This window comes from Alnus glutinosa, chromosome 4, assembly GCF_958979055.1.
Source record: "Alnus glutinosa chromosome 4, dhAlnGlut1.1, whole genome shotgun sequence".
In the NCBI taxonomy this organism is placed as follows: domain Eukaryota; kingdom Viridiplantae; phylum Streptophyta; class Magnoliopsida; order Fagales; family Betulaceae; genus Alnus; species Alnus glutinosa.
Genome location: NC_084889.1, coordinates 11,321,742 through 11,393,830, shown reverse-complemented (window position 1 = coordinate 11,393,830; position 72,089 = coordinate 11,321,742). Strand labels below are relative to the sequence as shown.

Sequence of the window (72,089 nt, the reverse complement as noted above, 5' to 3'; positions counted from 1 at the left end):
CCTAATGGGCAGGAGAAATCATGATACTCATAAGGTTCAACATTTTAATTAATCAATTTTGAGATTTTTATACTTAATTATCCTGTTGCATCTACTCTCAGGATATTGTTAAATGTATTTATTGAGCTTGATTTTTTTTTTTTTTTTTTTATTTGCATCTAGGTCTTCATCATTGACTTCGGTCTGGCGACCAAATATACAAATCCTTCATCAAATCAACATGCACATTCGTTACAGGTTTGTGGAGCATTCATTGATTTCATCACACCAAAAAGGATTGGCATTTACTTCATTTATCTGCTGGATATGGAATGTATGGCAAATATGCATTCTTCTGACATTCTTTATCTAACATGCTCAACATCTATACTATATGTAACGGCCCTTCTTCTTTTTTTTTTTTCTTTTTTTTTTTTTTTTATTTATTTATTTATTTATTTATTTATTTATTTTTTTTATAAATCATTTGCATAATCATTAATTTCTTAAAAGTACAAATAGATCCTCACACTGACACAACGGTGAGTCGCAAAGCCAACATATGATATATACCCCATAATATGTACATGGTAAATTAGAGAAACGTCTATCTAACTATGCAATGGAAACATAAATCTGAATAGCGGAAATCATAACATATACCTCTATCTCATATAATTTATTAAGAGTCATTTAACATCTATCTGTTTAAGTCTTATCAATATATTAATTACATCAAAGAATGACTTACAAAGAATAAGTGACACAAGCGTCATAAGCCATATAACAAACCTATAAAACAGCGGACATCCGTAGTCCAACAATTACGATCGTCGCGACGAGCTTTAATCATAATATCCCAAGTACACTGCTACAACACCATCAATTACGACTGGAGTACCTGCAGCCTAAAGAACATCATCTATACGGTTGTGGATGTGACAACCTCCACAACCGTATGGATGCTATTCTTTTGGCTGCAGGTATTTCAGTCGTAGTTGATGGTGTTGTAGCAGTGTATTTGGGATATTATGACTGAAACTCGCAGTGACGGTCGTAATTGTTGGACCACATGTGTCCACTGTTTTATCCCACTGCAACTTGGGCTCTCCCTCTAGCGATCTCCATCTTTGAATCTCTCTACTCGGGCGTGTGTGTGTGCGTTCGTGATGGGGAGGAAATATGAAAGGGAAAGGGGCTGGAACCGAGAGAAGGAAGGAGAAAAAAAGAGAGAAAAGAGAAGAAAGAAAGAAAAGAGAGAGGAAGAGGGGGAGTGGCCGTGTGAGAAGGGGAAAAGAGAGAGAAAAAGAAAAAGAAAGGAGAAGAGAGAGAGAGTGAGTGGGACACTTGTCTCATTGTGGGTGGTTGGTAGAAGATGATATTATCTTCTCCTAACCAATCCGGTGGTGACACGTGGCAAGATAGGATTAACTTTTTATTTAAATGCCTAGACTTCCATAAATTACACTAGAACCCTACAATATTAAAATCTTATCTTTTAATAACTAATATATAACCCCACATTAAAATTATTTAATCCAATTATATTTGATCAATACAATTAATTATTCTTCTAATTCTATTATTTTATCTTAAACTTATTTTATTTCAATAACATAAACATCATTTAGAATCTAAAATTAATCTGTCTTGTTTAATAAATCTAATTTATTAATTGTTAAATTCTCCATTTAATTTTTTTGGTCTTTACATACTAAGCAGAGCAAGTACCAGTTTTGTAGGAACGAGAACATTTGCTAGCAGAAATACTCATCTTGGAATTCGTATGTTTCATTTCTTTTCAATAGTTTATTTGCTAGCAGCTGCTTGATCCATACTTGGGATTTTTATGTTTATTAATTTGTTAGAACAAAGCCGGAGGCCGGGATGATTTAGAATCTCTTGGATATGTTCTCATATATGAACGTGATCTTGACTCTTGAGTTGTGTTGTGGGTGCAATCAACTAACAAATGGCATACAGATCCTTGTTCCACACAATCAAGCCACTAGAAAATCTATCTATTCTCTGGCTCACAACGTTCCTTTCAGGCATTTGATCGAACAATGCATGTGCTTCATCCAAGAGGTTCATTTTCTATGTCATTTGAGTCTTATACGATTTCTCTTCCTACACCAAAGAGCCGTTTTAGAGCTCCTTGCACATCATAGAAGCCTTTCTAGCGGTTCTTGGCAGTCAAATGCAGTGACCGTTAAAGTTATGTTAGCCCTACCCATCTGGATCATTATCAATTAAATCAGCCTTCGAAGCTGCTTCTGAAAAGTAGGCCATTGAAACTGAGATAATGCTTGTTCCAACACCCTGGTGAAAAGCAATAGGGATACATCTGACATATACATGTCGGCAAACCAAAGAGATCAAGAAAAGTTTCCAGAGAGGTCTAGAGAGCGTTCAGTTTCTGAGAAGGAAAAAAAAAAAAAAACATTTTAGCTTACTTTCCTAACAACAAATTTTTTTTTGCCCCGGCCCCTACTCATTATATCTTCTAGCTCCGTCCCTGCTCACCCGACATATCTGTCGGAACTTGTAAGTTCTGAGCGTTTTTCGTTAGTATTTTAATGAAATTACTAGATCGCTTAAAAAATAACAATAATAATAATAATAATACTAAAGCGGCTACACCTTATCTCCAGAAATATGTCTGAACACAGCACCTACAACTGATTCATGAATCACATGTGTACAACGTACTAATTAAAAGGGAGGAATTATGTAGTTCAATTTCCTAATGGGCAGGAGAAATCATGATAATCATAAGGTTCAACATTTTAATTAATCAATTTTGAGATTTTTATACTAAATTATCCTGTTGCATCTACTCTCAGGATATATATTGTTAAATGTATTTATTGAGCTTAATTTTTTTTATTTTTTATTTGCATCTAGGTCTTCATCATTGACTTCGGTCTGGCGACCAAATATACAAATCCTTCATCAAATCAACATGCACATTCGTTACAGGTTTGTGGAGCATTCATTGATTTCATCACACCAAAAAGGATTGGCATTTACTTCATTTATCTGCTGGATATGGAATGTATGGCAAATACGCATTCTTCTGACATTCTTTATCTAACATGCTCAACATCTATACTATGTGGACCTTTTTTTAAAAAAAAATTTTTAAATTTTTTTTTTATACAAATTATTTTCATAATCATTAATCTCTTTAAAATACAAACGGATCCTCACAGTGGCACAATGGTATGTCGCAAAACCAACATATGATACATACCTCATAATATGTACCTAGTAAATCAAAGTAACGTCTATTTAACTATGCAGCGGAAACATAAACTTAAATAACAAAAATCATAACATATACCTTTATCACATATAATTTCATCAAGAGTCATTTAAGATCTACCTGTTTAAATCTTATCAATATGTTAATTACATCAAAGAATAACTTACAAAGAATAAGTGACACAGGCGTCACAAGCCATATAACAAACCTATAAAACAGTGGACACCCGTGGTCTAGCAATTACGACCGTCGCATCGAGCTTCAATCATAACATTCCAAATACACTGTTACAAGACCATCAACTACGACTGGAGTACCTGCAACCAAAGGAACAGATCTATACGGTTGGGGAGATTCCTTTGACTACAGGTACTCCGGTCGTAGTTGATGGTCTTGTAGCAGTGTACTTGGGATATTATGACTGAAACACGGTCGTAATTGCTGGAACATGGGTTTCCACTATTTTATCCCACTGCAACTCGGGCTCTCCCTCTCGCGATCTCCATCATTGATTCTCACTAATCGGGCTTGTGTGTGTGTGCGCGATGGGGAGGACATATGAAAGTGAAAGGGGCTGGAACTGAGAGAAGGAAGGAGATAAAAGAGGTGAAAGGGGCTGGAACTGAGAGAAGGAAGGAGAGATCAGAGAAAAGAGAAGAAAGAAAGAAAAGAAAGAGGAAGAGGGAGAGTGGTCGCGTGATAGGAGGAAAAGGGAGAGAAAAAGAAAGAGAGAGGAGATGAGAGAGAGTGAGTGGGACACTTGTCCCATTTGGGTGGTTGGGAGAAGATGATGTTATCTTCTCTTAACCAATCCGGTGGTGACATGTGGCAAGGTGGATTAACTTTTTATTTAAATGCCTAGACTTCTATAAATTACACTTGAACCCTGCAATATTAAAATCATATCTTTTAAAAACTAATATATAACCCCACATTTAAACTATTTAATCTAATTATATTTTATCAATACAATTAATTATTATTCTAGTTCTATTATTTTCTCTTAGACTTATTTTATTTCAATAACATAAACATCACTTAGAAACTAATTTTAATCCGTCTTATTTAATAAATATAATTTATTAATTGCTAAATTCTCCATTTAATTTCTTGGTCTTTTACATAATACGCAAAGCAAGTTGGAGTTTTGTTGGAACGAGAACATTTGCTAGCAGAAATACTCATCTTGGAATTCGTATGTTTCATTTCTTTTCTTTTCTTTTCAATGGTGTATTTGCTAGCAGCTGCTTGATCCATACTTGGGATTTTTATGTTTCTTAATTTGTTAGAACAAAGCCGGAGGCCGGGATGATTTAGAATCTCTTGGATATGTTCTCATATATCTCCTAAGGGGAAGGTAAATACTCCATGCACTTTTAACTGTCTATGCTCTATATTGCATATATAGTTTGGACCACATATTATGCTCCATTTCTAGTTTCTGGCAGCTTTCCTTGGCAGTACTTTAAAGCAGTAAATCCAGAAAAGATCGAAGTCAGAAATGGTTAAAAGTTTGATGGATCCCACTTCTATTGAGGACTTATGTCACGGTTGCCCCATAGAATTTGAGTCTTGCTTTCATTACTGTCGCTCACTTCACTTTGACAGTGAGCCAGATTATGGCTATCTGAAAAGAATGTTCAGACATCTTTTTTCTCGTGAAGGTTTGTTTCCATATCATTTCCCTGCCTTTTCTATTGAGTTCATAAGATGGATAGATGTAATTTAACACAAACTATATATATATATATATATAAGCTCTTGGTAGGTCTTCAGTGTATCCTTTGAGCAGCAGAATAGCAAGGCCATCAATCAGTGTTGGAAGATTTCCAGAAGAGAAGAATGTTGCAAAGGTTTCAGAAGTAGCTCTTGGTGCTAAGGTAGCTTACAGTGACTTTGCCAATTATGACAGATGCATTTTGATATGCATCATGGACTCATAGCCATGGTTTTCATTTCCCAAAGTTGATGAATTCTTTGTTTTCACTGGCGTCCTACTTTGTCCAATTATTAGTTGATCTACGGCCAACTTTTGACAAATATTTTCCCTCAGAAATCTCATGCACATGGACAAATGTTACTGAATATCAAACCAAAAATGAATACCCAATATCTACCAAAAAATGTGTAATTTGTATGAATTTTATTTTGTAACTGAATTCCTTCCAATAACAGACAAACTGTTATACTATAGGCAAAATTTATTCAAGTGCAGAAGGTAAGGACAAAAAATTAAAACATAAAAGAAATTATCAAAAAGTGCGTTACAAAGTCGCTTTCCTTGAGAAGTTATTTGCCTCCACTAATTCTTGATCAATTGGCTATGTGCATTGGGTTATCGAAAATACTTCTCCAGGATACAATGAATCCTAGAAAACTTATGATGTTCGATTTCGTTTTGCACAAAATGAAATCAAACCAGGACACCTTCAGAGTTTCTATTCTAGCAAGGAGATTAAAGTGTTGTTTCTGTAGAAAAGCATAACCTAATAAACACGAATTTTAAACAATGCATAAGGATTTCGAAAGAGACACAAGAGGAGAAGATTTCAGTTTAAAAAATTGGTATGTAGGTGGTAATTGCTCCGAGCTCCTTCGTGCCAAGTGCGCCATCAAGGCGCCACTAGTGCCCTACAAGCTTCTGCCTCTTAACAGCGGGAATACTACTCCAGTGCCAGATAAATCAAGTCCCTCTTGTGCTCAAACCAGCAAATCTGTCCAGAAGAGAGAAACTCAGCAGAGAAACTCTTCCAGATTCTCGAAGCCAAGGGCACATCTTCCGGCAGAAAGGGTTGGAAACCATGAGCATATTTTTAAGTGCTTGAGGGCCATACCCTAAACAATGGTGAGAAATGTTAGCTTTGAGGGAAGCTGTTTGACATATCCCATTCTCCTCTCATGTAAATCGTAATTTGTCATAGTACTGTTACATCTTAAGCTAAAATTCAGCTTCTATTAGCATTCTTTTCTATTCACACTTCATAATTTACTGATGAGCTTATGAATTCTAAATTAAATTGATCACCAAGTACTTTAGAAATCCAGAACAATTGGTTTGACTCCAGACAGTTACATTTTCTAAGCCTTTTCCTCTCCTCTTATATTACCTTAATGTTTGTACAATGTCAGGATATAATCATGAATTCTTATGGTGGTCTGGTTCTTCCTTACTACAATGAAATTCTGAGTTGATATAATACCAAGAGCTGGAATGTTTCAGCTGTGCAAAAGGTTCCTCTCAATCTGGATATCTATGCAAAATCTTTGCTGTGCAAACAGTTAATGGCTCCCCAAAGAACGTATTGATTATAATTCTCATATTTAGCAGCAAACAATCATACTAAAATTCTCAACCATACCCCCTCCCAACAAGGTCATTTTGACCATTCTCTCAAAAATAGTTCGTACTTGCTGTCTTTTAGCATTTTAAAACAGCCGCATTCATCAGATATGAAAAACTCTATCTACCCGCATATGCCACAGAAATGCATGATATATTGGCATCAATGAATTCTTCTCCTATTTCTAGATTTTCCTTCTTTTTCTTTCATCTTCTTTGTTGGGTAGCAGCTGTATCTTGTTCGTTGAATGAGCATTGCCTAGACAAAGATAGCATACTCGCGGTCCTAGGGTGGTATGTCGAAATTCTATTTCCCTTACCATCATAAATAACAGCATCATCCTCTTCCGGTACTTTACATTTTTCCCCTAATATAATTGTCTTCATCCAAATGGAGTCTTCTGGGTTCAACTTCCCTTTCTTCCTCCGATGATTTTCCTCCCTTCTAGCCATTGACATGCTTCTTGGTAATTTCATGCTTAAACTCATTGTCATTCTTCGGTCAGACGCGGACTTTGTCAAGTGATTGGAAGAGTCAGCCTTTCCCATTTGTTTCATCGCAGGTGGAAGTGGCAGATCCTTGTCTTGTGTTTCTTTGTCATCTGTGGAATCCATAGCTTCTACTGGCTCTGCAGGTTTTGGAGGAGTTGGAGATGTCATTGTCGTTGTAGTTGTAGTTGCTGTTGAATCAAACACACCTGACTTCTCTGTTTCTTTATACGGAGAAGGTGATTGTGATGGTGATGGTGATGATCTTTTCCGAGACCGAACTCCACATAGAGCTGCGATCATAGCAATTGTTGCGGCAATCCCTACGGCAAGGAGTGAAAATGAGAGCACCGGAGGCATCAACGGTTTCTCATTCGTAGGGACTCTCCTTCCCATGACTGAAACATCCAAAATAAGGGGAGGAGCTTTGATCTCTGTTTCTCTCCCTCTGTTTCTCTCACTCTGTTTCTTCTCTGCTCTCTTCTATCTCTACACGATTTATTCTTTCTTGGTTTGATGTTGGAAAATGGTGCCAGCCACAAGTGTTGTTTCAATCTTGGTGAAGAAAAAGGAGTTCTAAGATGAAATGGGCGTTTTCGTTTTTTTTTTTTTGTTGGTTTCTTGGAGTATCCGAAACGAATTGCTTGAAGCTAGGAATTGAGAGGATGGAAGCAGAGTTACTATTTTGGGGCTTCTCAAGACCTCCTATTATGGATAAAGCCATGCACTTGACGGTTAAGTTGGTTACACCTTTTGTCTAAATATATCTCCCGAAATATTTAGACAAAAACAGCCGAGACACTGAGTTCTCAAAACGTGCAGAAACTTGAACGAAGAAACCCAAAACTCAAAACTCTTAACAAGACTGAAATTGGTTCTAATTTCAACGTTACTCAACATTGAAGCTGTGAGTATTCTTAGTAGCTTATTTTGGTGAGCCTATTTGATGAAAATACTAAAAAATCACTCCCCGCAATCTCACCACTTTAATCAAAAAGTTTCGGTCACCAATTTTGATTAGTACTATTCACTCACCAGCTCTCACCAATTTTGTTTCTCCTTTCTCTTTCACACGATCACGGCACACTTTTTTCCTTTATTCTTCTATTTTCTTCTCCCAATTGTCACTTTTTTCCTTTCTTCTCCCATTTTTGGTGTGACCTCTCTCTCTCTCTGCAAAATTTCTGAGACTTTCACACAGAGAGAGAGAGAGAGACTGCAAGAGCAGTGAAATGTTGAGCGTGTACTCAAGTGGCCGCCTCCATCCCCACATCTTCCTCGCGCTTGACTTTTGAAATTTTTAGCACCCCAACAAACTAGCTGTTCCTATCATCCTCTTCGCAACTAATTCTCATCATCCTGTTTATATTAACTGCTTACAAAAATTTTCTCCACACTGCAACGTTGCTCCTCAAAAATATGGGTTTCCAAGTGCTGGCCGGAGGTAGCAAGGCCCTTCAACCGTGCGCCGCCTGTAGGATGCTCCGCCGAAAATGCGATAGTAATTGCTTGCTTGCACCCTACTTCCTATGTGATGACGCGGAGAAGTTTGTTGGCGTGCATAGAGTATTTAGTGCCTGCAATGTCGCTAACAAGATTAAATAGAGAAAGAATAAAGAAATCTGAAAAATGTATTATTTAAATGGAATAGAGATAGTGAATAGTTAAAATGGTGAGGTGCTGAGGGAACTTTAAAAAAGTGGTTCACCAGAATGGAGAAAAGTAGTTTTTAACTATTTTGGTGAGTAAAATTTAGTGAGGCTACTAGGAATGCTCTAAGGTAAAAATAAGCTAAGTTTAGAAAGTTGAAATTGAGAGTAATTCATGTTAGTACAGTTTCTAGTATGGTGCGAACACAACACGTCCTTTCAGGTTCTTCAAGCTTTCCCAAGATCCTACAAAACAATTAAAACTAAAAGACCATTCTGGGGATTTCGCTCTGATGTTTAAGTTAACTTTTGAAAGAGAAAGTCTTCTGAAGTCTCCAAAAATTCAATCTTTTGGGAGAACATGTATCTATGCCTTCATCACAATAATTTCATCTTAGAGAATACCTGAGTGTCTGTTGTTGTATTTATTACACACATTATTTCTTTTTAGAGGTATTTAAAACATATTATTGTTTCTCAAAATGTTTATGAGTTTTTATGAAGAAGAAAAATCAGTTTTAATAATTTGGTCTTAAAGTATTTTGGCCATTTATTTATTTTTTCTTAAAGAATTTTGACCGTTAGTCATAAAATCTCAAAATATAACCGTTTGATGTTTACAAATCATTAGATCATCCTCGTGAGATTTTTTTACTGTTTGATATTAAGTCAAATTGATGAAGTTTTATCATCTTAGATTCTTGCGCTTTTTACTTCCTTAAAGGAAAAAAAATATTTGATTTACATTTTTTAATCGTTAGTTGTTATTCCAAAGTGAATTTGTTTCAAGTCAAAAAGCTATTTGTTATATTATTAGTTTTTCTACAAAATAAATAAATAAATAAAAAATTCTGAAGTCCTCCATCCACTTTGATTAAAGGGTTGTTCTATTAGTCTTCGTTCTTAGAAGTGTGTCCTTAACGAAAATAGACGCTATAGTCTAATCCTGGGAGGTTGCGTGTCAAGAGATCCGATTACATCGAGTTATATACTCCGGGAGTCACGAATCAACCTTTAAGGACAATGCTCTTGTGTGATTCTATAGCATTGTGAGATCTTTCTTTGCATATTGAATTGAACGGTTTTTATGACACCCAGTTGGTGTGTGAGTTCTTACCTATGTTAGAGGATCTTGGAGTAAAACTGTTGGCTCTGTTGTGAGTTTTTAAATTATGTTTCATATGCCTTGATTTGTTTTCAAGACATTATATGCAATTTCATTTTTTTTTTTTTTTTTTTAAAAAAAAAAAACAAGTGATGAAGGTGCTCCTTGATTGCAGTAAAGCTGGGGGAAATTTATAATTACATGAATATCGTATATGATAAGTAGTATATGTTGAGTGATCTATTTGAAAAAAAAAAATTAGCATCTAGCACTTATGTTAGCTATGGCATGCTAGATTAGCATGAATACCTTGAAAAGATTTTGCTAATTTTTCTTCTACATCATTTACCTTTCAATTCTCATACATGTTGATTAAAAATAAAATATATGTGCTTATTGATGTTCTTATTGGGACTCATTTAACATCTGATAAATTTATTATATCATAAGATTGATACTAATGTCGTATTTATGACAATGAGCCAATACTAGTTGATTATTATATGGTTGAGCCTAATACTTTGCATATTTACTAGTGCTTTAGTTGAAAAGATTTTATTTTACTATCTTCACATAAAACTGTCAATTAAGAAAAAGAAAGAAAAGAAAATGACAGATCATACTTAGAGAAAGATGGGCTCATAAAAGTCATTTCTTAAAGCAGTTGTGTGCTATTAATGAAAATTTATTTTCTTATTCTTACTTGGTTTATGCATTAATATTTAGTTATGATAGATTTATACATATAAATCTTGGCTATATCAAGCAAATGGAAAGAAATTATGAATGCTATAATTATTAGTTTTGGGCTATCTACCAATGTGTGGGGAAAGCTATTTTTCGACTTGTCGCATTCATAATAAAGTGATTCATAAGAAAAACAGTAAAACGTCTTACGAACTTTGGAAAGATATTAAGCCTAGCTTGGAATACTTCAAAGTGTGGGGGTGTTTGACAAAGATTATGTTGCCTAAACCTAAAAATAAGGAAGCTTGGTTCTAGAATTTGTGATTGTGATTTTATTGGTTATGCTTGCAATAGTTCATGCTATAGAATACTTATTATCAAAAGTGATGTTTTAGATTACAAAAAGTTTAAAAAATAGAAGCAATAACAAACAATATTCTAATAATAAATTCTAGTAACCAATTCTCTTATCCGAGACATTCAGATAACAGGAATTCTTTGTTTCCACAAGTCCGAGCTTTGGCTTCTTCTAAAATTGCCTGATACCCTTGTGGTTGTCTTTCTATCTCCCAAGATATGACTACCTGGGAGTCCTGCTTGTTGAAAACCTGCAAAATCTAAAGGTTAATTTGACCCCCCATTCTTCCTTGTTTTCTATGCAGGATTTGTCTTTCTATCTCCCAGGATAGGACTACTTGGGAGTCCTGCTTGCTGAAAACCTGTAAAATCTAAGGGTTAATCCGACCACCTATTCTTCCTTGTTTTCTCTGTAGGGTTGTCTCCCTGGCTTTGTAGGACTGATCTGAGAGACTTGCTTTCTTGTTTTCTTTACAGGGTTGTCTCCCTGGCTCCTGGTGAGGATTTGTAACGACTTACCCCTAATGAAACAATATTGTCCGCTTTTAGCTTTCCCAAACCAGACTTCTCAGGATGTCACACATCCTAGTACTACTCTCGTAGAAGCACGCTTAACTGCGGAGTTATGATAGGTTTATGGCCATCATGGCTTTAAAACATGTTGTGTCAAGAAGGGTACGTTTATACATATAAGCACATCCACATTCCCAAGCGATGTGAGACGTCACAATCACCCTCTTTTGGGACCCAGCATCCCCGCTGGCGACCCTCATGGATCACCCCATGCTTGGCATCCCAGCGAGTGCCCGCTGGTGACCCTTATGGGCTTGTGCACGTTCCCCCATCTCAAGCTGGGCAATGGCTCTGATACCATTTGTAACGACCCACCTCCAATGACATAATATTGTCTCCTTTTGGCTCTCCCAAACCAAACCTTCCAGGAGGTTACCCATCCTGGTATTACTCTAGCAGAAGCACGCTTAACTATGGAGTTCTGATAGGTTCATGGCCATCATGGCTTTAAAACGCGTTGTGTCAAGAATGGTACGTTTATACATATAAGCACATCCCCATTTCTAGGTGATGTGGGACGTCACATGACTAATCCAGGAGACTTGCCTTCTTGTTATCTCTGGAGGGTTGTCTCCCTGGCTCCTAGTGAGGACTAATCCGGGAGACTTGCCTTCTTGTTTTCTCTGTAGGGTTATCTTCCTGGCTCCTGGTGAAGGTTAATCCCGGAGATTCGCCTTCTTGTTTTCTCAGCAGGGTTATCTCCTTGGCTTCGGGTGAGGACTAATTTGGGAGACTTGCCTTCTTGTTTTCTCTGTAGGGTTATCTCACTGGTTTCCGGTGAGGACTAATCCGGGAGACTTGCCTTCTCGTTTTCTCTGCAGGGTTATCTCCCTGGCTCTCGGTGAGGACTAATCCAGGAGACTTGCCTTCTGCTGGGGGTTTAATCCGACCCTCGTTCTTGCTTTCTTCTGTAAAAGAAGTGACATCAACGGGTTCTCGGTCTCTAAACCGATAACATTCCGATGCTTAAGTTAGCTCTATTCTTTTATTTTGAAAAATACTTAGTCTTGGGGATAATAATCCTAAGGTTGTTGGCCCCAAGGCTAGTAGTCCCGGTGATTCCGGGGCTTGTTATTTTCTAGTTGATTACTTTGCTCTCCCAAGAACCGGATTACCTTACCGCTCTTTATGAGCTCCTCTATCAAAAACCTCAGGGTTATGCACCCCTCGGTATGATGACGTGTCTGTTCATGGAAATCGCAATATTCATCTTCATTCCTTTGAGGGTTACTTGGTATCTTCAGGGGCCATCGAAACTCCAAGTTTCTCCTGATTTCCATCAGAACTTCTGATATTTTGGCATTCAGAGGTATAAAGTTGTACTCTTTGAATTTCTTTACCGGCCTTTGATCTTCCCCGCCAGCCTTCCTGAATTCTTTTCTTTTTCTTTCCGGGGACCTATCTCAGGATGGCCTTAAACTAGCCATAGCTTTCAGCGTCTCTTCCTGACTAATGTATTCCTCTACTTTATCCATCAAACCTTGCAGGGTACTCAGTTGCTTACGGGCCAACTTCTGCATCAGAGGCTCCTCAAGTGAAATGCCCTGATAAAGGGCGGCGTAAACCATGTCTTCGGTTGGGTTTTCAACCGCCATCATCTCTCGATTGAACCAGGTCACAAACTCCTTAAGAGTTTCGCTACTGCACTGGTGCAATCTTAACAAATATCTTAACAGCTTCTTTTGTGCCTGGAAAGCCAGGAATTCCGTTAGGAATGTTTTGCTCAACTCCTTGAATGTGTCAATAGAGTTGAGGGGCAGTCTCCTGAACTAGTCACAGGCATTCCCTAAGAAAATCAGAGGGAAGGCTCGGCATGAAACTTCATCAAATGTCCCGTGAAGGTCTAGGTGAGCTAAAAAATTCTCCAAGTGCTCAAGGGGATCCCCATCTCCAGCGTAACCTATGATCTGATGGACCTTGAACTTCTTGGTTAGTTGAAAATCTGCTACCCGTCTGGTGAAGGGTGAGTTGGTACCTGACAAGAGCCTATCCATAACTATGGACTTATTGTTATCTTTCATTCTCATCTCCATATTCGTACACCTTCTCTCCAGCTCTGCAACAATTCTGTTGAGGTCTCCTTGTCATTTGGCCCTTCCATTCCTTCATTCTCGGCGATCATGCTCTCGGAAGTTATCTTTTTGGTGATCGTCCTCCTGACGATTCGAGGAATACGGATGTGAATACAATTTTTGTGCTCTTCTTCTTCATGCTCCTCCTGGTTCACCTCGAGAGTGGGTTTGTTCTGAAATCCTTAGCAGTAACTCTTTGTTCTGTCGTGTCAAAGCTTCCATCTGGGCTTCTAGCGCTGCTATGTGCCTGATCTCCATCGATTGGTGGAGGCAGTGGGTTATTCTGAGCTCCTGGATTCGGGTTAGGTTGCAAAATTTGCTCTGGATGGGATCTCCTCTGCCGGTTGGCTTAGCTTTCAGAGCGTGTGTTCATTACCATTGTAGATTTCTTTTTACGAGAAACAATATCGTTCCCAGAGACGGCGCCAAACGGTTAGTACAATTTCTAATATGGTACGAACACAACACGTCCTTCTAGGTTCTTGAAGCTTTCCCAAGATCCGGCAAAACAATTAAAACTAAGAAATTCTTTCGGGGATCTCGCTCCGATGCTTAAGTTAGCTTCTAAAAGAGAAAATCTGCTTTAAGTCTCCAAAAATTCAATCTTTTGGGAGAATATGTATCTATGCCTTCGTCACAATAATTTCAGCTTAGAGAATACCTGAGTGTCTGCATGAATTTATAATAAGGACCGAAATCGGTTTCCCTCGGACATGGAGGAAACAGATTCTTTGCTTGTGGGGTCTTCACTTGTTTCAGAATGTGGGTCTTCACGTATTCGGAACATAGGTCTTCACGATCCTGAATTGTGAGTCTTCGTGTCTCAGGAATGTGGGTTTTGATATTTTCGGAACATTTATGGATATCTTGGGATCTTAGTTTTTCCATGGCTTTTCGCAAGTTACTCCTGAGTTCTCGGAATATGCTTGTCTTGGGCTTTGGCTGCTTAACATCTATCTCATGAGATAGGACTATCCCGGGAGTTCTGCTGTCAATTCTTCTTGGGTTGGTACTGACTCGAAGGCCCATGATTCTAAGGATGGGCCAATCTGAGTGGGATTATTCCCAACAAATCATTTTAGGAGAAGAATTTCGGTGTTTCAGAGTTGTTCCTTGCAAGATTGTCTTTTCTTGTACGTTTCAATCGCTCTTAAGGTGTCTCGACCGCACCTCATGAGAGCAAAACTTGAAGTCTCCTCCAGCGGCCCTGCCTCATCGATACCAATGCTACTTTCTTTGTTACAATGCTCATGTTAATCCTTGTCTGTCACTGTGGATCTTGCCAGCCATTGCCTCCATTAGCTTTTCTAGCAAAGCCACAATTCGTTGTGGCCCTTTCTTGGCCAGTGGGCTAAGATCTTGTTGGACCGACCTTTGGGCTATTTTCAAATCCCATCACTATATGGGCCGAGCTGGATCCTAGCAAATTTATGCTTTTACAAGGACGGTACTCTTCTTTTTTTCAATTCAATTCAAGAAAAGAAAATGATAATTCATTGAAATTGTTATTTGTATACACATTTATATTTGGTGTGAGACTTATGCATATAGAATTCATCTCATACGCATGAATTTCACATTAAATATAATTGTGTATAAAATGTATAGAAAAAAGTGTATACAAATATTACGTGTGCTTTGTTTCTTAATTCATATACATATGGTCTGACGTCACCTAGTTTTTGCCACTTTTGTAGTTGATCGGGAAGGTATCCCGTGAGAGGAAGTACTGAGAATGGTGTACTCTATTTATTACCTCGTTATTATCAACTGGTACTTTTTGTACAGATTATTTTATAAGGAAAATATATCTTAATTCATTCGAGAAGTTCAAAAAATATCAAATTTAAGTACAAAAGTCTATACTAAATTTATTCAGTAAATTGTGATAGACAATGATGGAATTAGAGAACAAACCAAATCAATTCTTATCACAGCCACCCCTGACCCCTTCCTGAAAACCTTAAAATTTTGAAGTAACTTTAGTCTCCATATTTAATTTTATGTAAAGAGGCTTTAACATGTTTTGAGTATCTTCACGTCATTACATGAGATCAACGGATATAAATTGAGTGTAAAAAACATTTACCTGCAAAGTTGAAAAAGTAGGAGCAGATTGTAGGGTGAGTTAAGGACAATCAGTGCTATTAGGATTCGAGAAATGGAAATATATATATATATATATTAAATTACGATAGCAAACGTCATGATACATAACATGATCTAATTACAAGATTGTTGTTTTGCAGAAGTCAAGTCGAACGTGAAAGTAACCTTGTCTTCTCTTTGCCGAGTCCATTACTCGTAATAAAGTTATTCTCTCTTTTTGGACTTGACACAACTAAACACTTGCTCATAAAAAAAAATAATTAAAAATTAAAAAAAGAAAAGAAAAGAAAAAGAAAATTCTTTTTACTTACTCCATAAAATTGATTTAATATTTTTTATTTTTTATTTTTAGGATAGTAAGCCATAGAGCCGACAGGAAGACGTTGGATTAGAAAGGAAATGGAGCATGTGGGCTTCTCGTGCTCCCATTCACCAAATATATAAGACCCATCTAATTCTCGAATTCAATTGCTTTTCTCACCAATTTAGAATCAACCCAGATTGCATTTTGAAGTCCTTTATAGTTTTCTTTTTGTTTTTTGGCGACATTGATTTTTATAAGTGGAAGGTCTTTGCGATTAAAGTATTATATTTGTTGCTGCGTAACAAGTTTGCCTTTTTGTTTTGATTTGTTTCCTTCAATGGTTTGGGATTGAATTGAAAAACAAAAAGAGCAGCAATCGTGAATGGAAGAAGGCAACCCAAGAAGCAAGTTCAGGAGGGTCTGTGTCTTCTGTGGGAGCAACCCTGGCCACAGAAAAGTCTTCAGCGATGCTGCTCTTGAATTGGGCAATGAACTGGTTTGTTTATTTCTTTCTTTTGTTACTCTCCTTCTCTTCTTCAGGTTAGTGTAGTCTCAAGCTTTGGTATATTTTCTCAAAAACATCTTCGTTTTGATGATATTGTATTCATCTATAGGTCCTGTGAACTGGGTGTTTTATGTGCTAAACTGGGAATGTTTTTATGATATTGGAACTGTACTTTTGGTTTTAGGATTTCGCCTCAAAAATGAGCTCCGATGATCTTCGGTTCATATTGTGGAGTTGTGAAATGATAGTTTGATGTGTTTGGTTGGTTCTTTTTGGTAATGAGATCAGTATTGGGTTTTGGTTTCTGCTAAAAGAACATAATTTGACTTATACATTGATGAGTTGGGAATTGTGCTTTTCATGTACTGAACAGGGTATGTCCTATTTGGTCATATGGGGATGTTTTTCTGTTTTGCCTACTATCCTTGATTGGGTTACTCTTGAAGGATTGTTTGTGGTCGGTGTTGACAGGTGAAGAGGAAGATAGACTTGGTGTACGGTGGGGGAAGTGTCGGGTTGATGGGTTTGATATCCCAGAGAGTGTATGATGGAGGTTGCCATGTTCTCGGGTACAACTAAGAAACATGCCGCCTATATTACATTGTCTGTGTCTTTCATTGATAATCCTGTCATTTGATGCAAGATAGAGGTGTTAAGTGATCAAATTACATCACTTGCGAAATTCTTAAGTGTGTTTCATGTATGTGCAGGATCATTCCAAGAGCTCTCATGCCTCTTGAGGTATCTGTTCTCTTTATCTGTTTATGTATTTATTCAACTACAATGCATAATCCTCTTCTTTTCTTTTTCTTTTTCTTATTTCTTAAACTACTTTCCATTGATAGTTTGCAAATTCATCTTGTTCTTGTTTGAGATTATTTTGATGCTGGCATAGATTCTTTGATTCCCCCGTTTTTACTTTTTAATTTGTTCTTAATTACAATGCATCAGGATTTAAATTCTTAGCAGCTGTAATTTGGTGGAGAAAATTTGATTGGGTCCTATATGATATTAGTTATAGTCCCCTGCTATGGGAAGTACTTATAATGTTGGTAGTTGAAAAACATGTTCACTTGCTCATAATTAGTAAATTGTGGATAACACTGACAGATATCTGGTCAAACTGTTGGAGAAGTAAGAACTGTTTCAGACATGCATGAGCGTAAAGCTGCAATGGCTAGAGAAGCTGATGCCTTTATTGCTCTTCCTGGTAATCACCTGGAAAATTCTCACCAATATTCATTCAAAAGGAAACAAACAATCATCTTGAGTGTCTTATTCCTTGAAACTGTTGAGATCTTCCTCTATAGACTCGAAATTGTTTTTCTTGGAGTACTACATACACATCTTTTTTTTGTTTTTTGATGGTTTTAGGAGGATATGGAACCATGGAAGAGCTGTTGGAGATGATAACATGGGCCCAACTTGGAATTCATAAAAAACCGGTAACCTATTAATTTCATGTTTAAAGAATGTCCAAAAATTAGGATATTACCAAGGTTGTAACTGGATATTAATTTCTAAAGGTTGGTCTGCTAAATGTTGATGGGTACTATAATTGCTTGCTGGCATTATTTGACAATGGGGTCGAAGAAGGATTCATCAAGCCAGGCGCTCGGCATATAGTCCTTTCCGCTCCAACTGCCAAAGAACTATTGATTAAGATGGAGGTATCCTTATAAGTTTACTAATTTTTTCACTCATAATCAATTGGGCTTATTGGAAGGAAACATTTTATTTTTTTCTTCTTGAGAGAGAGAGAGAGATAAAAGCAAGGTTTTCTTCTAAATAGCAGTTGCAATTCTAATGTGTGTTCTTTGCTTGACCCCAGTGGAAAAGATGGATAAAGCTTTTCCAGATTTCCGAAAAATCTTCACTGAAATTATGGAACTTTTTAAATTACTATCTAAAAGTTGGTTGATCTGCCAATAACATGGATGAGCTTGTGGAGTTCTTGAAAACATTATTATAAAAGCTTACCTGCCTACCACATGCATTTGGCTCATGTTAATTAATGGGATTATTGGAATCACCAATAGAAATACCAATTCAAATCAACTTGGAGATATGAATCTTCTATGCCTGGTGACATGACCACCTTCTATTGGTTGTCATGCAAGTAAGAAGAACAGATAAGAGCACATTTCATTGATCTCACTTTCCTTTTTGGCACTATCTTTGTCTTTTCATATCAGTAGAAGTAGTCTTATTGACATGGCAAACATCCTCTCAGCAGGCTTACAGCAAATTTTATTTCAATCTTTTGACTGGGAGATGATAGAGTGTAATTTTTTTTTCCCATTTCATCTCTAATTCTTTTGATATCCTCTTGCAGCAATACACTCCTTTCCAAGAACACGTTGCTTCTCATGAAAGCTGGCAGATGGAGGAACTTGGCAATTATCCAGGAAAAGAAAATGCACAGTGATTGTTGGTGGTAGATCTTTCTCCTAAATTGATTCCTGATGTGATTCATCATCATTTGAGTGGAAGAATCTATATAGATGGGACCATATATTGAACATTACTATGTACTTTTTGTCGTTCTTTCTGTTTGAATTGTAGTAACTTTTTCCTCCTTGTTTTATGACAAACATTGGTTTGTGGTCAGTTGAAACACTATTCTATAGTCATATCTCGTTGTTACCACTTGTAAAAGGGCAAATTAACACATACTTTGAAATGGGAAGAGACGATATGCAGTAGTACAGAATCTTCTATTAAGTGCTGAGAGGTCCCACAGTGTAGTGGGTTTATTGGACTAGATAGGTGATTTGAAGACATCTTGGACTTTTGGGGAGCTATTGAATCCGAGCAACTAAAACATGATTTCATCATCTGATATCATAAAAAGGAACAACAATTCTTAATCACACGTATTTGGTTAATAAATAAATAAAAAATAGAGGATTTCTTTTGATGTGATAACTTCAAATAATGCCTGCTTACAGGGAGAGAAGTTGGAGTGGGAGCATTTTGGTGCATATATTTGCTCCCTTTAAAGTTGTAAAAGCAGCCTATATATTTACAACTTCATCCTACAGCATTCCTCAGTATATGGGTGCTGCAATTTTACCATTGAGACATGAAAAAGAGGGAGTTTTATTACTTCCTTTCTTAGAACTTCAAAATCGAATTTTGGAGGTTGAAAGAGTAGTACTGATTTAGCTATAGAATTTTATTTAGGTTTATTTATTTAGTTCCTTTCTTGTTCATATCATAGTCTAGCAACTTAAAGCAATTTTAGAAGAAAAGTATTTTTCTCCACTGCCCACTTCCTTTTCTCCCTCATTCTCCACAAAATTTAATAAGAAAATTCCTGCCCAACTATGACATTAATGTTGATACACTTTTCGGATTAAGATCATCTCAAATTATTTGCCTGAATTTGAGAGGATTCAAACAGATGATTGTGAAAAATCACTTTTGAGACCCACCTGACCGAATAAGTAGTTGGACAGCCCAATTTTTATTTGGTCATGTGGGTCCCATAAGTGGTCATTCACAATCACATGCCCAAATTCTCTCATATTTGGACAGATAATTTGAGAAGATTCTAATTCCATCAAGTTTCGGGTCGAACCATGTATATTCTGATATGAGAAATATATAGACAACTTCTATTCAAAAAATTCCGAACGTTTAGTCCCTACCAACTTTTGAAGGAAAAAAAGAAAGAAGAAAAAGTAAGAAATTACTGCCTCATTTGCTAAAGCCTTTTTCTTAGCCTTTTTCTTTGCCTTTTGTTTTCTACCAAAAAAGTAAAAACATTAACAAACAACTTTGAACATAAAAAATTTAAAACTACTTTTATATTTATATTACATGAACATTTTTTCAACTAAAAAATAAAAAATATCATTCAAAAAGCATTATCAAACTAATAAAATTCATTGAGTCTTACTCTTCCTCAAAATGCATCTTAAGGGAAGAAGTTTGTGTAATGCTTATAAAGTCCACAACTCAAGCATACATTGGCAATATGGGATTCTTAACACGCCCCCTCACATGTGACACTATTGTCCAAACACGTGTACAACAGGATGGAAGACCAACCATTGTCCAAGGCCCTGAAGCTGATCTGATACCATGATAAAGTCCATTGAACCTTATTATTTTTTTTTTTTCTCAAAATGCACCTTAAGAGAAGAGATTTGCTCAAGGCTTATAAAGTCGATGTCCAAACACGTGTACAACAGACGGGAGGGAAGGCCCAACATCGTCCAAAGACCCGGGACAAATGGTAATTTAACATGGTATTAGAACCAAAGGTTATAAGTTCAAACCTTGACTCCGTCATTTACCTTCCATTTCAATTAAATATTCCACATGTTGGGCCTCATCTATTAAAAAGAAGTCTGAGCTCACACGTGTGTTAAAGTTTTGATTAAATTTATCTCTTCTTATCAGCTTAAATTTTTTGGATAAGTGGTAGTTAACACAAATGAGCGGATATTGAGAAAGAAGATATAATTAACTTACCATTATGACTAAATGAGTGAGTTGGGAACAAGCAATAGTTTATTGTGTAATAAGTCATTAAATATATAGTGCTAGGCCCCGCGTGGATGAGAAATTGTACAATTCATAATTTGAAGACATGGGTATCATCAGACATCAGTTGTTCTCCAGGAGAAGGCTACCCCACCCCCACGACCCAGCTTCTCCATCTCTCTGTCTCAGCTTGGCTAGAAAAAGTATATTCTAGTGCTGGTCTAAGGAAGTTCTTCCTAAGACATATCAGTTGTTTCCCTAACAGTAGGAACTAGCTAGGAAGGAAGGAATACACATATCCCCAAGGAGTGAAAGAATTGGCGTGGAGATGGAGTCAGCTGTCGTCCCAGATCACAGGAACCTTACTGTATGTAGCTTGCTTTTTAGAGTGAGCTTGGCCTTATATGAGGATGCCAATTAAGCTGCAACTCACATGGATTTCTCAAGGGATTGCCAACGGAGGGGGGGGGGGGGGGGGGGGGGGGGGGGGGTGGGGGTCGTGATGTTGTGGGAATCTTCTCTGGTGACTGATGAGTCTAGTTTATGGGGCTGGCTGATGCTGTCAACTTTTCCCTTAACTAGGACTACAAATAGGCCACTCCTTTTTGAGTGATCCTATCGATACAACACATTTTATAGTACGATTTTGAAGTGGATGCATCATGAATTTGAGGATATATATCTCTAGGATTCTGAAATGGGTTTTGTTGTATATCCACGATGGATTTTTGACTGGTGGTGGGCTTCTGTTCTGTTCATGGTGGACCTCCTGATCTGGTAATGTCATGGACATGAGGTGAAGGTGGACATGGTTGTTGCCTCTTAATAGGGAAGAGGACCCTTTACTTTCCTTATCCTAAATGGGTTCCTGTAACATTGAAAAGCCATCAACTGTTTAGTAGACATAACATGCATGAAGTGATTGCGCAGAGGTAATGTGACTCATGTGGGGGGTCCTCCACAACTTTTTAACTTAAAAATAAGGTCTTGTTTCTCTGACCTTGTCCATTTCAGGTTCTTGTCCTTGTCACCATCATTCTGCCGTCTATAATGGCAATGTCTATATCTTTAACAGAAACAAGTAAAACGGAAGACAAGAGCCAGAAAGAGTGAAAAATAAAAAGGTGAAAAATTTAATATAAAGCTTGTAATATCTAGGAGTGATAATGGAGCCACACTTCTATAGCCCAACTTCTCCAACAATTATAATTTTATTTTATTTTTAAAAAAAAAAGTCTTTCTGCTGTAAAGCCATTAAAATAAAAATAAAAAATAAAAATGTGAGAACAGATTCTGGTTTGGTCAATCGCTGAACTAGAAGAGCCTGCCTCTTAACCTGTAAGAGAGAAAACTGCGTCGAGGGCACCCGACAATTCCACTCTGATGCTAAAATTAATATTATCTCAAGTGTACAAATTGTTCTTGCACACAAAGCAGTCCAAAAAGTATCTACGTAGTTGTAAGGTATTTATAGATGGAGTGTTGAGAGTAGTCCGGTTTTCATTGGACCACATGTTGGGTCCGGAGCACTTGTTAACTACCCGGATCATGGGATTGTGGTACATGCTCCACGATCATCGTGGAGTCAGTCTTCAACCGGCTCTAAATCGTGGGGCATCTTCCGTAATAATCGCTATTGTGTGGATCGTAGAATATCCTTCATAATCATCATAAGGTCGGTTTTTAACCGGCCTTGAAGTATACGCGGAGTCGGTATTTTACCGACTCTGGGTGAAGTTGTTTAAGTAAAATATTATCACGACCTATTGGCCTTTCTGCTGATGAGCCCTATAGATCTGGTTTTGGACCTTTTGGTAGTTTGTCATTGATCTTGGTGGGCTCATAACTTTGGCCCATTTGGCAGGATCGAAATTATTTCCCAACAAAAATATAAGAAAGATTAAAAAGGAGGTGGGAGGCGAGTGCAAGTGACTCATCTAATGAGATTGTGGACTCAAAAGTGTTTGCGTCATTTAGGAACCTTTGGAGTTGACTAGCTAGAAAAAATTGGGATGGGAGAAAATATATCGGAGATGATGGGGAAACTTTGCAGCAAATTCATAGAAATTTTACCATTTTGAGAGAAGAGAATGACCGGCATGGAGTTGCACTCGACAATGAAACTAGAAAACTTTAAAGGTTCGTTTGGCAAATAGGTTTTTATTTTTATTTCTAGGAACTGTTTTAGAAACAAAAATAAAAAAAAAACAATTTTCTGTTTTTTTTTTTATGATAAAAAAGTGTTTGGTAAACCGTTTCTTAAAAAAAAAAAGTTGGTCTAATTTTGTTTGGACAATTGTTTTGAAAACAATTTCTCTTTTCACACATTGATTTATTAGAAAATTTGCAACAAACTCATTTAACCAATACCACCAAAAAAAAAAAAACTGAATAAACACACATATACACACTATAGAATGGAAGCCAACAAAGAGCAGGAAATTACCATGGAAATGAAGCAAGTAAGGTCGTAAATGAACAAAACTACACGTAAACATACTCAGGCTCGACTCAATTAGTCTCAACTCAAGCTCGACTCAATTAATAAATAGGATGTTCGTAAACACGAAACTAGGCTCAATTATTAAGCGATACATACTCTTATGAACTTGGCTTGACTCGATTAACATTCGCGAACAAGCTCGTATAAGACTCGACTCGCTTGTTAAGCTCGAATCATGTGTATATATATATATAAGTATATTTTATAATGTTATAATACTATATGTTATAATTTAAGAGTATATTAAAAAAAAAGTATGTTATATGTTATATGTTATAATTTATAAGAACATTAAATAATTTATGATATATGTAATATGTTATATAATATTATCATTTATGTCATAACTATACCAATATTATACATATAATATTTCTCTCGACAGAAGAAGAAAAATAAAAAGACTAAATAAAAACACCAAAAACTGTTTTTCAGAAATATGTATAAGTTGTTTTCAAATTTTTGTTTTTGTTTTTTTGTTTTCACTTGTTTTGGTTTTTAAAATAGTTTGTCCAATGCACATTAACAATATAGAAATACGTTTGCTGTTTTGGAAATAGAAAAATTGTTTCCAAAATAGCTACCAAATAGGGTTGTCAATTTTGGGCAACCAAGTAGGCTGCCACAACTTGTAACGACCATGGTTTCTCTCTTCGGCCATGACAACAAAAGGAGAGGGAGGGAGAGAGAGAGGGGATTTTTTTTATTGAATATACTATTAAGATAATCGTTTTGAAAGAGGTCTTTGGAAGGGGAAAGGGGTGAGAAACGAGGCTATGAAAATGGAGAAATTGCTGGAAGCTGGAAGACAGTGCCGGGGGAAATGAAGGGGTAAAGTGTGACATCTCACATCGCCTGGGAATGAGGATATGCTTAATGCATATTCGTACTCTTTTTGACACAACGCGTTTTAAAGTCATGATGGTTATGAACCTATTAAAACTCCGTAGTTAAGCGTACTTCTGTAAAAGTAGTACTAGGATAGGTGACTTCCTGGGAAGTCTGGTTCGGGAGAGCCGAAAGCGGATAATATTGTATCATTTGGGTTGGATCGTTACAAATGATATCAAAGTTATTGTCCAGCTAGAGATGGAGGAGCGTGCACAAGCCCGTGAAAGGGTCGCCAGCGGGCACTTGTTAGAACGCTAATAATGGGGTGATCCCATAATGGTCACCAGCAGGAACGTTGGGTCCCAAGAGGAGGTGATTGTGAAGTTCCACATCGCCTGGGAATGAGGATATGCTCATATGTATATTCGCACCCTTCTTGACACAACGCATTTTAAAGTCGTGATGGCCATGGACCTATCAAAACTCCACAATTAAGCATGATTCTGTAAGAATAGTACTCGGATAGGTGGTCTTTTGAGAAGTCTAGTTAGAGGGAGCAAAAAAGGGACAATATTGTGTCGTTTGGGGTGGGTCGTTACAAATTGTATCAGAGCCATTGCCCGGCCAGAAATGAGGGAGCGTGTACAAGCCCATGAGTGGGTCGCCAACGGGCACTTGCTGTGACGCTAAGAATTGGGTGATCTCATGAGGGCGCCAACGGGAACGCTAGGTCTCAAGAGGGGGTGATTGTAATGTCTCACATCACCTGAAAATTGGGATATGCTTATATGTATATTCGCACCCTTCTTGATACAACGCATTTTAAAACCGTGATAGCTATAAACCTATTAGAATTTCACAGTTAAGCGTACTTCTGTAAGAATAGTACATAAATGAATGACCTACTGAGAAGTCTGGTATAGAGAAGCAAAAAACAGACAATATTGTGTCATTTAGGATGAGTTCTTAAATAAGGAATGAAGGGTCCGAATAAAGCATTTAAGATCTGAAGGTTGAGAAGAGGTGAATGTTTAAAGAGGAATTGCAAATTTGCATGGGGTGACACATGGCAAGAATGGTTTAATATAGTTAATTAAAAGACTCGACTAGAATACATAGATTCCAACTATATTTCCATAGCCTTTAACTTAGTGGTTGACATCCACATCATTAACCGCCTCCTTGTAGATTCTAGGATTCGATTAAGATCATTTCGGGAATAAGAAATGATACACTTAAATCTTTTATACATTTCTTATATATTTACATATAACCAAATTTTAAATCTACTATTAAATTAGTGAGGCCTAATATGAATCCCATAAATTTAAAGGTAAATTTAAAAATGAAATATACAAAAGATATAAAAAAAAAAATCATTTTTCTTAATGGATAGCTTCATAAGCTTCTCACAAAAACATAAATCTATCATGTGCTTTGATTATCGTCCCACTTCGACACAGTATGATGGTACTAGGTGTCTCATGAGTGGTAACCTGTGGAATAAATGACATGAATTTTCATCGTTTCTTGCTATAAAGACGTAAAATGGTTTGTGTCATTTACAAAACCGACGTTAATTGTTTCAAGTCATTTTTATAAAAAAAAAATTATATTAATCTTTTTACATCGTTCATGCCAAAACGACGTCAATTTAGATTAAAAATTAAACAACGTGATATTTTATCAGCAAAACAAACGACAAACAAACCCCCAAATTCCATAACAACCCCAACACCACAACCACCGTCCAAACACCGTAGCCATCAGCTACCTCACCGATAATGTTCTGTAATAACTTACAAATCCCATGACTTTGGGCAAAACCAAAAAACCCATGTATCTAAAACTCAAATAAACAAACCTCCAAGATTTGAGAGCGTCAACACACTACGCCAAAAAGACAGTCATTATGTCTCGGTTCTCAGTTCTCATTGGACGACCAGTTTGCGCTCTCTAGCTCCTGGAAAGGCGAGCTCCGCCTCTGGGATCGATCTCCAAGTCGGTGTCTTCACTCGCTGGTTTGTGGGTCACACCAAGGACGTGCTCTCTGTGGTTCATACTGACAGCCACGACCTCCGAGGCCAGGCCCAACTCCTTGATCCCCATAGCCTCCTCGAGCGCTATCTTCACGTTCTGGGTCTGCAACGGCTTGCTCGGCGGGTTGGCTGTGAGACGAAATTTGAAGATTAAAGAAAGAATGAGACTTTAAAGAAAGAAAGGAGGCATGCCTTGGGAAGACACCAGGCTAGTTTAGGTGCCATGGGAAGACAAATTTATTAATCTTCAGTGCCTTGGGAAGACATGCGTAGATGACAGCCAACTGGTTTAGGCTCCTTGGAAAGATAAATCTGAAACCATCGTGGGTTATTTTCATCGGACATTGAGGGCGCCTTGGAAATAATTTTATTTTTCTAAGCAAGGGGGCCTTGGAAATTAATATTGGGGGAGAAATGCAACATATATGCGTCGGCGCGTGTGTTACACGTGCCGTGAAAAGGGGGCATTGGCGGAAAGAGCGGAGGACAGAGACACTGATGGGGAGGTGGATGGGCGAAGAAGGGGACGGAAGAGGTCTCCCCTCTCCTGTCCAAACTCCCGAAGGAGAAAGAGACCTTTTCCCATGAGGTAGAGAATCTCCACAAAGGTAAAAGACAGACTCCATGAGAGGATCAGGGGGCTTTGATCTATAATAGGAGGAGGAGGAGGGAAGAGCTATAGGCCCTCAGGAGAGATAAATCGTAGAGGGCAAGGACTGTAGGCCTGAGAGTGTTTGGGCGAGAGGGGTAGAGCGTTTCTCGCTTCTAGAGTTCTTACTTTGAATGGAGGACTTCTTGGCTCGGCCAAACCAAGCGGAGTACGTATCCAGACAAGCTTTGATTGTGGAAGCTTCCTAACGATTTGTGCAGCCAACTATACTTGATCGGTATGCTTTTCCGCCTAAAGTAGATGAGAAAATACAAAAATAGCAGTAGAGATTACTTGATGAATTTCTTCATTCGTTCATGCAGATAAAGGGCTTGCTCATTTCAAAGTACTTACCAGTAAAACTTAGTTTTGTTGTTAGAGAGAGATTATGACAGATTCCAGCAATATTTGGCGTCCTGACTTAAGAAAAAATTACTTGATGCTTGGTGAGTAATATTCTGGTCTCTTTCATTGCGAATTTTATCTGAAACCTACTATTCTGTGAGAAAAGGGAGCATAACCTTCGGGTACCTGTCCTTGCGTACAAGCAACTTTTAACTAGTATGACCTATCAATATCTCTTCAGGACAGGTCATGCTTTCTTCCTCTAGCTATCTCTGGACATTTATCTGCTTAGAGAATAGCACAATATACTGCCCCGCTGTTCAGAAAACACGCAGAAAGTTATTCTGACAGTCATTTACATACAACCAAAGCCCTTTCAAGTTTTACCATACTATATACAATTACTAAGATCACCATCCTAAGTACTAAAAAAATAATTGACTAAATGGAATGTAGGCAAGAGTTTCAAACTTCAAAGATTTTTCAGAACAAATCAAGCAGAGCATGTTTTACAGAAGGAATGACCTAAAAAGCTACACGCCCTCTAAGACCAGTGAGCATGACCGTACTATACAACCCAATCTCAATCAAGACCTCATGGAGATACTTCTTGTCATCTACAACACCATCAACAAGAATCTTAACATAGACATATGCGACAATCTTCTCACTATTGTAAATTCAAGCCTTCGCTTTAGGAGGACATGATATCAAATGCTGCAATGTGGCTGCCTGGATAACAGCACTTGGGTTTGTATCCCTAACACGAACAGATCCAGATCGTCTGAGGCTGAAATTCCTGTCAACACCCCTTTGTATAAAATGCCGTAATGGCCGTGGAAGGTGTCTCAGCACCCGTGTTGAACTCACTAGTAGAATCACGCCTATAATAATAAGTAACCTGCAGGGGAAGAAAAAAACAGTGAATAACAAACATATATATATTTTTTTTGATAAGTATGAATAACAAACATATGGCAAACAAGTCCTAAAAAGGAGCACTCAGATCTGCATACTCTAGTGGACTAGGTTTTGCAAATCAAGAATAAGGACTGAACTACTAATGGATCCTTTGGAAAAAAATGAGCATGACAGTTAATTAAAATGACCAAATACTTCAGATTGCATACTTTTACTCAACTAGTTTAGACATATAACTAATTGTGAAGAAGGCCAGGTAAGATTTCTACATTGAGATCAATTGACATGCAAGATTTCCAAATGAAGCTTTAAGAACCCATGCTTCAGGCCCTAAAGCTTTCTTCAGTAAACACATTGAGTAAAAAAAGTAGCCCACTATTCTCAATTACCATCCAAGCAGAAGTGAAACCCGAGCAGTTGGTGCTGACGGTAAACGTTCACCTAATGCAAGCATGCCGGCAAGTACACCAGTCACAATTGATGCCACAGCAGCACATGTGGATACTACAATTGCTCTTCCATGCTTTAGACCGCGAGTCTGTTAATATAGAAGGAACATGTATATTATGACGATAGTTGTTTCTGTAAATTTTTTACAAACGCCCAGTAGTTTCAATAAAAATGGTTCCTCGTAAACAAAAGCACAAATATGGACAGTTAATAACATATAAGAGAACATCCAATCTGACTCCCTCCACTGCCCCTCCCCCCCTAAAAAACTAAAGAAAATAATCATTTAAAGTACGGACATGTTAGTACATAGGTGAAAGTTTCTATTTGGCTCAAGGTTAAATAACTCAGATGCAGGTCCATCAGCACATTAAAATGAAATAGTCAATTTAGTCAGCTGTTCAAATACCTGATAATAAAATCCTGTACCACTAAAAGCTACGCTGATTGAAATGCATATAGGTACCAGCATCTTGTGGAAGCCCTGCTCCAAAAATACAAATCCCATCTTTGATATTACAGATGCCATCCTGCAATTAGATGTATTGACATTACTTGAAACATTTTAAATATATGATTTTTCTTTAGGAATTAAGTTTTACTTTTTATATATGTTCAACTTCATTTTAGAGACAAATTTGAACCTAGATCACTCAACAAATTGCTGCCTCAAATAAAAAAAAAAAATGTATCAATTTTAGGATCTTGCACATATTACGAATTATTCTGATTCATAACAGATACAATAAGAACATGACAAGATCCTACTTGTAAGATGCGATTTTTAGATGCTGTAAAGCATCGCACTATGATATAAGATGCATTTGTAGATGTATAGTTGTCTATTTAAACAATGCTATAATTTAATCATGCTCTACCACATTAATAAATATACAGGCCTTGTGGGAAACCCAAATTCCACCTTTTTTGGGGGGCTTGTACCTTTCAAATTTTCCAACAATTTAGCTCTGTCAAAATTTGACACAACAATTACAATTCAACATTGATATGTATAGTTTTATTGCAATAACTTCATCATAAAATCAAAAGATGAGAGAGAAGTGAGGTCAAAGCTGAAAAGGAAGCAAATATCAGTAAAAACTTAAGCTGGGAAGATATAGTACCCAAACAAAATGCCAGATTCCAAGCCATATATAATTTCTTCAACAACTTCATATTCCATCTGGATCAAAAGAAAACATCAATAAAGGAAGAGCGGTGGGGGTGGGGGAAGAGCAATGCTTAATCAAACACTAGCAGTAGTATTAAAAAGCAATGGCATAAATCTTACTAAGCGTCAACATAACTAAAGGGGAATTACCATCTCCTGTTCTCTTCGTTGGCGTTTGCAGATACGAAGCCATCCATTGAGAAGTACCTAAGTAAAATGGTTCTAAAGCCTTAGAATCATCACAAGTAAACACAACCATATGTGGAGTATTGCGAAGAAGAAGAAAAAACCATATGTGGAGTATATTATTATGATAAACCTTGTCAAATTCTGATGAACAAAATAAATATAACAAGAATGGAGGTCTTCCACGAAACAAATAAGGCATAAAATACTAATTATGTTCCTTCAAGTCCAGGTAGCTCAACATTTGTAACAGGAGTGAAGTATTCACAACACTGCACTTTGTACCAAGTCAGCAACATTTAGAACCAATGAAACTAGGTCTCATTATGAAACGATATACAACAATCCATCATTCATAATCTTGATTCAATTGGAATAAGAGGAAACAGCTCTAGTTGCTTTCCAAATGAAGTGAAAATCATCACTAATAGCCATAGCAACATGCTATCTACACCCCCCTAACCCTCCCCAACACCCAAAAAAAAAAAAAAAAAAAAATGAAGGTAAAAAAAGGAAAGAGGCTGAAAATGAAAAATGAAAAATAAAAAGAATATCAATCGCCTAGTGACAACATGGAGGCCAAAAGTGCCATTAGGAACTCCACATATTAAGGTTATAGCAATCTGAAAGCTTGAACAATTGTTGCAACACTTTTTGATAAGTAATTGTTGCAACACTATTTATTGTGCTTAAGAAATTACAAGTCATTATCAGTATAGCATCTAACTGTTGGTCCCACATAAACAAGACATCATCATTACTAAAATATATACTAGATGTTACTGCGCTGAATTCATTCTAGGTACTGCATAGAGTTCATGAACAAAAATAAAAATCTAGTTTATGTTGAAGGGACATGCTAGACGTCCATCCATTACCCATCTCCATACAGCCCATTTTCAAATCCAATGGTAGGGGATGGATTTCTATCATTTTCCTATGTTGAATGCTGAAAAGGGGTTTGAGCAGCCAACACCAAGTAGTCCGGATTTGAGGTTTTGTTTAGCTGCACAGAGCATATCTTCAAATTTGAAATGTAATGTATAAATATGACCATGTTCCTCAGGCATGATTTTTGGAGGTCCACATGCCAGGTGCCTAAGAGACCTGTACACTTTGGTACCAAATCCATGCACCAACTATGAATTAAGGTAATACTGCTATTGACATAAGGCCTTATAGCACTTTCATCCAGAAGAAGCTTTTTATGAAATCCAGAAAAGTTCATCTAACTTTCAAGTTTGCAGTACCAAAATCTGGTCATACGAACAGGAGTTGGCACACTCTTCTACGGATATTTCTGACAAGAAAAACATATCAATACTAAGATCAGATGGTGCGCAGGATAAGGTACCTACAAACAAGATGGCAGCAATGAATGCCAGCCACGGTAAATGAAAAATAGATATGGCAGTAGCCTCTTGCTCCTCACCTCCAGCCCCAACTCCTGTAAATACAACTCCATACAGATCAAGTAAAAAAAAAAAAACTCATACTGAAAGCATTGAATTTTTATAGTCAGCAGTATATTTTGTTTAGAAAGACTTTTTGATCCAAGCAGAGAGAAAAAAAAAAAAAAAAACAGTCAGACAGTTTTGGAATAATAAAAAGGGTTAAATGCTCCACAAATACCTGTATTTTAGACCGGAATCAAATAGCCACCTCGGCTTCCAAAAGTGTCAACATTTTGGTGAGGGTGGCGTGGCCTGCCATTAAAAATTTGGACGAAATCCAAACGGAAGTACCAGCCGTGACACTTTTGGAAACCAAGCCAGCTATTTGATTCTAGTCCAAACCACAGGTACCTGTGGAGCATATAACCCTAATAAAAAAGTGAAACCACAAAGAAAAACAAGAATACATTTCCATTCACACACTAGACAGGCCTCATGCTAAAAATTTCACACAAAAAAATAATTAAAAAAAAAAAAAAACCCTTTACTTCCCCGTAATTATTGTGAGGTCAGCATTCTAACATAAATGAGTACCTACGAGATCAATTCTGTGATCAACAAAGATAATCACGAAGAGCTTAAATTACCTATTGTACCAATTCCCGCCAAAGTAATCCCCATCCAATCAATAGCATTCATGACTTCCTTCAGATAAAAGTGCGAAAAGATAGAAAGAATAGCAAGTCCGCAGCCAGAAACTGGCTGGATGACGGATACCTGAGGGGATATCATTAAGAATTAAATCAACATTAATAACTAAAAAAGGTCGAGACCAGCACAATATGCATCCAAAAATCAACCTTCAAGAGCACAGGAAGTAGTAGTAAAGAAATCATCTTTGATATGTTGTAATACTTACAAGAGCACCAGGACAAAAAATTGCAGATTATCTAAATAACTAAATACAAAATTTAGCCTTGCAAATATGTTTGTGCGCATATATGTACATTGCAGATAAAATCAGCTATCAAATTTTATATATATATATTGCTTCCTGTTTGTTGTGGATAGAGTAGTAACATAAATGATAAAGACATGAAAGCTTGACGTAAATGCACTCACAGGAGCTTGAGATAGTGCCCTCAACATCAAAATTGCTCCAAATATATCCATTAGAAAACCAATCACCCAAGATTTGTTGAAAGCATATGCTCTTATCACCTACAAACACAAAAAAGTTAGCAACTATAATTTATCACATAACGGGGCATCAAATCAAACAGTAATCCCGTCAGTAAAGTCTTTCTTATCAGATTTCGCTAAATTGCATGTCTGGATGAATAATGCGTGGAATTGTACATAATCAATATAATTCGGATCAATTAATAAGAAAAATTACAGAAATAAACAATGGAATGGCAAGAAAATGTAAATAAAGCGAAGGAAAAGGGCGAAAAGGGAGGGGGCGTACCTTGAGCTTGAAAGAGAGAGGGGGAAGAATGATGGTGCCCTTTTTCTGGAGGACCTTGCCGATGTTATTACCAGCGGTCGCCGCCAACGTTAAACAGATCGATTCCCACATCTCTCTCTTTCTCTGAACAAAGCGATCAATTTGGGTCTTCAATGGATAATGGAATCGGGTTTCACCTAATCCGGTAGGTTGTCCTGTGCGTTTTGGTCTGAATACGGATGGTCTTTTTTTTTTTTTCTTACCTTTTTAAGAAAATGTTAAAAAAATATTTTTTTAAAAAAATTTTAGCCAATTTAGATTTAGACATAAATTTTCTACAAACTGATTTGTAAGTAATTTCTTACAACTTCAATATAAAATTAACATGTATTTCTTAGCATGTGAGAAACACATATTATTTTTATATGTAAGTCGTAAAAAAATTTCTACGAACTGATTTGTAAAAAATTTATGTTAAATTTTAAACCCTTTATTTCCAATTTTTTGAATTTTAATCTAATGTTATTCCACTTTTTACAATTCAAAATCTTCCTCATATTTTCCTTAAATTCATGCATGAGAAACTAATATGAGATATTTCTAATATGATATATTTCAGAAAAAAAAAAAAATAATAGATTAAAAAGAAGAAGAAGAAGACATGGCTCTGGGCCCTACTTAACCACCTGCTGTCGTGCTGAGCAAGCACGTGGTTAGGTAGGGGCAATCCTAGCAAGCCATGACGGTCCCTACCTAACGAAGGCATTGCGATGGGGTAAGGACCGTAAGGCAATGGCTGGGCTATCTTATTTGTGATGGGGTTTTATTTTTTAATTTAAATATCTCACGCGTAGGGTTGTAAGCGGGTTGGCCGGGTTTGAGGTCTCGCTCAGTACCCGCCCAGTTTAGCTTGATTCGAGCTCGAGCTCGAGCTCGGCACTGTTGAAATCCGCTTGTTACTGTTGAAATCTGCTCGATTAGTTAGTGATATATATCCGACTCGCCCGACATAACTTGACGGGGGCTCGTGAGCTCGACTCGTTCATAGCTCAAACCGCCTGGCTCGCCCAGCTCATTTAAGACCTAATCGGACAGACTCGACCGCCCGGCTCATTTATGGCTCGAAATTTCCAACTCAAGTAACACTTGACCCGACCCGCCTCGCTTGCCCGACTCATTTAAGGCTCGAAATTTCGAATCAACAATTTGGATATAATAATTTATTAATTATATGATATATCATATATAGATCATTATCAGATTTATATGAATACAACTATAATTATAAAAGCACATGATCCATTCAATATACATATTATCATTAGATACGTTACATAACCTACATACGTAATAATGTGATTTATGTAATGATAAATTTATCAGATTACGTTGTTAGGATAATAGTATATTAGTATTATAATCAACAATGTGATTATTTAAAATCACAATTCACAATTTTAATATTATCATAATTCATAATACATAACTTACAAGTAATCAAATATGTTGGGATTTAAGTTATTTAACATTAGAATTTATAATGTAATTAACTTAGTATTACATAATCACTCATTCACTCACTTCATATATTATCTTCATCACCTTTTCGAGTTTATCATCAAGTTTCTTGATATTTTGCTTCATGTGCTTTAAATCTTTTCGATATTTGACATCTTGCCTTTCAATTTTCTTAAACTCCTTCTTACAACTTCTGAGTTGATTATCTTTAATTTCCTCTAAGACTTTCTCTTCATCTAGCAATAACTTTTGTAGTTTTGGAATAATTTCCTCAAATTTTGGAATCAGGTCTGTAGAGTGCTCGCATAGTCGCACTCCTTTTATAACTCAATGTCTCAATGATCTTTGATGAAAGGCTGAAATGGAAAGCAAGAAATTGATTTCCTCACCTTTTCAAGTTTATCATCAAGTTTCTTAATCTTTTGCTTCATGTGCTTCAAATCTTTCCGATATTTAACATCATGCCTTTCAATCTCCTTAAACTCTTCCTTACAACTTCTGAGTTGATTATCTTTAATTTCCTCTAAGGCTTTCTCCTTATCCAGCAATAACTTTTGCAGTTTTAGAATATTTTCCTCAAGTTTTGGAATCAGGTCTGTGGAGTGCTCGCACAGTCACACTCCTTTTATAACTTAATGTCTCCATGATCTTTGATGAAATGCTGAAATGAAAAGCAAGAAGTTCACTTCCTCACCTTTTCAAGTTTCTTAATCTTTTGCTTCATGTGTTTCAAATCTTTCCGATATTTAACATCATGCCTTTCAATCTCCTTAAACTCTTCCTTACAACTTCTGAGTTGATTATCTTTAATTTCCTCTAAGACTTTCTCCTCATCCAGCAATAACTTTTGCAGTTTTAGAATATTTTCCTCAAGTTTTGGCATCAGGTCTGTGGAGTGCTCGCATAGTCGCACTCCTTTTATAACTCAATGTCTCAATGATCTTTGATGAAAGGCTGAAATGGAAAGCAAGAAATTGACTTCCTCACCTTTTCAAGTTTATCATCAAGTTTCTTAATTTTTTGCTTCATGTGGTTCAAATCTTTTCAATATTTAACATCACGCCTTTCAATCTCCTTAAACTCTTCCTTACAACTTCTGAGTTGATTATCTTTAATTTCCTCTAAGACTTTCTCCTTATCCAACAATAACTTTTACAGTTTTAGAATATTTTCCTCAAGTTTTGGAATCAGGTCTGTGGAGTGCTCGCACAGTCACACTCCTTTTATAACTCAATGTCTCCATGATCTTTGATGAAATGCTGAAATGGAAAGCAAGAAGTTGACTTCCTCACCTTTTCAAGTTTATCATCAAGTTTCTTAATCTTTTATTTCATGTGCTTCAAATATTTCTGATATTTGACATTCTGCCTTTCAATTTCCTCAAACTCTTCCTTACAACTTCTGAGCTGATTATCCTTAGCACTACAATTTCGAATAGGAGAGATGATGATCATATATTCAAATGAATTATAGATCATATTAGTATGACAGACTGACAGTATATTATTATCAATGTATCATATACTATAATACTAATATAATCATATACTCATTATTACTAGATAAATTTATGTAATTCCAATTTAAGTTAATAGTATAAATGTATAATAGAGTTAATAGTATTATAAATTATAATTAACAATGTGTAATGTGTTTGTTTATAATTACAAATTAAATAATATTATAGATTCATAATTAAATTAACTTATATACTAATACATTAATACTATTATACTAAATTACTAACATTAGGTAATAGGTAATAACTACATCTACATTAAAACCCTAATCCTATAGACTTTAGTCTTTAATTAATAAGGAATAACTAAAAAGTAATAACTATACGGTCTATACCATGCCCTTTAAAAAAAAAAAAACTACATCATAGATTTAAACAAACGTGCAATTGTATAAATGTATAATGTAGATGATATGGTATATCGGTATTTAAAAACAAATACACTTATAACTCATAATTTATAACTTATCTTATGAAAATGAATTTTATTTTTTAATATTATTAATTCATTAGACTAGCCTTTGTTAAGTACTTAAGTTGTTTGTTCTTTTGTTTTTACTTTTATTAATTCTAATAACAAATAATTTATTAGACATTTAGACATTTTTTTTTTTAAGTAACATTTAGAGTCTTAGACAAATTAGACTAGTCTCCTTAAATTAACTTATATATTAATACTACATCATATGTAGATAATATGGTATTTTAAAAAAACTTACTAACAAAAAAAATACACTTATAAGTTATAACTTATTTTATGAAAATGATTTTTTTTTTTTGATATTATTAATTTATTAGACTAGAGTCTTTTTAAAGAAGTTGTTGTTTTTTTTTTTTTTTTTTAAAAAAAATAATTTTAATAATTTATTAGACATTGGAAAGTTAAAAAAAAAAACGAAGAGAGGAAGAGTCTAGAACCCCAAAAAAGAAAGAGGAATTTTTTTTTCCCCCAAAATGGAGTCAGCCAGCACGTTTCTCGAGAATTCAAAATTCAACGCCCGTAGCCATCCGATTAAAAGTGAAATAAATTCTAACCGTTGGATTTGAAGATGGATGACAGCTAGTGCGCATGACTGAGGTGGCCCTAATTTGGTGTTTCGCATGTCTACATGAGCTGGGTTCTTAACTAACCATATTTGAGATTCAAAAAAAAAGTAATCGTAATCAACAGTCATAGTGATTTTCGATGAAGAGATGGCACCGATTTCAGCCATAGCGCACCATCACGCACGCAGGGGATCATTTTTTTTTTTAACCTAGGGTTCGTCTCTGAAAAGCCTCTTGCTGACAGCCTCATTAAATTTTCTAATTAATTTAGATCACAAAGGCTTGATCTAAGCTGTTCAAATGAATTGGTTTTACCCAAAAATCAATCCAACGATGAAAAATGGAGAAAATGCCTTACCGTCACTCGATTCAATCGGCAAGTATTAATAGTAGATCAGAAGAAAATTGAATGTTTCATTCAATTTTCTCAACGACCCGTTCATCAAGTTTCTCTATCCATCGTTGATGAACGATCAAGGAGAAAATCCAATGGCAAATCTACAGTTCCAGTTTTCCATTTCGTTCCATTTCATTTTTGTTCTTCAATATCGTCGAGTTCAAACTAGAAAATGGTACAAGGCGATGATCCATCTGACATCCCATCCCATCCTCTCGATCCCGATCACTCCAAAGGCTACCAAGCCTCATCTCTCGCAGCCAAAATCCCTAATTGATCTGATGGATGTGCTACCATTACTAGACTCTCTGCCTTTGTGTGTTTTATATTATTATTTTTTGTTTTTTCTTTCTCTAATCCACCCATTTGATATATTTGCTTTTTGTGTCTTCATTTGGTTGTTCATTCTTGCACCTTGGGTTTGTGTTTTGAGTTTCGACTCTTTCGAATACTTCAAGGCTGAATCCGACTACATCTACGTCTACAAGTATATATATCTTGGCCCTCTTGGGTATGTAATCCTGGTCTCAATGGAGTTTCTTTTTTACATCTTATTTTTTAGTTTTATTTACTTATCAAAACATTAGTTAATGTTTGGATTTGTTTCACATTTCAGGTGACAGAATCACAGATTAGTTTTCGAATCTGCAAAATACAAACCCTATTAGAAATTAGAACAATATCCAACTAGAGGTTTGTTTGATTGACTTTGACATATGCTCTGCTTTGTTTCACATTTCACATTAGTTAATGATGTTTGCTTTGGCTTGTTTATTGTTGTGTTTTGTAGCCGTGTTAGGGTTTGTTTTTGTAAGCTTGTTATAGTCGTGCCATGTTTAGTTGTTAGTCAACAAAACATAATTTGCCATGTTCTTTCTTTTATCTATTATGCTTTGCTTTATTGTATTATATAATCTTCCTTGTCGTTTGAGGTTAGACTAGTTAGTTAACAGCCCTAGAATCTGCAATTCTCTTTGATAGTCCACATTCTATAATCTGTAATCTGTTATGCTGGCCTTTGTTTGAGTAACTGAGTTGTTTTAAAAATTATGCTCTATAATATGTTATGTGCTGCTTTGTTAGAAATCTATAATCTATTATGCTGGATTGCTGGGATTTGTTTAACTGGGTTGTTTAAAACAATATGTTTTTCTCTGTTAGAAATCTATAGTAATCTGTTAAACAATATGCTTTGCTCTGTTATAACCTTAAAACACTAAATACTTAAACCATAGAACTCTCATACTTCATAATCTTAAACACTAAACCCTAAATCACAAGCATAAGAGACAAATCTCTAAAACTTAATCCCTAGAACTCTGAAACCCTAAATCCGTAATCTCTAAAACTTAATTCCTAAAACTCTAAAACCATAAATCCCTAATCCCTAGAACTCTAAAACCCTATATCCTTAACCCTTAAAACTCTAAAACCCTAAATCATATCCCTAAAACCCTAAATCCCTAATCCCTAAAACTCTAAAACCCTAAATCTGTAATCTATGTTAGAAATTTGACATAACTTTTAGTTAACAGTCCTAGTTTTTTTTAAAAAAACAGTACATGGAGGACATAAGGCAGCCTATGAAAGTCAATGAAGTTGTATTAGTCAATGAAGTAGACTTAGGTGATAATACAACTACTCATTCCATTACCATTGGAGTTGGTGGCAGTGGAAATGCACCAGACCAACCAGTAACTGTTGATACCCCTCCATTGGATCCCAAAACTATAACTATTCCTGGTCCTACTGATTCTCAACCTATGGGTAATGCTCTTACTCCTGTTGAGGTTAGTACCGGTACTAGTAGTAATGCATATGGGAGGAAACAGAGGCAAAAGACTTCTAAAGTTTGGGATGACTTCTCCCAAATTGAAGTGTTAGGTGTAAAAAAATCTCAGTGTAAATGGTGTAAAAGGCTGTTTGCTGTTTCCAAATCTAGTTCTACCTCAATACTTGGTAGGCATTTGGTAGCATGTGTGAAGTGTGTGGCGTCCAACAGTAAGCAAAAGATTCTGACCTATGATCACAGTCAGCTAGGTGGGGGGGCTATGTTGACAAATTTTTCTTCGAGTGAGAAGAAAGTTAGGGAACTTGCATCCCACATGGTGCTGTTCCACGAGTACCCTTTTAACATGATGGAACATGATCTTTTTAACAAGTTTATGAAGGCATACACGCCCCGTTGGAAAAAGATTAGTTGTGCAACTGCGAAAAGTGATTGCATGTCTATATACCTTAGTGAGAAGAATAAGATTAAAGTAATACTTGGTGGGATTGAGAAGGTAAATACAACAACTGATATGTGGACATCTTCACAAAAGGTGTCATATATGGTTGTTAGTTGTTACTTGCCATTATGTAGATTCGGATTGGTTCCTCCAAAAGAGAATTTTTGAACTTCTTTAATGTACCTCCTCCTCATAGTGGTGTTGTTATTGTTGATGCCCTCAGGAACTGTTTCATAGAATAGGGCATTGAGGATAAGGTATTAATAATAATAGTTGATAATGCAAGAGCAAATGATTCTGCCATTAGAATCATTAAAGATGATTTTGAGTTGAGGAATGAGTTGGCTGTTGGGGGTCGATTATTCCATGTGCGATGTTGTGCGCATGTGACAAATTTGTTGGTGCAAGCAGGGCTTGTTGAAATTGGAGACATTGTTGAAAGAGTTGCTTTAAAGGGAAGGTTGAAAGAGTTTAGTGGAATAGCTAAACGTTTGCATTTGCCATCTAAGAAACTGGTTCTAGACGTGCCCACACGTTGGAACAACACCTACTTGATGTTGGCCATTGCAGTAGGGTTCAAAGAAGTGTTCCCAAGATATCACCAAGTTGATCAAGCATTTCAATGGTTTGTGAGTTCCGAATAGTGGGAGAAAGTGGAGAATGTAAACCAAGTTTTGTCGGTTTTTAATGAAGTTACAAACATGGTATCGGGAAGTGATTATCCTACCTCAAATCTGTTTCTACCTGAGGTATAGAGAATGAAGGAAATTCTGCAGTTGAAATGTGTTGATAGGCATGACTACATTAGATCAATGACAGGAAAAATGGCTCAGAATTTTGAGAAGTATTGGGGGGAATGCAATTTGTTGATGTCCATAGTTGCTGTCTTGGATCCGAGATACAAGATGAAGTTGATTAATTTATGTTTTCCTCCTATTTACCATGATTCTGAGTATCCCCAGCACATACAGAATGTGCTGGCCGTTCTGCATGAGTTGTTTGAAGTGTATGTCATTGCTCATAATTATTCTGTTTTGAAACAAAGTGCTATTGAGCAGGCTAAAGTTGTTTCACAAAGTATTTCTACACCATGTGTCAATACAGTTTCCACAGCTCAATCAATGTATCGGGATCATGTTAGAACTACTGATGTTATTCAGCCCCTTAAATCAGATTTGGATATCTATCTTGAAGAGGATGTGTACGTAGGCGATAAGGATGACAATGATAAAGATATTGATAACGAATTCGATGCTTTGGGATAGTGGAAGTTCAATGCCTTGAAGTACTGAATTTTGTTTAAGATGGCAAAGGACATTCTAGCCATACACATCACCACAGTTGCTTCTGAATCTTCATTCAGTGCAAGTGGTAGGATAATTGATCCACACCGAGCATCATTGAAAACTGAAACCGTTCAAATGCTATTGTGTGGATCTGATTGGGTGAGAGCACTCCATGGTCTCAAGAAAAAAACTTCTGAAACTGTAAGTGGCATTTTAAGTACATAATTTGCATGAAATTACATGTGTTTATCACTGATTATTGTTTAGGTATAAACTAACTTTATTACCTGTCTTTGTGCTTCTTTTTGTAGAAACTGATTGAAGTTGAATTGCCACCATCTTCTTGGATTTGATTCAGATATTCAGACATTATTAACTTTATATATGTTTATTTTTTGTTAAGTATGTTATATGAATTGTTGCCCATATATCTGTTTAAACTTGAACTGTTGTAAACATGAACTGCTTCCTGCTTAGTGCTGGACAATCTGTTGCTGGACAATCTGTTTAACCTGAGCTAATATACCCTTTGTCCCTTTTTGTTAGAAAAGTTGGTATGACTCATGTCATGAGTCATGAGGTGTGTCTTAACTTTTAATTGATATAATGATATGTATAGTCTGTCTAGACAAATCTTAAATGATAAATCTCGCTTGACATGTTATCAAGGTTAAAAGAACTTTGATTAAATATGTAAGAGAGTAAAAATTGTTAATAATTCCTTTTGTCTTAGTGCAGTGTGGTCTTGTGAGCAGTGGCATTTGGCAAGTCACACGTGGCATTGTGAATCTGATCTCTTTGTATTTTGGCCATTTGGGTGAAGTTGTGAACATCACTTTTTGTTTGAGTAACCGAGTTTTTTAAAAAATTAAGCTTTTCTTTGGTTTCTAGAGTTTTCTTTCATCTGACATATCCCATATTCTGCCATGTTCATTATTTAGTTAATAAAACACAATCTGCCATGTTCTTTGTGATGCTTTGCTTAGTTAGAAATTTGTAATCTATGATGCTCCATATTCTGCCATGTTTATTTTTTAGTTAATAAAACACAATCTACCATGTTTTTGTTATGCTTTGCTTAGTTAGAAATCTGTATTCTATGATGCTTTACTAGAGGTTAGATTGTTTAGTTAACAACCCTATAATCTGCAATTCTCTTTGATAGTATTAGTCTACATTCTCTGAATCTATAATCTTAAACACTAAACCCTAACAGATTCTCATTTTCCTATAATCTTGAACTGTTACTTATAACTCTAAAACCCTAAAACCTTAAAAACCTAAATACTTAAGCCATAGAACTCTCACATTTCAATCTATCATTAGAGCTTAAGTTAGACCTTTAGTGATGGGACTTGTATGCCAAGAGACTCCCATTTGTCTCTTATGGGTGTAATTCAAGAGAATCTCAAACAAAGGAGGCAAGTGGGACTCTCTTGCATACAAGTCACATTACCAAATGACCTAAGCTATGCACTAATGATAAGATTGAAATGTGAGAATCTGAAATTTGTGCAATTTATTTTATCCCAAGAATGTCTTAGAGTAGTGTGGTTTTGTGGAATTTGGTAGTGGCAACTCAGATTGTTTTTAACTTTTCATTTTCAAATTGTTAATATGTTCTAATTTAAGTTGCCTTTTAGTCCTTCACTCGAATGAGAATCACTCATCTTTCATGTAAACTTGATATCTTTGTACATTTGATCTTTTTGTATTTTATACCCTTTCTGTTGGAGAAGTTGCAGTTGGTATGTATAGTATATCTAGACAAATCTTAAATGATAAATCTCCCTTGACATGTTTATCAAGGTAAACAAAACTTTGATTAAATATGCACGGGAGTAAAAATAGTTTAACAATTTTTTTTTTATCTTAGTTCAGTGTGATCCTGTGACTCCTTTGGGCTGTGGCATTTGGCAAGTGGCAACTCAAATTGTTTTTAACATTTTGCAGGCTGTAGTTGTGTTGTAATTTCAGTTGTCTTGTAGAGTTGTAGACTTGTAATATTTTTAATTTTAATCTCTTTGTATTTGAGTAAAATTTGATCTCTTTCAGACTATGTAAATCTGATCTTTTTGTAGTTTGTATGTTGTAAACTTGTAATTTAAGTTGCAGGTAGATGCAACTTGTTTCATTTTTTGATTCATAGCTTATTAGCTTTAGATGAATCTTGATTCATGTATGTAATTTGAAGTTGTTAAAAATTGCAGACTTCAAATTTCAAATATGTCTTCTTCTTCTTCTTCTTTTTTTTTTTTTTTTTTTTTTTTTTTTTTTTTTTTTTTTTTTCAATTATTATTGATCTAAACGAGCTCTAATTAGGCCAAGCTACCCAATTAGGGCTCGATAGGCCGAGCCCTGAACCGGAAGCTCGGGCTTGGGCTTGGATCGAACCTGAAAAAACTTTTTGGTTTGATCCGAGCTCGAGTCGAGCACTCGGATCGACTCATGAGGATTGACTTAATAGTCCTGAGTTCGGTCCTGAGTTAGGGTATTACCCCAACGAGTCGATCTCGGACAAAGGTCCTTAAGCACGGCTTGGGCTCGGATCGACTCGTTTAAATTCTCCTTAAAACGAGCCGGTCTGGGATTGCCAAAACTTGACTCAGACCGGCTCTTTTACAGCCCTACTCACACGTAATTGTGATTAGGGTCAAAATTAAAGAGTAATATTGGTTTCAAAAAGTATTATAGGTAATACTTGTCGTTAATGAAAAAATTCACTTAGTACTTCTGTCTAGATTCTGTAATTTTTTTATTTTTTTATTTTTTTTATTTTTTTATTTTTTTTATTTTTATTTTTTTATGATCGTCCACATCACCACGCTTAAATGTTACACTTGTCTCGATTGCCACATATTGAAGCCAACTCAAATTATTATCCTACATGGCAGTGTATCACAAGAGATACTCATGCTTTTACTACCACTTAGGATGAAGCAAATATTAAAAATTTACCTAATTGTTTTTGAAAATAAAAGTAAAATTAAGAAGAAAAATTTGGGAGTGGCCGACCACCCCCATTTTGGCCAAGGGGTAGTTCGAGCCACCCCCTGATTGGTATGGGTGGCTGGACAACCCCCCAAGGACAAAATAGGGGTGGACGGCCACCCTCGTGGCCAAAATAAGGGTGGCTCGACTAGGGGTGGCAAAACCTGCCCAACCTGCAAAAATCAACTTGTCTGCCCCGTCCCGTCCCACGAAAATCGAATTTCATGTGTAAAATCAAGGATTCGGATTTCAAAAAATTGGAATACTCGTGCTGGGCGGGGTGGGTCGCAGGTATAACTTTTTTAAAATTCAGGATACCCGCCCCGTCTCATCTAAAACAAAAATACCTAAAAAAACCTAACTACCCTCTCCTAAAATTACCCTAAACTCCCAAATCCCTCATTCCTTCTCGAGTCCCTCACTCCTGCCCCGCTCAACTCCAGCATCTCAGTCCTCATTCCCTCACGAGTTCCTCATCCTCATCTCCCTCTGCATCTCAAATTCTCATTCCTACTCAACCGTCTGATCCTCGCCAAGAAAAGCTCCAAAACCCAGCAGCTCCCTCCTAGACCCTCCATCCTTCCCATCCTCGACAAATTCCAATGGCTCCGCTAGTCCTTCTCCGAGCTTGAGCCAGTCATCCGCAACCTCCATACCAACCATGGGCCCATAGTCACCCTCGGCATCGGCTCGCACCCAGCCATCTTCGTGGCCAACGGTGGCCTAGCCCACAAAGTCCTCTTTAGAACGGCATCGTCTCCTCCAACCACCCCCCAGCTAGCCCTCCGCATCATACTAGCAACCAACACAACATTAGTCCAACCCACCCTGCCCAACTCGAGACCCAGCGGATACAACACATTTTAGCTAAGCCACGGTGTAGGGTTTTTACAACCCGCAAGGTGCGGATTTGGGTACCAAAATGGCCAATACCCAGCCCACCCATACTCGTGCCCACCCCTAAGCTCGACCACCCACGTTTGGTCTGGGGGTGGGTTCAGCTACTCCAAGGACCAACCCTTAAAATATATTTTTTTATCCTTTGACCTTTTGAGGGTGGTCGAACCACCCCCAAGGCCGATGGAGGTGGCCGAGCCACCTCGAAATCAGGCAATCTAGGGTGGCTGAACCCACCCCTAGGCCAAACGGGAGTGGTTTCAACCACCCCCATTTTGTCCTTGGGGGTGGTTCGGCCACCCCCTGGCTGGCCATAACGGGTGGCTCCGCATGGCAAAAATGGGGGTGGTCGGCCACCCCCAATTTTTTCTCCCTAATTTTTTAATATTCTCTTCATCCTACATTGTAGTAAAAGCATGGGTATCACCTGTGATATACCGTCATGTAGGCTGATAATCTGAGTTGGCTTCAATATGTAGCAATCGGGACAATTATCAACATTTTAAGCGAAATGGCGTGGACGGCCATAAAAATAAAAAAAAGGGATGAAACCTAGATGGAAATACCAAGTGGGTTTTTTCATTAATGATAAATACCATTTGTGATACTTTTTGAAATCAATATGGTTTTTTTATTTCAGCAATAACCACATGTACCAATTATGTATTTAACCCTATTTTTTAAGAGAATACCTTCAATAAGGATGCGCTGTAAACTCTCATTTTACAGCATCCAATTATAAGTTGACAACTCATCAAAAACAAAAAAAAAAATACAATAAAAACAATATAAACATAAAAACACCCAATGCCCTACTCATCTTTGTTCTCTCTAATCTCCGTTGGACCCTTGTCTCTGCCAGACCCACCTTTCTAGTTGAAGCTTCCGCCAGAATCCATGGAACCGGCCATCGTTGAAATTCGCCCAGATTTGAGATCACGGATCTTATCCAGATTCGGCTGAAACAGTGGTGGGTCGGGGTCAAGACAAAAGAAGAAAGAACTGCTAGGTCGCCCCTGACACCGTCGGAAACCGGTGAGAGTAGCGACAAAGTGTTCCGTCTCTCGGATCTCTCGGACACCGACCGCCGCGTTGCCGACCCTAGCCCTGACCTTGTGCTTCGCCGGATCTCTCTTTCCTTCATTGTGTCTCTCTTTCCCTTGTTGGATATCTCTCTCTCAGTCGTTGAATCTGACCTCGGGCTTCGCTGAATTGGGTTTGGTGGGTCAAGGTGTGTGGGTTTCCGACAGTGTTGGGAGCTCGCCAATGGTCAGGGTCGGGGTCTGGATCGGGGTCGAGATCATGGTTGGCCGGGGTGCTGGGCAACAGTGCCAGATCTGACCGTTTTTGGCCGCTCCACGTTCCAACGAAGATTTGGCGGTGGCCTTTGGCAGAATCCGGCGGCGGGTGAGGCTGAGGAGATGGTGGTTTTTTAAAACTGGTTGGGCTCTTGAAAGGGAAAATATTCGGTGCTTTCATGCTTAATGTATTTTAGTCCTTTAGATGAGGTGTCAACTCTTTATTGGATGCTGTAAAACATCACTTGTACAACCCATCTTTATAAAAGGAATCTCATTTTTTTAATTGTAAAAAACAATCAAATTTAATTTATATGGCTTATGTGGGTTACTTATAAATTATGCGAGTTGACCCAGGATTGACCCGTCCCTAAATGTATTACTTATGGTCGACCCGAACCTAATAATACAAAATTATAATACACTATTTTATATTGGATTTGTGTTAAATTCGTATATCATGATAAAAATTACAAACTCTAATAGGAAGGCACGCAGTGGTCTTTAAATCTAAAATTTGTTGTTTAAAAGTATATTAATGCAATTTCATGTAGATTCTATTATCAATTTAAGTAACAATTGCAAGAAAACCTTAGTCGCAATGGAATAACATGGTGAAATAAAAAATTGACAGACTTGTGTACTGGGTGAGGTTTGCGATGAAAGAAACGAATTGTCCCACAAAACGAGTTGTCTGGTAGGCCGAGTAGTGCCACGTATTCAACTCCTATTTTATGATCTGTCTTTATTAAAAAAAAAAAAAAAAAAAAAAAAAAAAAAAAAAAAGTCTTCACCGTTGATTATTCAAAAATCATAATAACTCTTGACTGCTACACTTGTAATTGACATGAGTGACAAGATGATCTAGACATGGCTAAGTTGTTCCCACATTCTACGAAAAATGTAGATGACTTGTGATTCACATTAAAATAAATAGAAGTTCTTTGTGTGCCAGACAGGTTAAACCCCAGAGCAGGGATGGAAATTATGCATACAATCTAGCATAATACCCATAGATATCATTGATTCTGAACCTAATGAATACCATCAACTTCATCTGTATCCAATCCAGAGAGAAGGAATTTTGAAATCAGGGATTCTTCTATCATTTAGCCAAATAAAAGAGAGATGGAAAAGAAAAGTGAGTTCTGTGACCAGACGATTGGTGTAAAAAGTGAATGAAAAACAAGTAACTATGAAACTTCCTGTCATAGGTATATTAGTAGTGGGCTTAGTGTTATGGGTATAATAGCATTGGGCATTTGCCTTAGTAGTATAATGGGCCTTTGGCCTTATTAATTTGGTAAGCCTTTAAGTGGGTTTATATAAACAAGACCAGAAAATGGTTTTAGGATTCAAGTTGTAATTCAGTCTTGGCTGAAAATGGAGGGAGAGTACCTCAAATCACTCACGGAGGTTTTAGGCATCCTCAAATTTGCCTAATTTCAGTATAATATCATTTTCCAATTTTATTGTTTTTCATTGTTATTGCATTTCTTCCATTCCATTTCCACTTTTCTTGTTCAATTTCCATTTCAGTAATCTGCGTGTTACACTTCCACTGCCGATTCTTCTATCATGTCTCAGTCCTGTGGCAGGTAACTTAACTATATCACGAGCATAAAGTGGATGAAAAGAATGGCAATGATGTAAGATGATAAAAGCCATCCAAACTAAACTGCAAAACTTTACAGGAGAAGAGAACATAAGAGTTCTTAGATCCTCACTACACTATAACCTCGGATTCTCTCCATCGCTTATAGTTACTCTCAAAAAATTGAGAAAAAGTTAAGGGAGAGTTGGAAGCTATTATATCATGGGAGCCAATCCTTAATGATGCACCAAACTCTCCAGCAAGTAATTTCCAGATATTGAGAGCTTACACCCAAGAAAGCAACAGACTCTACTATGCAAAAGTTTCAACAAACCTTTAGCATCTGTGGCTGCACATAAACCAGAGTTTGAATGGATAGGAAACAGATGAATCTCGAATTCCTCAAGTAACTTAATATGAAATATCCTAATTGAATAGTACAAGGGTTAAATAGCATGAAGAAATTTGAGGCAAATCCCGCATTAAATGGTCGGCTAAATTCGAAGACAACTGCTTCCATTAGAATCTTCAAACAGGACATGCTAATGTCTTATTTTTTTGTAATGCTTTAGTTAGCAAGCTTTAGCATGTTGGATAATGAGTTAGCAAACAAATTAAAGAACTCTCCAGTAGATGACAGAGCAGGATACAGAACAAAGAATACAGGTGCCCATATTTGAATAGGAACAAACCATACCATATGTGGAAGCATCGTCAAGTACTATAAAACTCAAGCCTCAGCAATAGTGTCAGCCCATTATTCGCATTCCTCACTTCATCCTCCTTCCCTCCCCTCCTCACTAGTTATGGTTTTCTTCTGTAATAACTTATTCCATTTGATTCTCAGCACTAGGGAATTTTTTAAACATAATCTTCAAAGAAATGCAAGAATCATACCCTAGCATCAATCCATCAGAATACCAGACGTGGTCACAAAGGAAAACTCAAATTCAATAACCTTCACTATATCGATCACAGTGACTCAACCAAGGAATGGCCCCAAAGCATTTCTAAAAAAGATATTGCTGACGAAATTACCAGGTGGGTCAACATATATTTGCTAATATATATATATATCGGATCATAGTACATGCAATGCCTGCAAGCATGAAAGAAAGACATCCCACATAACTATCCAATCCAACCCGACCTTCCAAATGTAAAAACCCCACAGAAAGTATTTATCATCAAGAAGTGGGTGAAAGCAACCCCCTTTCCTCAGACAGGAAATCAAACCCCGTGATTATATTTTGTACAAGTTCCAAAACTGAGAGAATCAAGGGTCGAGAAAGGTGGCTCATCAATATCAGGCAATCTCGAAAGACATAAATAGCTTTTGATCACTCCAGCATTAACAATTATACAAATAAATTTGAACCCTGAGAGAAGCTCGATCTCCAGCCTCCAGGAGCCTATCATCGTATTTACTATTTATTCTATTGTCCAACGCGAAATTATGAATTTATAATCACAAACCCACAAATTTAGAAATTCTGTTGATGACAACAAAATTTGAGAATGTGAAACAGAACTTTCAACATACAAGAAGTTAAGAACAACGAACAAAGTATCAATACCGACAGAATCATCACCAGCCATAGAGCACCTGGGTGTACTTGTCTTTAAGCCACCTGAAGCTCCTCCTCAAGGATCCCTTCATTTTGCCCTCCACAGAGTACATCTTATAGCTGGCAACCCTCTTCTTCCTCTGGAACTCAGGGTCACTAAAACCCCAAGAATTTGAAGACGACCCAATAGTGCTCTTCCCCTTCTTGAGCTTTAAGTCCCTGTTGTTGCCCATCTGGGTGTGTGGATAGGAGGCACTGTAAGACCTCAGGTCATAGGAAATGGCTGGCCTGCGCGGCGGCGGCGGCCCATAATAGCTCTGCATCTGCATCGTCCCATCCCCATATTGCCTTGCTCTGTTGTAGTCTTCCATTGGATTATGGTATAGAGATTCAGAGGTTGGTTTTTTCTCAACTTTCGAGGCAGAGAGAATGCGAATTATTGGAACGTGGGGTCCGACAATGGGTGATATTGCTCTGCGGTTGGTTCGTTAAATGCAGTTTCTTTTTCTTTTTCTTTTTCCTTTTTTCTGATAAGAGTAGGACTGACATTGGGATTGATTCCAGTTGGCGTGTTTAGTGGGGGAATCATATTGTCTAAGTCAATTCTTTTTGTTTTTTTTTTCTTGCCATCAGACTTGGAAAAATCATGGTCTTTTCTTTATGCCTCTTTTACATTTGAGACGACTTTAGACCAAAATTTAGTGTTAAAATGTTGCTAAACTTCTACCCAATATGATCTTCACCATTCCCCCATCATATTTCTTTTACAAATCAGCCTGTGATATGTATTTTAGCGGTGCAAAAAATACATGTTTTTTTAATAATACGTGTTTCTTATATGTTTTTTTTAATAGTTTAAAGGACGTATTACTTCCTCTCTCTTTTTTCTTTTTCTTTTGTGCTCTTTTCGGACAGAATTTTCATAACTTTCCGACAAACTGGCCTCTAAAATTTCAACAAACTAATTTGTACGTTGCTTTTTACATGTTTTTTTTAATAATTAAAAGAACACGTGTCGTTTTTAGATGCTAATTTGCAAGAATTTCCCACAAGCTAATTTGTAAAAAAAATTTGTTCTTTTATTTTTTGTGCTATAGATGTTGATTTAGTTGTGAAATCTCTCGACAGTTTATTCATAAAAAGAAAGGAAATTCGACATTAGTTTTTTCATTAAGGTTGTACATGCATATAGATATCAACCGCAATTAACCGGTATCTGTAATTATCTGCATATGTGAATACGATTTGTAAAAATCACTAACCGCATATGAGAATAGTAGTTTTAGGATTAACCGCATCTGCATACCCTTTATATATAATGTATTATCTATATATAAACAGCTTCATCAAAACGACATCGTTCTGGATTTGGTATAGGGTTATGTTCAGTTATTTTTTTTTTCTTTTCTCTCATCTCAAATCTCATACTCATTCCTTGATGCCGCACTCTCACTGGACCAATATCTTCTTCCTCTCACGACGATATGGATTTCATTTAAAACGTTAGGGCTTTAAAAAATGGTAAAACAGTCCAAAACTATTTTTAAAATAGTTTACAATATGTTTTAATAAAGACTCAAAGAAATCTCAAAAGATTAAAATAGGCTCAATTATCAAATATACGAATAGTAATTAATAACTATGTTCAATAACCATACAAATAACAATTAAAAACACATTAAAAACAAACAAACAAACAAACGGGTACTTAAAAATCATAACCACGTGCATATGGAAATATTGACCGTGTTCGAATAGGCATGTAAAGCCTAGTTGTCATTATCGGTTTATTTGTACCGGTGTGCAGTTCTGATGTACTTCTCATTCCCATTGGTTAACCGGGGACTCCAGTCATATTCATGTCAATTTTTTCCTTGGCTAAGAAAGTTTTCTGGTCCTGCTCGTGCTCTAAATTTTATTTTTTTCAAAAAGAAATAAAAAAAAAAAAAACCGGATTGAACCGATTTTAGGACAAGAATTCTCTAAAATTATTTATTTTTCGAATTCGTGAGACTTCGAACAGATAATTGTAAAATACTACTTATAAAATTTAACTGACCAAATAAAAAATTGGCTACTTAATCATTTATTCAGTTAAGTTAGACTCATAACTAGTTTTTTCTTAAAAATCTTTTTTTAAAATTTTGAATAAATAATTTGAGATAATTGTAATATATGAGTTTAAGTAATAGTTTCAAAGTGAGTGACTCACGACGGGGGAATCGCTATCTCAGCTCGTGACATTGACTCGATTTTGTGGAAATGTCAGATATCTAAAAAAAAATCTTTAATTTGAAGGAGTCCACACGGTTAAATAAATGGACCCTTTTTTGTTATTATAGAAAAAAACAAACCAATTGGCTTCGACCGAGATTCCATACAATAATAAATATTAATACGTTTTATTTGGGAAGCTCTTTTTAAATAAACCGCTTATTACATCATGACAGCACGTTTAAAATAATTACAATAAAAAAGCTTGCAAGGGCCGCGTGTACGTGTGTTGGCAGGGGCCAAACTGGGGTGCGCGACCATTTTTTTTTTATTTTTTTTAATATATATTTTAAAATCGTGAAAAAAAAAAACTAACTAAAATTGGGAAAACAAGTCTGAGACTGTAAATTAAATTGAATGTAATACAATTTATTTATGTTTTGGGGATAATAGCTTTTGGTGGTTTTTTTCAACTCTTTATTTATTTATTTTTTCATTTTTTTTTTTTTAAAAAAAAATTATTTCATGTTTGGCTTGCAACACAACTCACATTGGAATTCAGCGCTGGGTTGAAAAAAATTGAGGAAGTAAACCAAAGATAAATTTAACAAAAATAAAAAATGAAAATAGTTGAAAAAAATAGTTCATCCAAACAAGCCTTGTTTTGAGGGGCAAAACTAAAAATGATACCATTTTGGGAGGTAAAAAAATTAATTTTCGAGATTAAACATGAGGATTTTAAAATTTTAGAAAAAATTTTAAACTTACGCACATACACCTAGTCCTGCCCGTGCCTTTTGGGGGGGGGGGGGGGGGGGGTAGGAGCAGAGGTTTAAACCACTTTCTTTGGCCAGAGGGATAGTCCGGCGGCCTATTGGCTGGTTCGACCACTCCAAGACCTAATTTTGAAAATTACAGAAGCGACACTTACTGTTACTAACCTTGTTGTGCAAGTGGGTTGCAAAAAGGTGATGAATCGCCCGACGAGACCGTTATTTGCCTCTCCAATTCAAGAATCCTACTAACGCAACAGTGATAATCAAATCCAAAATTGAAGAGGTGGGAACATCTAATGCAAATTATGCAATGAACATGAATCAACACCATAAATAACCCTTCACAATTCACATAGCATACTCCAAAGACCATAAACTATACGTTTTATAGAGAAGCCTCATAAATTATTTACAAAGGTTTAGGACAAGAACAAATTTGGCAAAAGGCAAGGGACAGAAGAAAGAAGAAAAAAAGAAAAAAGAAAAAGAAGAAAGAGTATTTTCACAGAGACAACTGACAAGAGAGGCTAGATACAGTAGTACTAGCAAGCTAACAGCTTGAAGGGAAACAACAAAGCAAGTTGAGCATGAAGCGTAATCAAATCATGTTTCAACTCCACATAACATCACCTCTCACACATACACGAAGAAATAATCTTAGATCAAAATTCTGCAAATACAGAGGATGATTCTTAGAAGTCAGAAACAACAAGGCAAACTGAAAACAAACTTTTAAAACATGGCATGATTCTCTTACAACCAAAATGGGGAATGGGCGCCCATCTCAAATGCAGAGGACCCTAAATCCTCCATTTTAGGTCATTTCAATCCATGCTAAGAGCTCTAGACCTACGAGAAATAAAGTAATAATTATGGATTCCAGTTTAAAAACCATTAACCATGCCAAGGTAAAACTGCATCAAAGGAGATCAGCAACATTTGCTGGCAGCTCCTCAACCACCACATTATAGAACTTCTGGATGTCAAAGAGCATCCTCTCATCATCCGTGGTCACAAAATTGATGGCAACACCCTTCCTCCCAAACCGTCCACTACGACCAATTCGATGGAGGTAGTTCTCCGGCTGAGTTGGAAGATCATAATTTATCACAAGAGAGACTTGCTGGACATCAATACCCCTGGCCAAGAGATCAGTAGTGATGAGAACACGAGAGGAGCCAGACCTAAATTCCCTCATGATGATGTCCCTGGTATTTTGGTCCATGTCTCCATGGGTGGCAGAGACTGTATGATCACGGCTGCGCATCTTGTCTGTCAGCCAATCAACTTTGCGCCTGGTGTTCACAAAGATGACGCTTTGGGTGATTGCCAAGGTTTCATAAAGATCACAAAGTGTCTCAAGCTTCCATTCCTCCTTGTCAACATTGACATGGAATTGCTTGATACCCTCGAGGGTGAGCTCATCACGTTTAACCAGAATCCTCACAGGTTTATTCATGAACTTCCTTGTAATCTCAAGGGCCTCAGGTGGCATTGTGGCAGAGAAAACCCCAACCTGAATTTTTGGCGGCAGCAGCTGGAAGATATCATAGATCTAAAAAATTGGAACACAGATTGTTAGTCAGGTAAAAACTGATCTCTCAACACAAAGGTACAAAATTCAACTTGGAAAGACCATGCACACATGTTTTAAACAAATAAGAGCACCAAATGGCTACACAAGTTGTACCAATAACCAGTATGTAATGAGCAAATCTAGCTAATAATTATAGCAAGCACAAGAGAGGAGATTCCAATTTAAAAGAAAAAAATCAAGAACCTGATCCTTGAAGCCTCGTGAAAGCATTTCATCTGCTTCATCTAACACAAACATCCTAATGTAATCAGGGCGAAGTGACTGCCTCCGCAGCATGTCAAACACACGACCAGGGGTACCAACAACAACATGGACCCCAGCAGAAAGAATTCGTTGATCCTCACGAACACTAGTTCCACCAACACAGGCATGAACCTTGACACCCAAATAGTCACCTAGGGCCCGCATGACCTTCTCAATCTGTTGCGCAAGCTCTCTAGTGGGAGCAAGAACCAATGACTGGCATTCAACCAAGCCATAATCAAGCTGCTGCAAAATTCCAGAGCAAAAAGTAGCAGTTTTTCCAGTTCCGGACTGTGCTTGTTGAATCACATCAAGTCCCTTGCAGAAAGGAACTATACCCCTTTGCTGAATTGCAGAGGGCTTCTCAAAACCTTCAAAGAAGTTCGATTCAAATATCAGCTTTCCATGTCGCCACAAGATTGAGGTCAACTCTCAGAGTATAGTATATTAGAGAAAATAAGCAGTGAATTCTCAAGTTATACAGCATAAAATTTCACTTCAAATGAAGCTCACACCACCCATTGCACATGTAAGTATACAAAACCTGAACTAGTAAAACAACTCCTGAAGTTGTGACGGGCAAGAACATAAATAATTATAGGATATTGCCAGAAAACCTTGATGTGCTCATCAAGCTATGGCAGACAAGAAATAGGACATACACACTTGCATACATCTGCGGGTGTGTACATATATAATCTCCCCAAATATTGAGAACTAAAATCAATCAACATTTGTTTTCCAGGCTAACCCATAAACAAGGCAGATAGACAGGTTGCATGTACTGCTTCATTAAAGAAACACCTACTTGGAATGTTTGAATTTCTTGGGGGGAAAAAAAAAAGATACGGAAATTAAAGCATGATTGGACATACCATAAGCATAGATTCCTCTTAGGAGGTTCTCCTGCAATCCCATAGCATCAAAACTGTCATAAACCTCATCATATGATGTGAAGAAATCTTGCCCCTCAGCTCCAAGTCTGCTCCCACCAGTTCATCAAACAAAGCATGAGTCTTTTATAGTAGGCATCACATGACAAACATGACATGCCAAAACACTAACATATTACCAATGATGTAGAAAATAAACAAAACGAGTACATATCACCAGCAATGCGTGTAGTAAATGTCTGACAAGTATGACATGCCAAACGCTAACATATTACCAATGATGTAGAAAATGAACAAAAAGAGTACATATCACCAGCAATGCATGTGTAGTAAATGTTTGATAAGTAAATAAAGAAAATAAAAATAAAACTTACAGCTCGTTCATTTTAGTATCATAGTGACGAGCATCAAATTGGGATCCCTCAGGTGCCGAACCAGCCATGACTACAAAGAGTAAACAGTAAATAATTAACTCGTAATCATACGTCAGTAAACCCTGATTTCTCTATGTATAGCCATAAAATATACTTGGTGCATCTTCTCTGTTACTAACACTTAAATAATATCTCAAACTTGCAATTTTAGTATGTGTAAAGCAAAAGTCTCACCAAAAAGATGTCAATTCGAATACACAAAACAACTTGCCATAACAACAAATAACCCTCACAAGGATAAACACAAACAGGCAAATATCATCAAAAGACCCCTGAATCCAGATTGCTCTCTCTTAATTGAAATCATTCAGGTATGTTGGATGATAGAAACCACAAATAAAGGTATATTCCATTAGTTGATTGGGTTAAAAAAATTGAAAAAAGAATAATCACGGAAACATGTTAGAACCCTGTATGTGCTACTTGTATGAAACTGTCTAGTACATAGATGAAATGACACATCTGTGCCAAGAAATAATCCCCATGTAATATGAACCTCTCATTTTCTTTTAATTTTATTTGGTTGAAAGGAGATTCACAGCTTGACCTTATTTTTCCACCAAAGAAAAAAAAAAAAAGAATTCCCAACTGCATGAACTAAAATATCATACCACTGATATATTTTATGAACCATCATTAAAGCGAAGCAACATAATGCCAGTGAGCCTGGATTCCAAAAACCCAACCATAAACCGACCAACATCGGTCAGTTTCCACTGATCACCAAGTCAGTTTTGGTTCTAGGATTTGGAAACGTGATGGTTGTGAAATGGTGTCAATGGTGGGTGTCAGGAGTCCAACCAAAACCAACTCAACCAACACCCCTTACAAAAATAACCCAACTTTTTCACCTACCCTTCTTTTCTTCTCACATTTTTAGCCTCACTCAGTCATATATCCCATCCGCCACCCCTCTCTAAAATCCGTCTCACTATCAACTGAGGACATCTGGTCTCAAGCTCATCTTGTCTACCACCCTTTCACCAAATATTTGCCTCTCTCAAGCTCTTGGCCCTTCTCAGATCCTATTGTTCATATCGCATGGCACACAAGAAGGCCAACCTCACCAGAGGCTCAAGTCTGTCACTGAATGTGTCTCCATATTCATCAACATCTACAACCAAGGTTATATAATCTAATCTATGATGTTCTTGGGGCATGGCTGCATGGGGTTTTGAGATAATCACTTTCTTAGAAATGATTATATGCCCATACGTGATGATATGTTTTGTTGGCATATTCCATTGACAAAAACACTAGTAGTTTAAGTCTGTCTAAATGGATAGTGTGAAATTGAAGACGGAAATCTATTGCAAATACTTTCGAAGAAACCCTCACCATCACATGATTGATCTCAAATCTAGGAATCATAATGGGCTTATTGACCTTCAATTGTAATATTAGGAGATTAATATGGACAATCCATAGCTTAAGGTTAAACTGTTGCGGCTTAAGTTATGAACAGTCTTTAAAATGTTTTAAAAAGGCATTCGAATGAAACTAAAATCGCTCGAACAGGCACTGTTAATAGGCGTTCGAACAGTGATAAGCTAATTCAGATAAGTAGCTTCTAGGATTCATAAATTGCATCAGTTGACACGCATTCGAAGGACACTCGGTCACCCAAGATGGACAGATCTGTTTTGGCAAATTGGTTCACTCAACACAGTCGATGGTTAATTCGACAAACAGGAATGTCGTTTGAACAAGAATGGTCAAATGTTTGCATTGTGCAAAAGTTGGCCATTGGATCAGTTGACTAAGATGGTCCATTCGAACAAGGTAGCAATCTGTTTGACTGAGCCGCAATAATTCAAAAACCCTATCAGAATTTTAGGTATTTTCTAGACCTCTATATATGGGTTCTCAAGCCACAAACAGCAGAAACTCTCTTACACAGAGAACACGAGATCTTTTTTTTTTTTTTAATAAGTAATCATAATTAAAAGCATAAAGTGCACCCAAGTACACAAGAAGTATACAAAGAAACACATAGTTAAAAGAGAAAAAGAACAAGAAAATCATTAAAACTAAGTACCAAAGGAAATACAAATGAAGTTGTCCAATAATAAAGAGTATTGAAGAAAAAAGACTTGAGCTCTTCCAATGTCCTCTCGCGATCCTCAAAACTTCTATCATTTATTTTCTCCAAAGAGACTATCATCCACACTGCAACACTCAAAGTGCTACCAACAGACCACCAACAAGCAAACAAATCAACTACTCTTATAGGCATAACACAAGACAGCCCAAAGCAACTGAAAAAGACATTTTATAAGGCACAAGCAACCACACAATGGAAAAGAAGATGGTCAACAGACTCCCCATTCTTCTCACACATACGACGCATATTGACCACAATGACACATCACTTCCTAAGATTGTCCATGGTAAGGATCTTTCCTAGAGTTGCCGACCAAGTAAAAAAAGCCGCTATCAAAGGAACCATAGTCCACCAAGTACTCTTCTAACATCGAACAATCCTTTTTTGAAGGGGGCCACCAAAACTTGTCTACACCTTCCTGTCTCACTATAACTCAATACAACAAATTGAAGAACGTGGCAAAGACATCCACCTCCCAAATAATCATGAGCAAGCTTACGTTTCACTAATTGGATCTACTAGAAAACATCAAGTGAACTACTACATAAGCATCCTTCGCACAAAAAATATCATATAAATTTGGAAAAGCTTCCTTTAAGACCTTGTCCCCACACCACAGATCATTCCAAAATCTAACCTTGGAGCCATCTCCCACCTCAAATCTGGTATGACTAGAAAACTTCCCTCAACTCCTGATATTCTTCCATAACCCCACCCCACCCAAGAGATTCATTAGAACACCACCCACCCCACGAACAGCCAAATTTAGAGTCCACCACAACTCTCCACCAAGCCTCTCTCTCATTCACATAGCGCCATAGCCATTTCCCTAAGAGAGCACGATTGAACATCAGCAAGTTCAGAACCCCCAACCCTCCCTCAGGGATCGGAGAAAAAACCTTGGACCAACTTGCTAGGTAAAATTTGAACTCTTCACCTAGCCCACCCCATAAGAAATCTCATTGAATCTTCTCTATACAGTTTGCAAGACCCGCAGGGGAGAGGGAAGAGGGACATGAAATATGTAGGCAAATTGGAAAGTGTGCTCTTAACAAGGGTAACCCTACCACCATTAGACAAGTACATCGTTTTTCAACTAGCCAACCAAACACTATCTTTTCAATAACACCGTCCCAAATAGAATTGGCCTGATAGGACGCCCCAACGGAAGACCAAGATACTTTGAAGGCAAAGAAGAAACCCCACAGCTCATAATACCAATCAATCCCTCCACCTTGTCAACATTACCCACAGGAACCAATTTCAAACTTGGCCCCACAACAAATTAAAGTTTCATTTGCAACAACAGGTGTGAAATGTTAACCATACCAAAGTGCCTAGACCCCACAGAAAAGCTTGAGATAAAACCCCCATCAACAATTACAAAAAGCATTCTACTTAAGGCTTCCATAACAACAACAAAGAGAAAATGCGACAAAGGATCTCCATCTCGCAAACCACGGGAGCTATTGAAGAAACAAGACAGATGGTCGTTCACCAAAACGAAGAAGCGCACCGAAAAAATACAATGCGCTATCCAAGAGCGTCATTTCTCCCCAAAAACACACCTCCTCAACAGGTAAAGTAAGAAATCCCAATTGACATGATCGTAGGGCTTCTCAATATCCAACTTGCAAAGCACCCTTGGCTCACCAAATCTGATCCTACTATCCAGACATTCATTAGCAATGAGCACGGAAACAAGGATTGCCTACCTTTCACAAAATCATTCTGGGACTTCGAAATAATCTTCTCCACAACCCTTCTCAACTTGTTGGCTAGGACTATAGCAATAATATTGTAAAACTTCACTCACAAGACTGATAGGGCGAAAGTACTTAAGATCAATAGCCCTAGATTTATTCAGAATGAGGGTAATGAAAGTGACATTGAGACTTTTCTCAAACTTGCTACTAGCATGCATGAAAATCATGAAACACCCCATAATATCTGCCTTGATCACCTCTCAACATACTTGGAAGAACGCCATAGAAATCCTTGAGAGTTCGAAAGAAAATATTGCTTCTAGTGAGGATTATTCATCACCTAGTCTAATAAGTTTTTAGATGCCACTAAAATATAGAAATCACACAAACCCTTAACAAATGAAAATGTGGAGAAGTGGGCCATGGAATTCAGAGCGAAATAAAAACAAACGAAGAAACATGGATCATGGGATTCAATCGGTGAACAAGGGAGAAGGATACAACTAGAGTTTTTGAGGGATTCAAGTCGTCTATAAGTATGTATGTGAGTTCAATACGTCTTGTACTTGTTTTTCATTAGTAGTGATGTAGTGCCTATGACTTGTATTTCACAAGTCTTTTATTGTGGTCCCCTCTTTTCTTTGACTTGGCTTTCTTGTTTCACCGCACACGTGTATGGGTTTTTTAGAAAGTTTCCTTTGGAAGCTAGCTTCCTCTAGAAGCTTTGAGAAGAAAAAGGAATAAAGCCCTGGTTGTCAAAACTGAATGGGACTTCGGTCCTTTGAGTGAGTAGCGGTTGTGGGTGTGCGAAAAAGAAGAGAAGAAGAGAGGCTCCAGTAGTGTTTTGGCAGACTCCTTGGGAGTGAGATAAGTCCCTTCTGTTGTCTCACTTGTATTTCTCATTGTATATCTCGTGTACTAAGAGAGAAGGGAACTAAGAGAAGTTTTCTCTTTTGTATTTAGTTCTTCTTTGTTGTGTGAGAGTGAGATTTGGGTGTATTGGAGCTTTTGAGTTTCAGTGTTTGTTCTTTGTATTGCACTTTGTACTCCATCTTTTGATAGTGAAATTCTCTTGGATCGTCTCCGCCAGTAGATGTAGGCTTGTAAAGCCGAACCACTTAAATCTTGGTGTCTCTTACGTGATTGTGTTGTTATTTCCTATTCTATAATTTTTCTGCTTCTTTGGTGATCCTGGAATATTAGTTTTGTCACAACAAGTGATTTCATTTTATTACTAGACTAGGTCCCAAGGTTTTTTCTAGTGACTGGATTTTTCTCGTTAACAACAATATCTAGTGTTAATGGTGTGTGATGATTACATTGTGTTCAAGAATGAACAATATAGCTAGAGTCTTAGAAGGATTCAAGTCTTCTGTAAGACTATACACGAGTTCAGTAAGTCTTGTACTTGTTTTTCAGTAGTAGTGATATCATTTGACTGGACTAGGTCCCAAGGTTTTCCCAGTGATTGGATTTCCCTCATTAACAAAAATCTCTAGTCTTGATGGTGTGTGATGATTATACTGTGTTATTCATGTGTTAGTTACCATGTTTATCAAGTGTTGATATTTAGTTAATATTTGATTAATCTCAAAAGGTTCATCACTTGATACACATGATATAATTTGTGTATTAATATATTGATTTCCACGTTTAAACTACAATCAATACACAACACACTTGAAAGCCAAATCATATTTAAATTTTTTTATTGGCATAATTTATTCAATTAGACCTATTCACACCCCTCTAGGTCTAATGTCCATATATTAGAGTATTTTTAAATTTTAAAACCAAGATGCTTTATTCCATATTGTTTCTGCTCTTATGGTTTCCTTTTCCACCCATTTCCTACACATTCAGGGTCTTCACTTTGGTAATTTATATTTATTTTTAATTTTTGTAATTCTTGGATAAGGTTTTATATGTTCTGATGGAAAAATCGACTCAAGAAAGGAAAATGCATTAGTTATGTTTGATTAGGCTTTGTCTAAGGTTGTTAAATGGTTATGGTTTATATCATATTTTGATCAGGCTGTTTTGAAAATGGGCCAAAATATTCTAGATGGCAGATTTATTTAATTGGGCTACAACTGGCCAAATCAAGAGCCAAAAGGTCCAGAAAAAGTGAACAAGATGAACAAAAAAAACCCAAAAAGGCCTCCAGATTTTAAACAATCCAAAGCGGGCCAAACAGGCCAAAATTAAGGACCAAACAGGCTAAAGCGGGCCATTACACATGATGGGCCAAAAACCGACTGAACATATTCAGCTCAGTTCAATTTCTGCCACATAGGAAGTTCCCGTGAAGGATAATGGTAAGTTTCCTTCTTCAGTGAGGGGTTTTCTATGGCGGGGGTTTCTAAATCTGAGCCTGGTTATGCAAGTTAATCTCTCGCATAAAGTGTCGGTCGTGTTTGCATCGACTCTGGTTGTTAAGGAAGGTGGGGTGGTAGGGGCTTCCTTACCTTTGGATGGTTGTGTCAATCCAACAGCCGTAAAGGGTGAGAATTTCAAGGTGAATAGTTTGACCCAATCTCAGAAGTGGCCAGTAGGTTTTGGTTCGCCTAGGGAGGTGGTTGTGTAGGAGTTGGGCAACGAGGTATGGGATGGGGAGGATGGAGACTCCCCTTACCCTTTGGATGTTTTACCTCCCGACCTGGCCTTGGATTGGGAGCTGGATAGTGATGAGGATGTTTATCTGTCCTTGGCGATTTTGGAAGCCATTGAAGAAGACTTCCATCGAGAAGTTAAGGTCGCGTGTCCAAAGACCAAAGGTAAGAGGGAGGTGTTGAATCTGGTAAGCTCCATCAACTATGGTGATGTTAGCGCGTCCTCCCGGCTTAGGAAAGGCAAGGTTCACATATTGTAACGTTATGGGCTCCTAGAGGATTCGGGATTGAGGGCTTGGGTTTTTGAGGGTTTGTGGGGTCTCTTTTTTTTTTTTTTTTTTTTTTCTTTTTGGCTATTTTGGTTGTTCTTGTGTACTTAAGGGCACCTTACGTTTTTTTATAAAATCTTTATTACTTATCAAAAAAAATTCTGCCACATAATCGATTTGATTAGATGGTCGGGTCTGACTACCGACATTGTAAGTTCTGTCGTCGTATTAAGGCAAACACCAAACAATACCATGGTGCACACCCCTAATCACAAAAACAAACAGGAACAAGTTACCACCAACAAATCAAGCAACCTGGTTAATGCGTTACGGCATTTTTGATGAACTAGACCACGTGATCTTGTGGCATAAGATACTTCAAATCACGCTAGGGGGAAAGCACATAAGCAAGTGTTATAGATAAATGAAAAAATTAAATTAAATACATGGATAATTAATTTATTGCAATACCCTAATCTAAACCAAGCAAATTAACCATGGGCCATCATACAATCGATTCAGATAACATTAGGTTGGTAAGAACTTGAGAAGAAACATATGAGATGAAAAGAAAAAGGAAATAAATCACAAGTATATGGTCGTTTGCTTTTCACATACACAAAAACAAGAACAAAAACTGAAACAACCCAAAAGGCTGTATTATGATGTCTTAAAACAAATAAAGTTTTTGGGTTCACGTCCTTCTTTTCTCGGTATCCAAACAAAGCCCAACAAGATTATCGATCTACTCACCATGAAAAGCAATCTATAGAAACAAACAATCTATAAGCACAGCTCAAAGAGAACAAAGTAAAGTTCCAATTTTAAACAGTGTAAAGCTAAAACTTAACAGAGAAGGAAAGAAAGCGAGCACCTAAAAGCGATAGTGAGAGGTTGACGAAGCGAGAACTTGCGGTATGTGGGTTTTTAGGGTTAGGGTTTCCCAAACTCCTCGGATCTTTGTTCGGAGGAGTTAAGGAAGCAATCAAAAAGAGAGATTGATACTAGCTAGTAGAAGAGACTAAAGAGGGGATACTTGTGTTTCTTTTTTCTTTTTTGTTAGTTGGCGGTTTTACCCCTGGTGCTTCGGTGTTATCCCTCTTCCTCTGGGTCTCGACTTTCACACGCCCGCGTGACTGTTTGTTTAGCTCGTTCTGATCAGGAGTCATCAATTCGGTTTTAAATTTTAATCCCTTTTATGCTTTGCAGCTTTGTTACTGTATTTTTTATTTTATTTTATTTGAAAAGTCATCTCTAAAGTAATTTTGAGTAATTTATTTTAGATTATTTGTTAATATTTTTATTTTTTATTTTTTTAAAAAAAAAAAAGTGTTTATGTAAGGTACAGTAAGTTATTGTCATTTGGTTAAAAAAAATAAATTATTGTGTTTTGAATCAGGTTGCCACATTAATTAACTATGGTAACTATCTTGAAGTGTTATTTGGAGTGCCTCTGTATTAATTAATATGGTGAAAAACGGAAAAACAATAATTTGATTCGAATAGTAAGTAAACCTCAATAATATCTCCAAATAGTAGTTCAATCGGCTGTGAATCACGCCTCACGAGGAAGAGGTCATTAATTCAAATCCATTCTCTTATGTCGACATGTAAAAAAAAAAAAAAAGTAAAAAAAAAAAAAAAAACCCTCAATAATATTCCCTAGCATCAGTAGAAATTTTCAGTGCATCCAAGAGTAAATAAGCTAATAGATATAACATGCCATCATGAAGTAACTATACACAAGACATACATAAATCTGTCACTATAAGCCTTTTGCTCAATATCTCCAGCCTTGTGAACAGTTTTAATCTGTCCTCCATATAACCTGCTAAATTATAAAAACATCGAGATATTTTACAAGTGGAAGATAATTAACCATGTAAATTCACAACTTAGTAAGTACATCATCAACGAAACTTAACTCATGCAATGAGCATCATTTTTGGGAGCAGTAATTAATAGATCGAGTACTCCATAATAAATATGCATTTTGAGGAAAATGGTAAGATGTTACCTCTATTATTACGCCATTATAAAATGAGTAAATTTTGAAAAAATAATTAAGGCATAATTCTAGGGACAAGGCACATAGTGTTTTAATGCAGACATCCTGCATACTATATAATAAGCATTTATATCTCATAACCGTCCTTTGCATGATTTATTTGAGCCCTTACTCCTTCCCAATAAGGTTTGCGCATTCCAAGGGACCTCTCGTACAACACTAGTGCCTCGGTGAAGCATAATAGCAAGCCCTCGTTAGTGACCTGACCAAGTCCAACCTCGAGTGATCCACTGTAGTGACCCTCCCCTTTTTTTTCTTTTTTTATTTTTACAAATCATTTACATAAACATTAATCTCTTAAAATATAAATGGATCTTCACAGTGGCACGACGACGTGTCGCAAAGGCAACATATAGTACATGCTCCATATCATGTACCTAATAATCAGAGTATAGCATATATCTATTTATGCAGCGGAAGACATAAAACAGAATAGCGGAAATCCCAACTTATACATCTATCACAAATAACTACAACAAAGAGCCATTTAACATCTATCCGTTTAAGTCTTATTAACACAATAATTACATAAAAATAATGGCTTGACAATACAAGTGTTACAGGTGACACAAGCCATAAATCCAAACCTATAAAACAGTGGACACCCATGGTCCAACAATTAAAACCGTCGCGGCGTGCTTCAGTTATAATATCACAAGTACATTTCTACAACACCATCAACTATGACCGAAGTACCTGCAGTCAAAGGAACTTCAACTATACGGATGTGGCTACCACATCCGTATAGATGAAAGTATGAGTTCACTGCCTCAATAAGAAGTGTCGAGGCCTCAGTGGTATAAAACTCACAAGTATACAATCTACACAAACATAAATGCAAGCAGGGTTCAACAGCGTTATTCACAAATCATTAAGTTCACACAACAACACATTATCGAGTACAGGTCATGTTGTTCATCACACACTTGTATATTATCACGGTTTCTACTAACAATATTCCACGCATACCATAAACAAAATTCCACACATCTCACTAGTGCTAGCACTTCAATGCTAGGCTTACCGTCAATACCGTCCGTAAAGCTACGACCCGCAGGGCACACATCTCATGTGAGCTAGTACTTCAATGCTAGGCTTACCACATATCTTACAAGTGTTAGCACTTCAACGCTAGGCTTACCATCAATATCGCCCATAAAGCTACGACCCGCAGGGCATACATTTCACGTGAGCTAGCACTTCAATATTAGGCTTACCACATATCTCACAAGTGCTAGCACTTCAATGCTAGGCTTACCATCAATACCGCTCGTAAAGCTACGACCCGCAGGACACACATCTCACGTGAGCTAGCACTTCAATGCTAGACTTACCACATATCTTACAATTGCTAGCACTTCAATGCTAGGCTTACCGTCAACACCTCCCGTAAAACTACGACTCGCAGGGCACACATCTCACGTGTACTAGCACTTTAATGCTAGGTTTACCATACATCTCAGCCAAGAGCTGCTACCCTCTGGCCTACCACTATGCTAGATACTACAATACTGGACTTACCATCTATCAACTACCAGGTTCTCATAATACCAAAGCATCCACACTATATACATATCATCACATGTGTATTCCCAAACATCTTTCTTTCAACAATACCACTTTCCACAACACAATAATATTTATAACATAATCTCGTGCTACTCAAATCATCCATCTAACATCATATTATCATCACAAATTCTCAATCCAATAATTCACAGCACAACCACATATATATTTTTTGATCAACAATTCCATAACCATAAATACATTCCAATGTCATCAACATCCATTTATCATTACAATTTCTCCAACCAATGTTTCACAAACTCATTCACATATATTTTCATGCATATCTCTACATTATCTTATTATCGCATTTCCATTCACAACACGAATCTCATGCATTCTTCAATATCAATATCAATTCATTAACATATATCATATTCACAACAGAAATCTCGTGCAATACTCAACATCAATTCAACGTCATGTCATCATTTGCAATACAAATCTCATGCATCCTTCCACATCAATTCATCAACATATTTTCACAATATAGTTCATAATTACATATACCAAATTATCATCATAGAGTTAACATCAAATTAAACTAAACATAGCAATTCATATATCTAAATTCCTAAGATCCCTTAGTGAGTAGAATACTCACCTTGGCTGCATTGGACTTATGACTCGAATATCCCCACGTTCTAGTTACCTTGAACTCACTGTTGGAGAACAATTGAAGTCTCCACCTTACGTGTCTGCAAACATTTATGCTATTAGACTAAGCTATTGGACTCTATACTTTATGACACATAAACTACCTGCGTGCCTACAAATCGCATTACATGTTTCTAAATCTAGTTAGGTACATTAAGCTATTATTATGTTTACCATTGGTTCTAGGTTTATACTATTTTATTTCGCTTATTATCTTTAAGATGCGTTTACTATTTATTTGCCTACTCTTTATTATTACATCATATTATCATTGATAATCATTTTTTAATGGCTTGTTGATTATTTACTAACTTAATAATATATGTTTAACTCAGATACATGCATATGTACTTATATATATATATATATATATATATATATATATATATATATATATATATATATATATATATATATATATATATATATATATATATATAGTTATTAAGCTAAACACAACCTCATAACGCACTTAGGTATTTTATAATACTTAGGTATTACTTAATTACATTACCAAATGGATCCGGAGCCTATTTATGTATCTCTATAACCTTACTAATTTATATTTGTTATCTTAGGGTTATTTGGACAATTTACCATTTAGCATTCCTATTTGATCATTACATTTAATACTTAATCATTTACTAATTACCAATCATCTAAGTAGTTTAGATTATAGAACTCTATCCTTATTTAAAGTACTAATTTAATAACTCTTTAGATTAGATTATAATCATATATTGTAATATGCATTCATTTACTAAAACTTATACATATACCTCAAAGCCAAGCATTATAGTTAAGTTAAACTTACTATTAGTCCACCACCAATCCATTAATACTTCCTCTTCATTTAATCATTCATTTTACTTCACCATTCGTTTCACTTTCTTCTCTTAGACTCTTCATTTAATTCATCTCAAAAGCATTAGCTATGAGCTACCAAGATTAACGTCTAACAACTCCAACAAACTAACCTAACCAATTTCCTTAATTAGAGCACCATTCGGTGCCCAATTCCAAACTAAACCCCTTCACATAACAAGCCTAACAACAGGGATCCAAATCTGCCATCACTAACTAAATCAAACCAAAACAATTGAAATTATCAACACTTCCAATCCAAATCAGATTTGGGTTTCCCAAAACACCCCAACCAGAATTTTCATAACAACATTACCCATAAAATCAGTCTTCTCAACTAATAACCATAAAACCCTAGGATTTCAACCTAAATCAAACCCCAAAGAAACCCATCAATAATGATTCTAAAATACAAAGTCAAAACCTATTTTAGAATCATCAAACACAAATATAGCATCACAAACCGAAATTCCAAGAAACATACACCATTCGGCCATCCCTTCCAAAATCACCAAGAAACCCTAAATTTTCATCTTAAGAAATACCCAATTAATACCCTAAGAATAAGGGCTTGTTTGGCAAAGAACAGAACAGAACAGAGTAGTGGGTTGTTAGTTTTGGAATTAATAAAAAGTGATGATGTGATATAAAATAAAAAAAAAATTGTATAAAAAAGTGAAAAATTTTGTATTGTAGTGAATTTTTTTATTTGAATAATAATAAAAAATTAGTGATGTGATATAAAAAGTGAAAAAAGTGAGAATGTTTTGATGTTGATTGTTATTGGAAATTTGAAAAAGTGAAAAAAAAAAAAAAAAGTATACCTACAGTAACAAGCACTACTCTGTAATGTCCAGGCACTAAACAAACAAGCCCTAAGATGCAAATTTCATGCTATTTAAACATTGGGTAATCCAAAATACAAAGAAATGGGGTTAGGAATATTTACCAATTTTTGTTCTTCATGTAGTATGACCCACGGAAATCACAAGCTCTCACCCTCAATCACGATCTCCATCACTACATCCCGCTTATCTATGTCTCTCAATCTTAGTTCATCTCTCTCTTGAGTCTGTGTGTGTGTGGGTATGCGAGAGGAAGATGAAGAGAGGAAGAAGGGAGAGGGAAAGGGCTGATGCGAGTTGGAACTGAGAGGAAGAAAAAGAGGTCTGGCCGAGAGGTGGGGGGAGAGGAAACGCCGGGGTGGTGGTGGTGGGGTGTGAGCGTGCAGAACTAGGAGAGAAAAGAGAAGAGAAGAAAAGAAGAAGGGGTAATTACCTTTTTCCCCCATCAACTACCAACTATTGTCAACATGGCCCCATGAACTGACACATCGACTAAAAGAGAGCATCCAATTATCAACTTTACATACTTTGCCCCCTTCTGTCAGTTTAATTCGTAAAAAGACTTAAATACCCTAACTGAAATTCAAAAATGACATAAATGCCCTCAACTTTTTTAAACATATTAATTTTAATATATTTTTTATTAATTACTGTTGGAGGGCATTTTGGTCTTTAAACCAAAATTAACGCCCAAAAATGAAATATTCCGTCCAAGTTAATGAGATTCCCTGATGGAGGGGGGCAAAGTATGTAAAGTTGGTAGTTGGATGCTATCTTTTGGTCGATTTGTCAGTTCATGGGGGCATGTTGACAATAGTTGGTAGTTGATGGGGGGAAAAGGTAATTACCCCAAAGAAGAAAAGAAGAGGGAGCTGCTGCCCACCAAAAAGGACCAGAGAAAAAAAAGAAAAGAAAAAAAAGAGAAAAGAGAAAAGGGAAGAAAGATAAGGAGTGGAGCATGTGTCACCATGTGGGTGGTTGGGAGAAGATGGTGTAATCTTCTCCTAGCCAATTCGGTGGTGACACGTGGCAGAGTGAGATTTTCTTTTTATTTAAATGCCTAGACTTCTATAAATTACACTAGGACCCCAATATATTAAAACTCTATCTTTTAACAATTAATTTATAACTCCACATTTAATTTAATTACATTCTACCCTTACCATTAATTATTTATTACTCTAGGACTGATTAGTATTATTATTCATTATTTCTATTTTAAGCTCATTTTATTTCCATAATATAAATTTTTTTACATCTTATTAATAAACATAATTTATTAATTGCTAAATTCCCTATTTATTTTCTTGGTCTTTACATCCTCCATTTCTTATAAAATTTCGCCCTCGAAATTGCAAACAACTCTTTTAATTTTCCATGCTCATATAAAGCTACCTCATTAAATCTCAAGGACAATTAGCGCTAAGCATTTTATCCTTAACCTCAAAGTCATAACTAATCTCTACACTTGGCTAACCCATACTCATTCACTTAAACTTTACATTCTCTACAATCTTTTTTCACCTCTACTCGTAGTCACTTTAGTACATACAACTTTGCAAATATCACTTGTCTCTTTTATACATCCACTAAAAATCCAAATTAACTTACTAAGTCTCCCCTCCTTAGTTCAAAACTTATTATCCAAACTATAACTTAAGGTGAATCATTCTCATTCCTATATACCATATACTTTAGTTTATCCCTAGTGCCTCAAACTCTTAATCATTGTGGCAAACTATCCCCAAACTTTAGCCATGTATCTTATTCTTTATGCCAACTCAGCAATAATTTGATTGCATTTAGAGAGTAACTTCCTTTAATTTGTATAGTTTGGTTGTTTCACACAATTTTCCTCTATCGTTTACCCTATCCACTCTTAAAATCATATTGAAATAACTCTAATTGTCCTCAACTGTGACCTTTAAGACATCAAAGATCTAGTGTGGGCACACCAAGTATCTCCGATTTTCAAAATTTTACTTATTCCCATGTGATGTTACGATCTATTCCGCGTTAACACATAAGTACTAACATCCTCAAATAGGTAAAACATTGAGATTTTCTTATTTAACCTAACATTACTATGCCTCAACTTGTTCCTTATTCATAATTGGTGGCTTACCCTTAACATTTTATCAATCCGATCCGTTAATTTCCAACTACTCCACTGTCATCAATACCTTCAGAACATGATATTTGTTTTTCTTAAATATTGGTTCTACAACCGAAAATATGCTATGGCACCATTATTTTCACTAAAAGGTGAGCCATCAAGTAACTCTTTTCTAACACCTGAACCTATCTCACACTATATTCTCTAACACTAACAACTTCATTAAAAGCTCATATTTAAACTCTCTCTTTATTTTATCAGTCATTTGTATTAAATCTTATTTCTTACGCACAAAGTATGTTTGAACTTCTAACTTTTTAAATTAATCATTATGTTTGAAATCGTATTTTAAAATCATTTTGGCTTAAACCTTAAAATTTTATTAAATAAACATCCTTAACTTAACTACCTGTTTTTAACCCATTCTTTAAATCATGATTTATAAAATAAGGTATCTTGAAATTTATAATTTTATTATTTTAACTCGTACCTATGGGTCGAAACCCTAGAAGAAATATCTATCGTCGTTTGAGTAGTTATCTCGGTTGGGGGTGGTCTCCTTTGAAGTAGGTGCGGCATCCAAGGAGCTTATGGTCCCTATTCTATTGGTTGATCGCGTTCTTCAAGATTCGTGCCCCCTTCGATGTGTTTTAGGAATACGTCGTCACCTCTGAAAAGAACGGTCATTAGTCTACTCTCACGAGAAGCTCTCTTTTACATCGCCTATAGCCTAACACATCCATGCTAGACTCTTCTAAAAGACTAAGCGACTAGACACTTAAGCCTACCCATTATAGCGTCACCACAAAAGTGGCCATGCATATGCTTTAACCTAAAGGTTTGTACTCTACCTACTCAACTCCACATACGTGGACGGCACAAAGGGAAATGTTGCACTTGAATCTATCAAAATGCATGCAACACTTCCGAACATGGAAAAGGTCATTGTCTAGGTGGCATGGCTTGTCTACACAGAATTATGCCATGTAAACAACACAAATCATGACAGATGCATTACAAGAATCATTCAATGCACACACGAAATTTCGTTTAAGTCTTGTTGAAATGTCAAGTCTTGGATATATGTTATTTATTATTTATTATTTAATTTTTTTTTAATTTTTTTAAAGTCCTAAGGCTCTTTTGTTTCACTTAAACTCTAGCACCAATCTAAACTTCCGCTTGTCCTCTGTCCCTAGAGCTAACCGTTCTAATACCATTTTCTGTGATGACCCTTTTTTTTATTCTTTTTTTTTTTTTTAATTTTAATTTTTACAAATCATTTGCAATTAATCTCTTAAAATTTAAACGGATCTTCACAGTGGCACGACAACGTGTTGTAAAGCCAACATATAGTACATGTCACATATCATGTACCTAATAATCAGAGTATAACATATATCTATTTATGCAGCGGAAGACATAAATCAGAATAGCGGAAATCCCAACTTATACATCTATCACAAATAACTACAACAAAGAGTCATTTAACATCTATCCGTTTAAGTCATATCAACACAATAATTACATAAAAATAATGGCTCGACAATACAAGTGTTACAGGCGACACGAGCCATAAATCCAAACCTATAAAACAGTGGACACCCGTGGTTTGACAATTACAACCATCGCGACGTGCTTCAATCATAATATCCCAAGTACATTTCTACAACACCATCAACTACGACCGAAGTACCTACAGTCAAAGGAACTTCAACTATATGGATATGGTGGTAACCACATCCATGTAGGTGAAAGTATGAGTTCACCGCCTCAATAAGAAGTGTCGATGCCTCAGTAGTATAAAACTCACTAAGTATACAATCTACACAATTAATTTAACAATATTAAACTCTATCTTTTAACAATTAATTTATAACTCCACATTTAATTTAATTACATTCTA

At 36.5% G+C, this 72,089-nt stretch overlaps 5 protein-coding genes across 7 annotated transcripts; 2 read left to right on the top strand and 3 right to left on the bottom strand.

Moving 5' to 3' along the window:
• Positions 1-4,427: 4,427 nt before the first annotated feature.
• LOC133867466 (uncharacterized) lies at positions 4,428-6,243 on the top strand. Of its 2 annotated transcripts, none has more exons than XR_009900060.1 (4): positions 4,428-4,442; positions 4,537-4,911; positions 5,006-5,127; positions 5,821-6,243. XR_009900060.1 is itself a non-coding variant. In XM_062304240.1 (4 exons), the coding sequence occupies exons 2-4, from the start codon at positions 4,749-4,751 to the stop codon at positions 6,070-6,072; spliced, it is 438 nt and encodes a 145-aa protein (XP_062160224.1). In that variant the 5' UTR covers positions 4,428-4,442; positions 4,537-4,748; the 3' UTR covers positions 6,073-6,243. The 2 variants fall into 2 exon arrangements, 1 of the variants encoding a protein (XP_062160224.1); XM_062304240.1 differs by having other exon boundaries at positions 5,920-6,243.
• Positions 6,244-16,004: 9,761 nt separating this feature from the next.
• On the top strand, positions 16,005-19,047 carry LOC133865992 (cytokinin riboside 5'-monophosphate phosphoribohydrolase LOG8). The gene is made up of 7 exons (XM_062302535.1): positions 16,005-16,428; positions 16,909-17,006; positions 17,148-17,178; positions 17,548-17,647; positions 17,812-17,882; positions 17,964-18,107; positions 18,773-19,047. The coding sequence occupies exons 1-7, from the start codon at positions 16,315-16,317 to the stop codon at positions 18,863-18,865; spliced, it is 651 nt and encodes a 216-aa protein (XP_062158519.1). The 5' UTR covers positions 16,005-16,314; the 3' UTR covers positions 18,866-19,047.
• An 8,670-nt stretch (positions 19,048-27,717) lies between these two features.
• On the bottom strand, positions 27,718-33,104 carry LOC133865754 (probable magnesium transporter NIPA9). Of its 2 annotated transcripts, none has more exons than XM_062302220.1 (9): positions 32,892-33,104; positions 32,543-32,641; positions 32,068-32,197; positions 31,277-31,473; positions 29,991-30,047; positions 29,794-29,852; positions 29,079-29,199; positions 28,609-28,757; positions 27,718-28,199 (listed from the first exon to the last, which is right to left on the bottom strand). In XM_062302220.1, the coding sequence occupies exons 1-9, from the start codon at positions 33,000-33,002 to the stop codon at positions 27,980-27,982; spliced, it is 1,143 nt and encodes a 380-aa protein (XP_062158204.1). In that variant the 5' UTR covers positions 33,003-33,104; the 3' UTR covers positions 27,718-27,979. The 2 variants fall into 2 exon arrangements, with proteins under 2 accessions (XP_062158204.1, XP_062158205.1); XM_062302221.1 differs by having other exon boundaries at positions 31,385-31,473.
• Positions 33,105-48,954: 15,850 nt separating this feature from the next.
• On the bottom strand, positions 48,955-49,758 carry LOC133865755 (uncharacterized). Its single transcript, XM_062302222.1, has one exon. It carries the CDS (start codon positions 49,585-49,587, stop codon positions 49,237-49,239), a length of 351 nt encoding a protein of 116 aa, XP_062158206.1. The 5' UTR covers positions 49,588-49,758; the 3' UTR covers positions 48,955-49,236.
• A 3,088-nt stretch (positions 49,759-52,846) lies between these two features.
• On the bottom strand, positions 52,847-63,225 carry LOC133865500 (eukaryotic initiation factor 4A-2). Its single transcript, XM_062301923.1, has 5 exons — positions 62,939-63,225; positions 55,314-55,383; positions 54,922-55,028; positions 53,987-54,417; positions 52,847-53,761 (listed from the first exon to the last, which is right to left on the bottom strand). Exons 2-5 carry the CDS (start codon positions 55,379-55,381, stop codon positions 53,126-53,128), a joined length of 1,242 nt encoding a protein of 413 aa, XP_062157907.1. The 5' UTR covers positions 55,382-55,383; positions 62,939-63,225; the 3' UTR covers positions 52,847-53,125.
• Between the last annotated feature and the right edge of the window lie 8,864 nt (positions 63,226-72,089).

Excerpts from the sequence above, each read along its gene's own strand:
- LOC133867466 (XM_062304240.1), top strand. The coding sequence starts at position 4,749 with ATGGTTAAAAGTTTGATGGATCCCACTTCTATTGAGGACTTATGTCAC. Across the intron at positions 4,912-5,005 it reads ACATCTTTTTTCTCGTGAAG|CTCTTGGTAGGTCTTCAGTG; the intron begins GTTTGTTTCCAT and ends TATATATATAAG. Across the intron at positions 5,128-5,919 it reads AAGTAGCTCTTGGTGCTAAG|TGCCAGATAAATCAAGTCCC; the intron begins GTAGCTTACAGT and ends ATACTACTCCAG.
- LOC133865992 (XM_062302535.1), top strand. The coding sequence starts at position 16,315 with ATGGAAGAAGGCAACCCAAGAAGCAAGTTCAGGAGGGTCTGTGTCTTC. Across the intron at positions 16,429-16,908 it reads TTGAATTGGGCAATGAACTG|GTGAAGAGGAAGATAGACTT; the intron begins GTTTGTTTATTT and ends CGGTGTTGACAG. Across the intron at positions 17,007-17,147 it reads GGAGGTTGCCATGTTCTCGG|GATCATTCCAAGAGCTCTCA; the intron begins GTACAACTAAGA and ends ATGTATGTGCAG.
- LOC133865754 (XM_062302220.1), bottom strand. The coding sequence starts at position 33,002 with ATGTGGGAATCGATCTGTTTAACGTTGGCGGCGACCGCTGGTAATAAC. Across the intron at positions 29,200-29,793 it reads GAATCTGGCATTTTGTTTGG|GATGGCATCTGTAATATCAA; the intron begins GTACTATATCTT and ends ATCTAATTGCAG. Across the intron at positions 28,758-29,078 it reads GTACAGGATTTTATTATCAG|ACTCGCGGTCTAAAGCATGG; the intron begins GTATTTGAACAG and ends CTATATTAACAG.
- LOC133865755 (XM_062302222.1), bottom strand. The coding sequence starts at position 49,587 with ATGGAAGACTACAACAGAGCAAGGCAATATGGGGATGGGACGATGCAG.
- LOC133865500 (XM_062301923.1), bottom strand. The coding sequence starts at position 55,381 with ATGGCTGGTTCGGCACCTGAGGGATCCCAATTTGATGCTCGTCACTAT. Across the intron at positions 55,029-55,313 it reads GATACTAAAATGAACGAGCT|ACTTGGAGCTGAGGGGCAAG; the intron begins GTAAGTTTTATT and ends TGGTGGGAGCAG. Across the intron at positions 54,418-54,921 it reads AAGAGGAATCTATGCTTATG|GTTTTGAGAAGCCCTCTGCA; the intron begins GTATGTCCAATC and ends ACTTCTTTGAAG.